The sequence below is a fragment of the Notechis scutatus genome, chromosome 11 (genome assembly GCF_049901735.1).
Source record: "Notechis scutatus isolate UNSWTSFEM ecotype Mainland chromosome 11, rNotScu1.2, whole genome shotgun sequence".
NCBI lineage: Eukaryota > Metazoa > Chordata > Lepidosauria > Squamata > Elapidae > Notechis > Notechis scutatus.
The window spans coordinates 12,516,877-12,588,965 of NC_142019.1; the positions used below are offsets into that span (position 1 = coordinate 12,516,877).

Consider the following 72,089-nt stretch of genomic DNA (forward strand, 5'->3'; position numbering starts at 1 on the left):
TTTCCTTTCCCTCTTATATAGCCCTCCACTGACCACAGCTGCATTGAGAGTCTTGCAAGAGTGCAGAATCAGATTTGCAGGAGTGATATCAATAGAATAAGACTGGGAAACTAAAGTTATGAAAGCTACTACCACTTTTCCTGTAGAGATAGAGTAACAGAATCTTGTAAATCTGAATGACTCTCCCTTCCCTGCTTTTATCCTGAAGAGAACTAGGCAATGTCAATACTTCCTATTTTTTTTTCTTTTTGTTTCTGAGTTTAGTTTGTATTGTTTGTTATTGTTTAAATTTTTTAAAAATCCGTTTTGCAGTATATGGAATCTCCCCTCAAGTACGAGCAAGTCGGATCGTAAAAATTATATTTTATTAACTGTAGTGCTACTATTACAAGAGATAACTTTTAAAATAAGCAAATTATTTCCATGTACAATCAGCAATAAAAATACATTAGATTAATTGCATTCTAATTTATAAATATATATATTTATTTATTTATATTTAAACATTTAGTGATGATACTTCTAGACAGCACTAACATGCAATGAAATAATATAAAGACTCTACAAGGTTGTACTTTACAATAGTGCCTAAGATTTTAATTTCCAAAGTAAAAGAAAAAAGAAAAGAAAAATTCAGTGTGTACAAAAACCATAATAAAATACAGTTACCGTCAATAATTACAAGACATTGAAAAAACTTGAAATCACAACAAGGAATATATTTATTTCAAAAAGAGCATCTATAGAAAAATAAACCAATGATTCCAGATTGCACTGTAGACAGTGGCCATTAAAAGCAATAAGGGAGAGGCAATTACTGTAGCTGTCTTATTATGCTTTTGTACACCATCCAGGAGGAGAAAAAAAATGTCTGTGCAAGTACTTGGGAAAAGTCAGTGGACAAGAAGCTCACAACAGCACCTGGGATCCTTCCTTATTTGTATTCGTGAAACATTTCAAAAAAACACGTTTGTGAAATATTTGCCAGAAATCCCCAAAATAGAGAAAAATTGCTAAATTGCAAAAATGCAACCCTAAGTAATGTGGAACTAAGACTAAGAGACAAGCGAGAAAAATTGCAAGTAGAAATTTCCTTCATCTAGCCTTCAACACACGATGAAAGTATTTTCTGAGAGATTTGGAAAACAGTCCTAAGTGAAGAAATACAAAAATGTCCAATGGCCTCAGGACTCCATCTGCAAATCCATTCCCTAACCTGGGTATCTCTTTGGATTGACTGGAGTTTGGCTATCTGAAAATGCTTTCAACGTTGGTCTTTCATTCTTCGTCTTTTTCTAATTCTTCCAGATGTTTTGGGACTTCAGTTCCCAGAGTTCCCAGCACTACAGCCAAAGACTAGGATTTATGGGAAATCAAGTCCTAACCCATCTGGGAAGATAACTAGGCTGGAGGAAAAATCTTGCAGCTGATTAGATCAAATCTGTTTCAGAAAACCAGTTGATTAATTTTGAGTTAGAAGGAGCAGCTCAAGAAAACCCGCTTTTTAAAAAAATAAGGATTATTTGTTTTCCTTTTTTAAAGGAAGGAAAATTGGCAATTTCCCCCTTTCCAATTCTAGCAGGTGCCCTTCAATCCGTCTTACGTGTCAACATTCACAGTGTCGGAGTTTTTCACCTCCGTGCATCCATAGTTCAGCAGGTCTTCTGAGACACTTTAATGGTGACCGTCTTCACTTCTGTGTATTCTGAGAGAGCATATTCTCCTCTGTAGAAGAACAAAAATTTTGAATTGAAGATACAAGTACTTCAGCATGCCAAAGAATCACGCCATATTTACTTCCCTTCCCACATCTGTTTAACATACTAGGCTTAAATGTCATTCAGGAGTATAAGATGGTAACCTTTCCAAAAATGACACGAAAAGACAGATGGGCTTTAGATGAAAATCCTTCAAAAACAAAGAAGAAAATAAACTATCTTGGTGTCAATATTTCAACTCCTTTTGTTTTCATAACACCCGAGGGTCAAATAATGGTTGTGTTCTTAAAAAATCTATCCACATATCTGACTTTTTGTTCCAGAACAAGATGGAATCACAAAGATCCATTCTCTGACATTGAAATGCATGTACACAAGCAGTGGTGGGATTCAAATTTTTTTACTACTGGTTCTGTGGGCGTGGCTGGGTGAGCATGGTGTGGCTTGGTGGGTGTGGCAGGGGAAGGATACTGCAAAATTCCCTCCCCTCCCCACCCCACTAACCTGCTTTCCAGCTCCGTTATCCTGTGCAAGGCAACAAAAGAAGACCCAGCCGATCAGCTGGGACTCAGGGGGCAGAGAATAGATGGGGGCGGGGCCAGTCGGAGGTGGTATTTGCCGGTACTCCAAACTACTCAAAATTTCCACTTCCATTTCTCCAGAACTAATCAGAACTTGCTGAATACCACCTCTGTACGCAAGTTACATGAAGGTTTACACACTAATGCACACTTTCAGCAGCATTCCTTAGAAGACTCCTTTGGGCTAAGAACAATTTTTGAACATTCAAATTATATTTAAATTTGTAGGGAGTAGGAAATCTTTGTAAAAACCTTGGCTTGTGCATCCAGCTCCAAATATGATTATCTTTAAAATTCCTACATGCCTTGGAGCCCACCTAGGGGAACATGTGCGTCACTAAATCAACTTCCTTTTCCTTGGTTTCCCCCCTGATGTTCCCCAGATGTGTGGGTGTCAACTCCCAGAATTCTTGGCAATGGTTATGCTCACAAGGAAATCTAACAACCCCAATTCACAAACCTGGAAAGGGTCCAATCTGGGGCAAGTGCTTTAACAACTTTTTTCTCTAAGTATTGTTGATGCCTTATATGGTGACAAAGAAGAGACTTTTCTGTTTGTTAGTTATATTAGTTATATTAGATCTTTGGAGAACAGCAAATTAGTCTGAATATTTTAAACTGGTTTTATTGTGGTGAATAATATGATAATAATCATATAAATTATATAAATATTAAGTAAATAATAATATATAATATTTTTATGGTAATATGTGTATTTCCTGCCTTTATTATTATAAATAATATTGTGTGTGTGTGTGTGTATGTATGAGAGAGAAAGAGAGAGGGAGGGAGGGAGGGAGGGAAAGAGAGAGGGAGGGAGGGAGAGAGACAGGGGGGAGAGAGAGACAGAGAAAGAGAGAAACTTCAAATGAATCTTGACTTCTGTTGAAGCCTATCTAAAAAAAACCTTTAGTTTTCTTGGCAAATTTGAAAAGTGGATTGCCACTGTCTGTTTCTTAGGGCTGAGAGAAAAGGACTGGCTCCCCCACTTGACTTCTAGCCTGGTGCCTTAACCAAGTTTCTAGCCTGGTGACTTAACCAAACTGGCTTTCAAACTATATCTTTAGGAACAGTTATTTTTCTGTATATTATCTGGGTGACACGAAGGATGGGATACAAATAAAAATGCCACCCTAAGGATAGTAGGCTTAGGGCCTAAGTACAGGTTTAATGAGAAATAATTTGCATTCTTTGGGAAGATCTGCATATGAACGGCTCATCCAAATTGCAAGGCCCAGAGGCACACGGGGAATAAGGAACACAGGGATACAAGGCAAAAAAACCCTCTAAGTCAAGACAAAGGAAAATTAAATTCTTGTTCCTGCCACTCTCCAACTTAATTTTCTTCAAAAAACCAAAACCAGACTTACAGTTCTCTGCCATTTCCTGACATTTTAAAACCACCGAAGGGAGCCTGTGCAAAGAAGGAGTTGTAGCAGTTGATCCTGTGGAAAACAAAGACATGAATAAGACAGCTGTATTGTTTGGAAAGAGGTTATACCTTAAGCCAGGTGTCAGCCACCCACGGCTCTGGAGCCACATGTGGCCCTTTGGACCCTCTGCCTGTGGCTCCCTGTTGGGTGATCCCACCACTGGCTGGGCCTGCCTCTCACCCTCCCCTCCCAGTCACTCCTCACCTGGGCTGAGAAGGTAAAACATAAAAAACAGAAATGAGAGGGAGGGAGAGAGACCCATTTCGCACAGAAAACACCAGAAGCCACAAAACCTGGGTAGGCATGAGTCGGGGTCATGTGACTGGGTGGGAGTGATGTTGAGTTGGCCACGGCCACCCAGGTTTTGAGGCTCCCGGTGTTTTCTTTTCTGTAGGAAACGGGTCCAAATGGCTCTTTGAGTGTTTACGGTTGCAGACCCCTGCCCTAAGCTAAGCCTTGGTTTGCTTAACTATGTTTTCCTGAAGGAATCACAGCTGGCAACATAGACGCAGCCAAACAAGCTACAGTGTGACTTAGCTTGTTGTGTTAACCCTAGTATTAAGGTAAAGGTAAAGGTTCCCCTTGCACATACGTGCTAGTCATTTCCATTTCTAGGAGACAGTGCTCATCTCCGTTACAAAGCTGAAAAGCCAGCACTATCCAAAGACGTCTCCATGGTCATGTGGCCGGCATGACTAAATGCCGAAGGCACATGGAACGCTGTTACCTTCCCACCAAGGTGGTCCCTATTTTTCTACTTGCATTTTTACATGCTTTTGAGTTGCTAGGTTGGCAGAAGCTGGGATAAGTAACAGGAGCTCACTCCGTTACGTGGCGTTAGGGATTCGGACCACCGAACTGTCAAACTTTCTGATCAACAAGCTCAGCGTCTTAGCCACTGAGCCACCCGTCCCTTTCTAAGTATTAACTAGTATTAATTCATTTCATGCATTAACTAGGCAAATGAAAACAGCTTACTGTACTCTAAGGTCAGAAGATAAGGAGGAGGGGACATAGACTTATATACTCCTTCTACAATGCCAGCAAACTGAAGATTGAAGTGCAATTACTTAACAAAGCGACTTTCTGTAGGAAAAAAAAAATTAGCAACTCACCAGACAGTGCCAGATTGTAGTGCTGATGCTAATGTCAAGGCTCTATCCAAGTTCTTCGTAAACACCGCAGCTGTGAGTCCATATTCTGTATTATTGGCTCTCTGTATGACTTCTTCTAGGCTCTTAAACTTTGTTATGGGCTGCACGGGTCCAAAAATCTGTTGACATCAAAATCACGGCCATCAGAAGATGAATAAAAATTGAGTTAACCTAAAGCACCTTCCTTTCATATCAGGATATTCAGCAATCGCATCGTGCTGCATTCCCATGTTTAACATTTTATTGGGTTATAAGAAAAATAAGATACAAAATACAACGGTAAATATTGGTAAGAAAATGGTAGAGGGAAAGAGGGGGGGAGAGAAGTGAGGGAGGATAAAGAAGAAAAGAAAAAGAAACACTGACTTCCAATTCTCTCTGTTGCAGTAAAAAAAAGGCATTAACATCACATCACAACTTTTTTGTTTTTTCATAATAATGTGAACAAGCCATTTCTATAAGGATCTATCAATCTCATCAGTACAATCCAAAATCAAAGTTTCATTCTTTTCCACTTTAACACAAAGTTCAGAAGCAGCCTCCATGTAGAAACAAAGTACTTATATTCTTTTCTTTAAACAAAATGGTCAATTTTGCCTTTCAGCCAACTTCTGCAAACTATTTGTCCAAACATTGTGTGACATTCCCATCTGGTGTCCTTCAGTTGTGTTGTAGTAGCAGAACAAAATTATGTGAACTGAAGTCCCAAAATATTTTGGAGAGCACCAGGCGAGGTACACCTAACGTTTTATTTTGATCCATGTGCCTCTTTATTTTTTATTAAGGGTGAATGGACACGATTATGAACAAAAATGGGTTCTTTGTTAACCACCCCAAATATATGTCTACAATCACCGTGTCGCTGTGTGTGAGTTGTGAGGTTACATAACTTTGTTTCACGGGTAAATAAATACCTCCTCTTTGGCAATTCGCATATTGTCTGTGACTTCTGAAAAAATGGTGGGTTTGATGAACAGGCCACAATCGCCCATAGCTAAACCACCACACTCCAACTTGGCACCTTCTTTCTTCCCACTTTCGATCAGGTCCAAGATCTTGTCAAACTGCTGCTGATCGATCTATCAAAATAAAAATACAAGTTGCACCACTTTTATGAGAACTAGAAATGGATGCTAACAGCGTGACACACAGCTCATTTCTCATCCATGCTTTAAGAGTCTTCCTCATGGAAAATATAACACATCTAACATTTAATAATATTTAAGAGAGCCAGCTTGGTCTAATGGTTAAGGCAGTAGGCTAGAAACTAGGAGACTGTGAATTCTAATCCCACCTTAGCCATGAAAGCCAGCTGGGTGACTTAGGGCACCAAATACGATTATGCACTAGGCTAGAAACTGGGAGACTGTGAATTCTAGTCCCACCTTAGCCATGTAAGTCAGCTGGGTGACTTTGGGCACCAAACACCAGGAGACAGTGAGTTCTAGTTCCACCTTAGCCATGAAAGCCAGCTGGTTAACTTTGGTTAAGCTGGGACTAGAACTCACCAGGAGATGGTGAGTTCTAGTCCCAGCTTAGCCATAAAAGCCAGCTGGATGACTTAGGACATCAGACACGATTATGCACTAGACTAGAAACTGGGAGACTGTGAATTCTAGTCCCAGTTTAGCCATAAAAGCCAGCTGGGTGACTTTGGGGACCAAACACCAGGAGACGGTGAGTTCTAGTTCCACCTTAGCCATGATAGTTCTTCAAAGGTAATATAATACCTGTGGGCCCTGCTCAGTTTGGAAATCAAATGGGTCTCCCACAAGTCGCTTCTTTGCATATTCCACGCTGCGTTTGACAAATTCTGGGTAGATCTGCTCTTCCACAAAAACACGCGAAGCCGCTGTGCAGCATTGACCTTGGTTGAAGAAGACGCCCTGGTGGGCACAGTCCACAGCTAAGTCCACTGGAAAGACAACACAGAGAAAGAGGTTAAAAATATTAGCACAGGAAGCTGTGTTATACCAAGACCGCTTGATACGGGTCGCTCTTTCCCCAGCATTTTAATTGGTGTCTTTACAAGCCCAATTTGGATGCACAGCTTTGAAGAAAGGGTAGCTATTTTTCCCATGGGAGACCCAGTTCGATACAGGGGTTAATGCTATAATTAGAAACCAGGAGACCGGGAGTTGTAGTTCTGCTCTTCAGCACAAAGCCAGCTGGATAACCTTGATCCAGTCTCTCTCTATCAGCCCCAGGAAGATGGTAATGGCAAGCCACTTTTGGAAATTTGGCTAGAAAATTGTAGGAACATGTCCAAGTTTAGACAAGCATTTTGGTGTAGTGCAGGGGTTCCCAACCCCAAGTCTACGGACCAGCACCGGGTCGTGGCATGCCAGAAATCGGGTTGCACAAACAAGCGAAGCCCCATCCGTGGGATGCAGGCAGCACACAAAACCATGCTCCCTCCGGTCCATGGAACAACCTCTCTCCACAGAACCAGTCCCTGGTGCCCCAGAGGTTGGGGGATGCTGGTGTAGTGGTTAAGGTACCAGACTAGAACTGAAAAACTGAGTTCTAGTCCCACCTCATGCATAAAACTAGCTGTTAACCTTGGGTCAGTCATTCTCCTTTAGCAATGACAAACTACTTCTGAAACCTGGCCCCAAAAACTTTAACCAACCCCAAAAACTTTAACCTTAGACTGTCTACTATTGACCTCACCCCTTTCCTAAGAGGTCTGAACTATGTATACACTTATACTTATTATCTTGTAAACAATTGGCAAATCAAATAAATCAAATAAATAAAAATAAATAAAATTGCAGGGACTAGATGGGCACCAATACTAGTTGGAAGGCAGCATAATACCTCCTCCATTCAGAGTTTTGAGAAGGATTGTTATGTAACAGTTCCAAAGATGCTTTTTCAAGAGGCAACTGGACTTTCCGGTTCTTTCTTGAAAAAGCACCTTTGGGACAACCATGACCTGGATGACTGTGAATCTCCATGGACACTTGTGTGAGAGCCTTTGACTGAACACCTACATTGCAAAATTCAGGGAAAAAAATGTGGTTTTCCAACCATACTTCACCTTGTGCCAAAGAAAACACAAAACAAAATTTGGGAACTGCCTATGTAAGAGGTAGTGAAGAGAACCAACATCTTCTGCATCCCTAGATTGAACTTCTAAGGCAGCGTAGCCCCATCCTAGACTTGCTACAAAAGAGTACCATAGCCAGTTTGGACTGGTGATTAAGGCACCTGGTTAGAAAATGGGAGACAGTGAGTTCTAGTCCCACCTTAGGCATAAACACTGGATGGGTGACTTTGGACCAAGTCGCCTTCTCTCAGCCCAACCCACCTCACAGGGTTGTTGTTGTGGGGACAATAGGAGGAGGAAGGTGTTTTGGACATGTTCTCTGCCTTGAGTTATTTGTAAAACTAATAAAGGTGAGAGATGATACCGTGTTTCTCCAACAATACGGCCTCCACCAATAGGAAGGCCCAGCATGACTTCTAGGCATGAGGTGAAATTAAGCCCCGCCCCCAAAATTTAGGCCTATTTAATCCATGCGTTTCCCCGCCATTTCTCACATCGTTTGTTAAAACTACACGAGGTGAAGAGAAATGAGGGGGCAAGGGGGGGAGAAAACTTGCCTTTAGGAGCGCCCTGCACGTAGAATACCCCAATCTACTACCGATAGAACATCGGCCGATAGAAGCTCCCCAAAGGCAGAGTCACCAGCCACTTCTATCAGCCGGTAGAAGCGGCCTAGGGGCGAATGCCCACGTGCACTCCCCTCACCACAAAGCTGTTTCTATTGGCCAATGGAAGCTCCCTGAAGGCAGAGACACCAGCCATTTCTATCAGCCGGTAGAAGCGGCCTGGACAACGCCACATGCCTCCCCTCACCGCAAGCCGTTTCTATTGGCATGAAGCTCCTCAAAGCAGAAACACCAGCCATTTCTATCGGGTAGAAGCGGCCTTGGGGCAAACGCTCACATGCACTCCCCTCACCGCAAAGCCGTTTCTATTGGCCGATGGAAGCTCCCCAAAGGCAGAAACACCAGCCGCTTCTATCGGCCAGTAGAAGCAGCCTCAGGGCGAGTGCCCCATGCCACTCCCTTTGCCACGAACCCGCTTTTACCAGCCGATAGAAGCGGTTGGTGACTCTGCCTTTGGGGAGCTTCCATCAGCCGATAGAAATGGCTTCGTGGCAAGGGGAGTGCGTGTGGGCGCTCACCCTGAGGCCGCTTCTACTGGCTGATAAGATTTCCTCCCCCACGCGTACCTCCACCTAAAGTGGCCCATGTGCACTCAACTCTCCACGAGGGCGCTTCTACCGGCCGATAGAAGCGGTTGGTGTCTCTGCTTTTGGGGAGCTTCCATCAGCCGATAGAAGTGGCCTCGTGGAGAGGTGACTGAGCATGGGGCACTCTAGGTTGGGGTGCATGTGGGGGAGGAAATTAAGTCACCCCTGAAAAGACGTCCTAGCCATTTTTTCGGGGCTCAAAAAAAAGCCTTATTTTATGAGAAACACGGTAGATAGATAGATAGATGGATGGATGGATGGGATGGATGGATGGATGGATGGGATGGATGGGATGGATGGATGGATGGATGGATGGATGGATGGATGGATGGATGGATAGATAGATAGATAGACGAATGGATGGATAGAAAGATGATAGATAGATGATAGATAGATGATGGATGGATGGATGGATGGACGGACAGACGGAGAGACAGACAGAGAGACAGACAGATTAGACAGACAGACTGACAGAGTACCTTAAAGTCTGAATAATCATAGGGTTTTTTCCCCTTCCTTGTTTCACCTGTCCACACTATTAACTCCTTCCCACCCCAACAATACAGCTTCATAGGTTCTGTATGCTATCTTGAAAGACCAAGGAGAAACATATGCTAGTGGTAACAGAAATTTCCAAAAATCAGATTCTACTCACAGTCAGCATCTGCGCAGACAATGCAAGGATTCTTCCCGCCCAGCTCCAGAGTCACCCTCTTGAGATTGCTTTTTGAAGCAGCTTCTTTGATCAGCTTTCCAACCTGTGCCCCAAAAAAGAGAAGGTGGGAATTGTGAGATTCTTAGCCTCTGCCCCACAAAAAGGAGAAAAACCTTGTTTCAAATATTTTGTTCAGTCAGAGAAAGAGCTAGCTAGAAATTTGCTAGCAGGAAAGGAAAAAGGAAAGAAAAGAAAGGAAAGGAAAGGAAAGGAAAGGAAAGAAAGGAAAGGAAAGGAAAGGAAAGAAGGAAACAAAAGGAAAGGAGAGGAAAAAGGAAAGGAAAAAGGAGAGAAAAGGAAAGGAAAGAGAAAGGAAAGGAAAGGAAAAAGGAAGGAAATGGAAGGAAAGGAAAGGAAAAAGGAAGGAAGAAGGACAAAGGAAGGAAAGAAAGGGAAAGGAAAGAAATAAAGGAAAGAAAGGAAAGGAAAAAAAGGAAATGGGAAAGGAAAGGAAAGGAAAGGAAAGAAGGAAAGGAAAAGGAGGAAGGAAAGGAAGGAAGGAAAGGAAAGGAAAGGAAAGAAGGAAAGGAAAAGGAAGGAAAGGAGAAGGAAAGGAAGGAAAGGAAGGAAAGGAAAGGAAAGAAGGAAAGGAAAGAAGGAAAGGAAAGGAAGGAAAGGAAGGGAAAGGAAAGGAAAGGAAAGAAGGAAAGGAAGGAAATGGAAGGAAAGGAAAGGAAAGAAGGAAAGGAAAGAAGAGAAAGAGAAGGAAAAAGGGAAAGGAAAGGAAAGGAAAGGAAAGGAAAGGAAAGGAAAGGAAAGAAGGAAAGGAAAAAGGAAGGAAAGGAAGGAAAGGAAGGAAAAGGAAAGGAAAAAGGAAGGAAGGAAAGGAGGAAAGGAAAGGGAAGGAAAGGAAAGGAAAGGAAGGAAAGGGAAAGGAAAGGGAAAGGAAGAAGGAAGGAAAAAGGAAGGAAAGGAAGGAAAGGAAAGGAAAGAAGGAAAGGAAAGAAGGAAAGGACAAAAGGAAGGGAAAAGGGAAGGGAAAGGAAAGGAAAGGAAAGAAGGAAAGGAAAGGGAAGGGAAAGGAAAAGGAAAGGGAAAGGTTCTCCCATGCCAGAGAAGGAAAGGTCCTCCTATGCCAGAGAAGGAAGGAAGGGAGGGAGGGAGGGGGAAGGAAGGAAGGGAAGGGGGAGAGAGGGAGAGAGGAAAATTTGCAAACATCCTTAGCCACCCTAGGTCCAAACATGTCCGTGTCAATTCAGGTATTCATATTAGACCATGAACCCCATCCCTGGCCTCTCAGCCAGATCCAGGACATTGGCTTGCCATCTAATATTTGCCCTGAGAAACCCTCACAATCAACACTCCAGAAACAGGGAAGAAAGAAAGAAAGAAACACCCTCTTTTGCAACAATCAAAGTTTCAACCATTAGATGGTGCTGCTACATGCGAAGATTCCCAACCAAAAGGCATTTGCGAAACCTTTGGTGCTGACAGCAATTTCTCATAATTACAGGCAGGCATCTCAAGCGTGCAAGACTGACCAAAACAGGTGGGAACCGACAGGAGGCTGGCAAGGACTTTAAATCCTCAAACTCCAAACACTGTAAAAGCAGAGAGTGGATGAGGTTTCTGGAAAGGGCGTTTGAGAGTCCACTCTTCTTTGAGCCTAGCTTAACCTGAATAAAACCAAATACTGGTAACTAGAGGTGGTATATTCAGCAGGTTCTGTCCAGTTCTGGAGAACCGGTAGCGGAAATTTTGAGTAGTTTGGAGAACCGGCAAATCCCACCTCTGACTGCGCCCCCCGCCCCCATTCTCTGCCTCCCATTGGGTCCCAGGTGATCGGCTGGGTCTTCTTTGGTTGCCCTGCACAGGAGAACGGAGCTGGAAAGCAGATTAGTGGGGTGGGGAGGGAATGGGGATTTTGCAGTATCCTTCCCCAAGAAGTGGGGAGGGAATGGAGATTTTACAGTGTCCTTCCACTGCCATGTCCACCAAGCCACACCCACCAAGCCACGTCCACAAAACCTGTAATAAAAAAATTTGAATCCCACCACGGCCGGTAACCTGAATAAAACAATATGCTAGATTATCTACAGGTGAATTCAGTTAAGCAGAGCCTTAACGAGCGAGTAACCTCTTCCTGCATCCAATGCCAAACATTTTGGAGAAGATTATCTCCATAAGGAGCGAAAGAATGGACCAAATGGGCTCTCCTGATGCAAAACAGCCATAAGGTAGAGTTTCTGGCGACATAAAGCAGACCCATGTGGGTTTCTGATTTCCTATTCTTTAACAGCAACAGACTTGATTTATTTACCACCTTTGTCGTTTCTTTATAAGACTTAAACATAAAAAGGTGAGGATTCTGACTGTATTGCAACCATCTGTAACCGACTATTTGGAAATACTTGCAAATATGCCTAGGGATTTTTTGTGGCTCTCCTGGAAAATGAAGTGTTTCGTAGATTACGTTTACAGATTTAACAGAGTTGGGAGGGTCCTTGGAGGTCATCTAATCCAACCTCCCACCCAAGCAGGACACTCTACACCATTTCTGACAGATGGGCAGTCCAGTCTCTTCTTGAAAGCTTCCAGTGATGAAGCTCCCACAACTTCCGAGGGCAACTTCTGTTCCATGGGTTGATTGCTCTCACTGTCAGAAAGTTTCTCTTTATTTCCAGGTTAAACCTCTCCTTGATCAGCTTCCATCCATTATTCCTTGTCTGGCCTACAGGGGCTTTAGAAAATAGCTTGACCCCCTCTTCTCTGTAGCAGCCACTCAAATATTGGAACCCTGCTATCATGTCCCCCTGGTCCTTCTCTTCACAAAACTAGCCATGCCCAATTCCTGCAACTGTTCATCGTATGTTTTAGCCTCCAGTCCTCTAATCGTCTTGGTTGCTCTTCTCTGCACCTTTTCTAGAGTCTCAACATCTTTTGTGTAGTAATAGATCCAATCCAAGCAATGGGTTGTAGAGGAGCAAAAGAGATGTGAAACTATAAACGTTTCCATCACCTACCTCTGTTGAGCCTGTGAAAGCTATTTTGTCAACCTTGGGATGCATGGAAAGAGCAGCTCCTGCCGTAGGTCCATATCCTGGCACAATGTTCAGTACCCCTGGAGGGAATCCTGCCTGAAAAGGAATAACATGTTTTGAGTTGCAATGGGGAGGGGGGAACCTCAGCATGTCTCTAAAAAGAACTGTTAAGAAAGGGGCAGAAGCAAAGGGGATGTGGCAACAAACCTATTTGCTAAAACTACTATAACATTTTTGAAATGCTGTATTTGGTTATCTGGAACTTTGTTACTGAACTCAGAAGGATTTGTTGCATCCTTGTAGCTCTCTGAAATTGGCGGTTTTCTTGCGGATGTTTCATTACCAAGCTAGGTAACCCCATCAGTGCTAGAAGGGAACAGTGTTCTGTCTTTAACTTTCTTGGCTGAATATAAAGACAGTCAGGTAAGCTCTACAATGGCTTCCATACAAAGTTTCTTTATTAGATTGTAATAAGCATCCTCAGGGTATAACTCACAGTTATGTTGAGATTCATCTAATGTTCAATCTTTGCATAGTCGTCTTCATAGTGTGAAAATACAGTTATCTTCATCCCATAAAGATGGAGCAAAGAGAAAGACACCAGCACGATGCTGGGGTCCGAGCAAGAACAAAGGAAACTCCCCCAACCCAACCAAGGGTCAATTCAGTGACTAATCAGGATTACAGATGTGACCACATGACATGAACTACATTTCCCATGATGCATTAACTACGTTTCCCATGAGGCATTCCCTTAAGGGGACAGCTCCCAATTCCCAATTAATTATATACTGTCTGGACAGCACAAACAGGGTTTGCTCTTATTTTATATACTAGTGGATTGACCTAATCGTGGGAGTGCTCTTAGTGGTTCCTTGTTTGTGTGTGTTGGTAGTTCCCTGATTGGTATATTGTTTACTTGTGAACTGGTATCTAGCAGTGGTGGGATTCAAAAACTTTTACTACTGGTTTTGTGGGTGTGGTTTGGTGGGCGTGGCCATGTGACTGCGTGGGTGTGGTTTTTTTGCAGCCCCACCCATTTTGGGGAGCTTTAGCCACAGAGGAGCATCTGGGGGGGGGTGTTTTTGCTCCCCTAAGGCTCCTCAGGGCTCTGGAAGAAAAGGAAGAGAGCATGGGAGGGGTACACAGCACCCCTCCAAGCTCCATTTTGGGAGCTTCCTAGCCTCAGAGAAGCCTCTGGGGGGCATTTTTGCTCCCCTAAGGCTCCTCTGGGGCTCTGGAAGGCAAAAAATGGAGGTGGGGATCAGCTCCTCCCTGCATTTTTTGCCTTCCTGGGCCTCAGCAAGGGGAATCCCAGCAAAGCTGATCTTATCTACAGCTGATTATCGGGAGGAGAAAAAAGCAACACCTTAGGCGAATGTCAGGCAGGAGGCGGGGTGAGCGAGCATCGGGCAGGAGGGTGACCAGGTAGGGCAGTGGTCCCCAACCTTTTTTGTGCCAGGGACCAGTTTCACGCAGAAACACTTTTTCAAGGACCGGGAGTTCGAGTTTGGTGGTTTTGCTTGCAGACGTTTCATTATCTGACTAGGTAACATCTGATGTTGTTACCTAGTCGGGTAATAAAACGTCTGCCAGCAAACCACCAAGTTCAGGGAGCGCCAATGCCTCCTCATTGCAACCCTGAGCGACAGATAGTCCCTGCAGGACGGCTGAGAAGCCTCGCCTCTCGGCCCTGCCTTCCTCAGCCCCATCCCTCAGGTGTCTCCCTCCCTCCCTCAGCCTCATCCTCAGGTGTCTGCCTCGTTCCTCTCTCTCAGTCGCTCTCTCGCTCCTCCACCAGCCCAGGAAGAAACTGCTTCAAAGAAGCCTGTAGGGTGGCTTTTCCTGTCGGCGCAGCTCTTCCAAGCGCCCGTTCACCCCACATCGCGCCCACAGTTCAATCCAGTGCTCCATTCTGCCTGCCTGCCTTCGTTAGGGGACGTGGCCATCCAGAACTTACTACCGGTTCGGCGACCCCCACCAAATTCTTGCTACCAGTTCACCCGATCCGGTGCGAACCGGCTGAATACCACCACTGGTATCTAGTAATCTTGGTATTAATCTCTGCTCCAATGCTAGAGAGGAGGTCTTTTGGTCTTTTTTCTCTTAGAGGCTTTTTTATTATCTCTTTTGAATGGTATGTACCAGTGGTGGTATTCTACCGGTTTGGCTGAATTGGTAGTAAAAGAAAACTTCCCATTATCAGCTGACAGGAGGAACAAAGCCTCAGACAATCAGCTAAGAGGAGAAAGAAGAGAAAAGTGCAGGATTGGCCTTCCCACCTGCTCTTGGGCTTTTTTCTTCTTTGTCCTCTGCTGATGGATGCCGCAGGCCTCAGCTGGTGTGGGGAAAGCTGCACGCATGCGATCACCAAACCGGTAGTGGAACAGGTAGGATCCCACTGGTATGTACTTGTTGTTTATCTCTATGTGCCTGTTGATGGCCAATTTGTCTGAGTGCCAAGCCTCAGTAAGATTTACTTTTCAGTGGGCATATATCAGAAAAATTAATGTCTGTGAATCTGTAAAGGTATGTGGGGAATGATCTTGAGAGCAAGCAAGCTGCAAACTGAACTACCATCATGCAAAAAAGGCATCTAGGCTCATAGAAGAAAAAGGGGTGGGTGGGAAACACCTAAAAGACCCTCCCCAGTTTTCTAGAAAGTAAATGTTTAAAAAAAAGGAGAAGGGCTTTCAAGCTTGCAAGATTCTGTTAATGCAATCTTACAGTAAAAAAGTGGGGTTAGTAGTATTTATGGTTTTGCTTCTTGTCTGCACTACCTCAAAAGGCTGATATTCATTTTGCTAAAGCGTTTCTCCTTTCCTTTAACCTTCCAGAAAATTAGGGACGGTCCCTTCTCTATCCCCCAGCTCTAACTCTTTGATTTATTTGTACCACTTACCTCCTTGACTAAAGAGCCCAGGTGGAGGGAGGTGAGGGGTGTCTGCTCAGCAGGTTTCACAACTAAGGTGTTGCCACAACACAACGCTGGGGCCATCTTCCAGATCAGCATCAGCAAAGGAAAATTCCACTAAAAGAAAGAAAGAATATTTTATTTGATCAAGACACACAAGGGATTTGTCTCCAGTACAGAAAAAAACAACCATGACCCAGAGATGGTAAGAAGGACATCCCTATCATTCTTTCAATTCCCTTTTTGATGTCTTCCTAAAGAGCTGGAGGAGTACAGTATGGTTACTTCCAGATACAATCACATCTGTCAATTAAATAACCACCATATGACCCTGCAATCCCTTAATTTGGGGTTGAGTTGGAACAACTGGATGGAGCTGAGCATTTACTGGCCAGATGCCCTTCCTGAGTTCACAGCAAATATTTTTTCTTTGCGCCTTAGGAGATAAAGATCTGCTACTACCTAGGATTGAACTCTCAACCTTCCAAGTGGGAGGAGATTGTCTTCACCTCTACACCTCCACACCACTCAGTTAAATAACCACCACAATCAATAGTATTTAGTATTTAAGTTAAATATTCTACAGTTTAATATCCATGCTTCTTATGACATGCTTGTCTATGGTTGTTAATAGAATGTACAATTTATACATTTTTCCTTTAAAGAACAGGAGCTACATGTTATAACAGGAGCGCATCCTTTTCATCATGGTGCGATGCTTTATCCCATCTCTAAGTGTCACTGTGGGGCTGAGTACACCGATTTTTAGCTATAACTGGAGGAGAAACAACTAGCGGCTGCTAAATTTCGGCTCGTAGATCCCTTTTAAAAAGTTCCCTTTTAAAAAGATTTTTTTGAAAACAGGGAAGAGTTACCGTTGAAAGCTATGTCAAGAATAAGCAGACATAAAGGTGACTTCCTGGACAAAGCCATATGCTTTTCTCAATAGCATTATAAAAAATTCTGTAATTACCTTATTTATTTTATTTTTTTCAAAGTTGGTCTCCCACTCAAGTACTAACCAGATCCAATCCGGCTTTCTTTTTTTAAAACCAGCTAAAGTCAGCTATGTGCTGGCACGTGTACACAGGAAGAAAACTATGAGAAGCCAAAAAAAAGGTCTAAAATAAAATCAGTCCCGCATGTGTTCGCCAAGTCATTTCAAAAGGCAGTGATTGAATTGCGCTCTGCTTAAACGCAATCAATCCAGAGACGTTTGTGTGGATTTGTGCACATGACTTGCAACACCACATTTCCCCAGTAACCACTCCAATCGTGCCTAGAGAAACAGCTGACTGCCCCTTTTCTAGGAGACAGAGAAACAGCATCGTTTTTCTGATGATGGGACAAATTCGGAATTCCCTCCCACTGGAGATATGGCTGTCTCCAACATCATCTACCTCCTAGAAAATGTCAAAGATAGAGTTTGGGGCTCTAATGCTGTGTGTTGTCTCTAGGTTTTAATTGCCTTATGTATCCCTACCATTATTCTATTAGCTTATTCTGCAAGTCATCAAGAATCCCATGATTTCAGCATACTTTTAATTAATACATTAATAAAATAAATATGTTGACCATCCAAGAGAGGTGAAGATGAAATTCAAGCTGACAATTTAAAAAACACTCACAAAGGGTTGACCTTTTCTGTTGGGCGGGTGGGTGGGTGATGACCCAGGGCGTGGCACAAAGGCAACACAGTCAGATAATCAACAAGAGTCCCTTTATTAGCTCTAACTTTGCCCCCAATGTCCAGATTACCTTCTGGCTGGAGAAAAACTCTCCCAGGAACAGCCTTTAACTGCAGGGAATCAAGTCCAAAACTTGGTCAACAAAAACTGTAACTTTAAGTCCAGTCAAGCCAAACTGAGGTAATTAGTTTGGCAGGGCAGGAGGAAGAATTCCAGATGTGAAGGCACGGCAAAACTCACACGGTTGGGAAGACACCAGGAACACAGATAAGCAACGACAACACAGGATAAAGTCACGTTTGCTTCCAGCTGCTGCCGCAGCCAGCATTCAGTTCTTATGAACTTTCATTCCCAGGTGTGGCTAATGAAGAGAATCAGGGCCTTTTCCTCCCCCGTAAGCCATGCAACCCACGTTGCTCCCTTCTCTGTTCCTCCCTGCTTGCCCTAGGATGAAGTGGGGGGGGCTGGGTCTTCCTCTGAATTCCCTCTCCCTTGTTCTATCTCTTCCCTGCTCTGCCCAGCCAGACTTTGCCCTTCCCCAGACTCCACCACAGCCAACGGAGCCACACTCCCACTCCCTGTCAACTGTTCGTCTTCCTCCTTGGATTCAGACTCTGACAGGGGCATGACACACTCTTTGATAAAAGTTTACACTACAGCTGTTCCTCGACTTACAGCAGTTCTTTCAGTGACTGCTCCAAGTTACATAGGCACTGAAAAAAAGAGACTTAGGACCATTTTTCACATTTACAACTTTTGTAGCATCCCCATGGCCAGGTGATCAATATTTAGATGCTTGGCAACTGGTTCACATGGTTGCTGTGCTTTTGCAATCTTTTGACAAGCAAAATGAATGGGGAAGCCAGACTCATTTAACAACCATGGCAAGGAAGATAATAAAATGGGACAAAATCCACTTAACAACTGTCTCACTTAGCAACAGAAATTTCAGGCTCAATTGTGGGAGTAAGGACTACTTGTATTTGCTTGTTGGGAAGATCCACCCCAAGTATTCCCTGTAGAACAAGGACATGTACCCCTCTGAGTAAAATATGTACAAGGTGAATGATGTTGGAAACTGTGTGTCTTTGTGTAGGCATGTGTACACATGTGCCCATGTGTAATTTTGAGTCAGTCAGTCCTTCTTCCTAGGACTGAGAGAGAGTGACTGGCCCAAGGTCAGCCAGCTGACTTCATACCTAAGGCAAGACTAGAACTCACACTTTCATGGTTTGAGTGCAGCGCTTTAGATTGTTGCCTTAATCATCATAACAAACTAGCTCTCTGCAACTCGTAAGCACAGCAACTTCTCTATGGAGGTTCTCAGTCATCCAGGCCATGGTTGTCCCAAAGGTGCTTTTTCAAGAGGCAACTCTATTTTTTTCTTTGAAGATGTTTCCCTTCTCATCTAAGAAGATGCTGTGGAGCCAAAGAAGTTTCTAGGATGAGAAGCGAAACGTCTTCAAAGAAAAACCAGTTGCCTCTTGACAAAGCACCTTTGGGACACACAGCCACTCTAATTCTAAATCTAATTAAGAAAGTTCTCAACTAGAAACCAGAGGGGGGTCCCAGCATTCCTGTTAAGACGTAGCAAACTGTTCTGAATGTACTGGATTGTCTGTAACATCTTCTAAACTTCTCCTATCGGTGGAATCTTTTTTTTTGCCTAGATAAAATGGGCTTTGTTTTTATTTTCCTGGAGAGATCAGATACCGTATCTCGTCAGAGTTTTATGCGATGCTGGCTAAATCCCAGCAGTGGTAAGGAAATACCCCAGAGTGGTATTTTATTCTGACAGCTGTGTAAACATTCTCAGCCTAGTTACAAATCATTTTCTGCCAACGAAAATACCTGCTGTAGATTAAGGAGAGGTAATTGCTAGCGGCAATCTTCCCCTGCAGGGCAATCAACAGAATGGGCCATGATACGCTGGGATTAACCATTATGTAAAATAAACTACAGACGAGCACCACAACCAACCCAACATTCCTGCTGTGGCATAATTAACTGGGAGTTTTCATCAAGGCAAAGGGAAAACCAAGGCCCTCTGGACCTAGGACATATTTTGTATAATTTCCATCAGATCTGGATGCAGGAACTTTCCCCCACAAAGGAAGAGAAGTCCAACTAGGACATGTCTATTGCAACACCAAAACATGGGCAGTTTGTGCTGGTGGGGTCTAGTTAAATTACTCTAAATACAGGCTGGGTGAAATGCGACGTCGCTTGTTTTTTCTCTTAGCATGGTGGCTGAACCTAGATCCTGGGATTTGTAAACTAGGGTGGATAGCGTGTGTAGAAAGTTATCAGCCACCCCGCTACTAGAAGAATGAAATATTTTAGGAAATATTAAAAAGGCCAGAATATTGTATTTCCCTGAATGAGAAATTGAGAAACATGCTCTTGGAGACAGAAACTCAGCCCCAGCTGCCTGCCCCCAGTAGAGATTTTGGTGCCAGCTTATCTACAAGACAAAAGAGCTTCAGCTCCAGGATGATGGGATTGTCCTTCAGGGCAAAGCCATTCAGCCACAATAGGAATTGCCCTTCATAGCCTCGCCCAGCAAGGTCCAACCAACCTTAATTCAGACAACCTCAGCTGTGACCCCCCCGCATAGCTCCCTGGGAGTCTGACAGCCAATAGAAAACATGCCCTTGCCATAGGAACAGGAAGCTCACGTTCAAAGCCCAAGAGAGGGCATAAATAACACTCACTCTCCACTCCATGTGATCAGCTACCCAAGACCCCAAACCCACATAGTCCTGTTCACCAATAAACCCTCTCTCCAATCAGCCTCCATATTTCCAGTGTCTTTCTCCCCACTTGGAACTGAACCCAGATGGACATTTCTTCCAACACGTGCATGGACAATTCACCGCTAAAATATTCTCTTCCAATGGAGTTTTCGCAACCCCAGGATCAGACCTTCTAAAGCTGGCTTGAAGGTGATGCCTTCAACCTTCAGAAGCCTGAACGTGGCTTGAAACCAGAAATCACTAAAGCAGAATAAAGCAAGCGATGGCCTTTTCACGTTGCTGCATAACCACGGAGAGCAATTTTGGATTCCCTCCTGCCTTCCGATAGCAATCCTGCTCTACAGTTAGCCCTCGATTTGCAACTGCCATTGGGACTGAAATTTAGGTCATAAATCATGATCATGGTTAGTCGAGGCACTCATGTGACTGGACCAGAAGTGGTATTCAGCAGGTTTTGACCAGTTCTGGAGAACCAGTAGCGGAAATTTTGAGTAGTTTGGAGAACCGGCAAATGCCACCTCTGACTGGCCCTGCTCCCATCTATTCTCTGCCTCCCGAGTCCCAGCTGATTGGCTGGCTCTTTTTTTGTTGCCCTGCACAGGAGAACAGAGCTGGAAAGCAGGTTAGTGGGGTGGGGAGGGAATGGAGACTTTGCAATATCCTTCCCCTGTCACGCCCACCATGGCCACGCCATGCCCACCCGGCCACACCCACAGAACCTATAGTAAAAAAAATTGAATCCCACCACTGGACTGGACCCAATTTTGGGGGCCATTTTTATAGCGGTAATTTAGCAAATCACGTGTTCATAAGCTGAATCCATTCTCACAAAGGGGCGTTTTTCCCGCCAAAACTGGTGAAACACATCAGAAAGCATTTTTTAAAAAAAAATCCCAATCATGGTCACATGACCATGGGACCTTGCAACCGGACTTAAATGTGAGCTGGTTGCCAAGCACCCAAATGCAGTCATGTGACAATGGTTTGTGTGCAGTGAGACATTTTAGGATGGCCTGGTGATATTTTACAAGCCGTAAAGTCCCATTGTAGCTCCAAATGTCCTATTAATATTTGGGCAGTCACTGGGTAACATTTGGCACAGGAATAGCTCAATCTTAGAGAGACCAAATTCTTGGGGTAAACCAGGCATTGTAGAAGTAGTCTTGAAGTCTCTCTGAAATCATGCTCAACTCTTGGTGAGTTCATGGACACCTCTGATTTCTAATTACTCTAGAATCCTTTTCTTGACCTTAATTATCGAAGGAAAGAAGGGGATTTTAGAGACCATCCAGATAATATTTTTTTTCTCTCCATCCTTAGCACCCACACAGAAACTAGAATCCAAAATTTCTTACTCACTGGTGTTATGGCTCCGCAGACTCCCACTGGCTCATGCCTGGTGAAACAGACATAGTTTTCATCTGCAAAAGGTTTGAGAACATGATATGTTATCAAGCAAGGATGATTTTGATATGAATCATCCTAGGGGATGGAGACAAACAGGGTGGCTGGAAAACTTGTTCTGAAGGCTCAGCAGAAACAAACATTAGTGTTTGCCAACTATAACTGACTTGCCTATTTAGAATACGTTCTCACGCAGTAACAAGAGATGGCAAAACCTTTTAAAAGAGAGAGAGGGGAAACTCCAAACAGAAGTTATCAAAATTTAAGAACCATGTAGCTTGGATATTTTGCCTCTGACTTTCCACACATACTTTTCCTGGCAAACTCTTTAGTCATATAGGAACTGTGGAAGAAATAAACATTTATTTTAAACTGTTTAAGAATCAGTGACTGATTCTTTCTCACTTCAATGAGAGCAGCCAGAATTGTGTTTGGACAACAATGGAAAAATGAGGAGATTCCTATAGATGAATTTGTAATTAAAAAAATTAGAATGTGCAGAAATGGATATTGTGGGTTCTTGTAAGAGTTCTAATGGGGACATGGCTGGCAGGAAGGAGCAAATAAGTCTCCAAGAATATTTTTAACATGGGATTTGTTTTGTCAATAGCTAATAAGTAGAAACAGAAGTTAGAAACCTAAAAGTATAAAGGAAGGATCAATTACAATGAAGATTTACTAAAATGGATAAGTAAACATTACTATTATCATGTGATCATTACTGATGTTAAGAATATTATTTTTACTATTTCCAACACTACTGTATATCTCAAACTCAATCGTACTCCGACAGCACACTGTTTATATAGATATTGAATTTTTATGTTTTACACTAAAAAAAAATAAAAAATGTATACAAAAAATGGTAAAAGAAATAAATTGTAACTTAGGTTTAGCAAATAATCATTAGGTACACTTCTTTTCATTAAAATAAATGAAGACTGAAATACATAATTTCAATAAAAACAATTCACCCTCAGTTGAATCACAAAATGATATTATATATTAATGAATGTGTATGTTCTATTCTATTCTATTTTCTATTCTATTCTATTTTCTATTCTATTCTATTTTCTATTCTATTCTATTCTATTCTATTCTATTCTATTCTATTCTATTCTATTCTTTGCATGGAGAATTCTCTATTCTCTATTCTATTCTATTCTTTGCATGGAGAATTCTATTCTGTTCTGTTCTGTTCTGTTCTGCTCTGCTCTGCTCTGCTCTGCTCTGCTCTGCTCTATTCTATTCCTTGCATGAATTCTATTCTATTCTATTCTATTCTATTCTATTCTATTCTATTCTATTCTATTCTATTCTATTCTATTCTATTCTATTCTATTCTACTCTACTCTACTCTACTCTACTCTACTCTACTCTACTCCAACCAAACACACCTTTTTTTTAGAATAGTGCTGCAGCTGCAGATCGTAGCATTCAATTATGGGGAAAGTTACAGCTGCTCTAAGGAGTTGTTGGTAGACACTGGGGTGGGGGGAGAGCAGCTTGTACATTCAGAAGCATCGGGCTGCATCGTCCTGAGGTCTGATCCAGCCACTTTTATTATATTCTGAAAATATCTTCACTTAGGAAAGGCACTCTCGAGAGCTTTCTGTTCAGGCTTCCCCTTGAAAATCACTACCTCTAATCTCCTAAATGCTGCTGCTTCCTTTTTTAATTAATTAGTTATTCATACTTTTATTTGTACAACCCACTTATGTTCCTGCTTCCTATTCCCCCACTCTCCAAACCCCGCCCCCCAAATCTACAATGTGGATTGGGCTGAGAATGAAGGAGTGGCCACAAAGTCAGTCAGTCACCCCATTTGACTTCATGCTAAAGAGAAGATTAGTCATCATGGCTTCCGGTTCTAGTCCAGCACTTTAAACATTAAGCTCAACTGGGCTCTCAGCTTTCAACTGACATCCTTACTTCAGGTCAAATAGCAGCTCTAGGTAGTTCTCAACCTATAACCATAGTTGAGAGCCCCACATTTCCACTGCTAAACAAAAGACTGTCATGAAGTGAATTTTCCCTGTTTATGAATTTGCCTTGCCACAGTTGTTGCTGTGAATCCCTGCAGTTGTTGTGTTAGTAACACGGTTGTTTAGTGAATCCAGCTTCCACCCATTGACTTTGCTGGTCAGAAGGTTGCAAAAAGGGCACCCGTGACCCCGGGATACCACAACCGTCATAAATATGAGTCAGTTGCCAAGACCACAAATTTTGATCACATGACCCTGGGGATGCTGCAATGGTCATAAGGGGGCCAGACGGTCGTAAATAACTTATTTCAGTGCTGTTGTAACTTTGAACCAGAGGTGGTATTCAGCCAGTTCTGAACCAGTAGTGGAAATTTTGAGTAGTTTGGAGAACCGGCAAGTACCACATCCAACTGGTCCCGCCCCATCTATTCTCTGCCTCTCATTGAGTCCCAGCTGATTGGCTAGGTCTTCTCTGGTTGCCTGCACAGGAGAACGGAGCTGGAAAGCAGGTTAGTGGGGTGGGGAGGTAATGGGGATTTTGCAGTAACCTTCCCCTGCCACACCTGCCAAGCCACGTCTGCCAAGCCAAGCCATGCCCACAGAACTGGTAGTAAAAAAAAATTGAATCCCACCACTGGGCTGATCTTCATCAGAAATAAGTTTGGATTGGGTTGTTTTCTTTAATTTCCCAAAAGCAAAGGAGCTACTTTAAGCATGAATATTACTGCATTTTGACTCTTTGCCAACAGAGTTTACAAAGAGCCATCATCCTGCTTGCAACCAAAAAAAGGTTTAACCTATAGCAGGGTTTCTATAAATTAGACCACAAAGCAAGAACTGGAGAAGGAAAGTGCATATGAACTCAGATATATTCCTGGTAGCCAAACTGTAATTAATTATAGCATCTAAATTACCTGCTGGTGACCTTCTACTGCTGCACCAGAAACTATTTTAACTTACTGCACCTGTGTATGGTTTGCCAATTGCACAGTGGCAGATAGGACAGTGCTCCAGAGGGTGAACGTTAAGCCCAGAGGATCATGGGTTGCCCTCTCCCCTCTCTGGAAGAGCTTTATAGCTCCCGCTGCCTTAAGAAAGTTCAAAACATTCTTAAAGATCCATCTCATCCTGGACACCCTTTTTTTGAACTATCACCATCTGGCAGGCGGTACAGGACAATAAAAGCAAGGATAAATAGGCTGAAAAACAGCTTCTATCCCATGGCAGTAACTAAACTGAATTGTACTGTATAGCGTAATATTAATGCAATATCAGGGATTTTCAATTCAAGTGTATAGAATGTGAAGGATGTATGTTTGTGTTTTACTTTTTATAAGTTTTTCTTGTGTATGATGTACACTGAAGATGGCATTTAATTTCGTTGTACAAGGTGCAATGACAATAAAGTACTACTACTACTACTACTATTAGGCTTTCGTAACTTCTCTCCAGTTTATAGATTCAGGTTAATTTTACTTAAAAAACGTAAGATAAGAAACTCAGCAGAGGAGATATCAAGGGCAACTTACCCACAGGAATATTCTTGCCTTGGATTTTATCTGCCCATCCTGCATAGTATCTCAGGGTTTTTATGCAACCTTCAAGGTCAACAAAGAAAGCTTGGAGGAACGGTTTCCCAGTGTCCAAAGTTTCCAGGGTCTGAAAGCAAAAAAGAAACAAGAACATTTTATTTGAAGTTTACACTTTGAGCCAATCTCTACTGGGAACATATTTTCCCAACCAAATCTTTTGTGGAAACAATGGGATGGCAAGAATCAGTTGGTCAATCAAGTAGGTTGGAGGGACCCTATCTGCAAATCCTTTTCTGTCCCCACAAAGTCTTCCTGGAGGGACATTTCAATCCCAGTTGTATTGGCTTTGCTCAAGAGTCCTGAATGGGAAAACTTGAAGATTACAGTTGCTTGAGGTGCTGGAGGTTCCCTCTTCTTGAAAGTCTCAAGTGATGAAGCTCCCACAACTTCTGAGGGCAACTTCTGTTCCATTGGTTGATTGCTCTCACTGTCAGAAAGTTTCTCCTTATTTCCATGTTAAATCTCTCCTTGTTCAGTTTCCATCCATTGTTCCTTGTCTGGCCTACAGATGCTTTAGAAAATAGCTTGACCCCCTCCTCTCTGTGGCAGCCCCTCAAATATTGAAACATAGCTATCATGTCTCCCCGGTCCTTCTCTTCACTAGACTAGCCATACCCAATTCCAGCAACCATTCTTCATATGTTTTAGTCTCCAGTCCCCTCATCTTCCTGATTACTCTTCTTTGTACTTTTTCTAGAGTCTCAACAACTTTTTAATAGTATTGTGACCAAAACTGGATGCAGCATTCTAGGTGTGATCTTACTAAGGCTTTATAGAGTGGTATTAGTATCTCACTTGATCTTGATTGTATCCCTCTATTAGCTTTTTTGGCTGCTGCTGCAAACTGCTGGCTCATATTTAGCTGGTTGTCCACTAAGACTCCAAGATCCCTCTCACAATTACAGCTATTCAGCTTGGTTTCACCCAGGCTATATGTGTACTTTTGGTTTTTCTTGCCTAAGTGTAGGACTTTACTTTCCTCTACTTTGAATTTCATTTTATTAGATATGGCCCAGTGTTCTAGTCTATCAAGATCCATCTGGATCTTGAGCCTTCCCCATGCATGCTTTCTATTACTAATAGAAGAAAATATATTGTATGTAGTTGAGGGTCGAACTATGGGAATCCTTTATGCTCTCTGAGTTTGGCTATTTGCTGGCAGACATTTTATAGAAATAAAGCCATATTTACTCACCATTCAAATGAGACAGCAAAAAAACTAAGAAGGAAACAAAAAAGACCAAAGCACATCCCATGCAACAGCCAACACTCAGATAAGCAGGGATTAACACCAGACAAATAATCCAGCAGAAAACAAAACAAAACAAAAAGGAGGAACTATAAAGTTATAGTTAAGGAACTATAAAGAAGAAAACCACAGTCCCACCAGATTGGCAAGTTAAACTACTATATATAAACAGAGAGTAAAGCCCACACTCATGAGTATTAGTGAGATCATGAAGTTGGGTAATGAAACATCTGCAAACAACCAAGCTAGAGAGAACCAAGGACTGCACATGTTTCCTGTTAATTTGCTTCCTGCATATTGTTCTGAAAAACTGAAGATGAAAGTCATCCAGGTCATGGTTGTCCAAAGGTGCTTTTCCAAGACGCAACTGGACTTTCTGGTTTTCCTTTGAAGACACTTTGCTTCTCATCCAAGAAGCTTCTTCAGCACTGACTGATGACCCCACCATCCAGTCAGAGCTGAAGAAGCTTCTTGGAGGAGAAGCAAAACGTCTTCAAAGGAAAACCAGAAAGTCCAGTTGGCTCTTGAAAAAGCACTTTTGGGACTGAAGTTGACATTTATGGCAATAACAAGGACCTTCACCATCCTGCTTATTACTAAATTTTGTTCTCTTGCCTATACGATGGAAGCAAAGAAGTGTAATCTTCCAACCTCCTTTTAATTTCCTGCCCTTTCTAAACACCACCAAAGATTGATAGGTCAATAATGGAGCAAGAAGCTCAGGGTTAAATGGGATACCCCAACCCTTCCTGGTTGATTCTTCACACCCTGATGGTGCACCAGCTTCACTTACTGCCAACACCTCCCTATCTCGTTCAATCAGGTCTGCCAGTTTATTGAGAAGTCTTCCCCGGCTGGCTGCATCCATTTGTCTCCAGACAGATCCACTTTGGAAAGCTGTTTTTGCCGCTTCTACCGCTTTATCAATATCAGGCTACAGGTAAAGGTAAGAAAGAAGAGAGGAAAACATCATTAATACCACTGAAATATAAATGGGTACAACTATTCCTGGAGGGAGAAACCCTGAATATATAAGAGGAAAGGTCAAGTATGCTAAACAGTCAACCATCACAAGAATTATCATATTTCTATTCTTTCTTTGGGAACAGAGGAATGGTTTCTGGTGTCAATGGTACAACAGAGTAACATTCACAAATAAGTACTTGTTGAAAAGAAAGCCCAGGCAATCAGTAGAATTTTGATTAGATCATCATTTGCAGCTCTCCCAGTTGGCTTTCAATGATCAAATAGGGGAGTTTGGATTTGGTTAGCAACCAAATGATTTGCTTAATAACTGTATTTAAAAGGTTGTAAAAATCAGGCAGAACTCACGTAACACTGGCCTTGCTTGGCAGCATAAATTCTTCTCCCAACTGAGTTCATAAGTCAAGGACCACTTGTAAAGCCACAATGCTACTTTGGGTTTAGAGCTTTCTGCAAATCAGCCCAATGAGGCTCAGGGTTAGATCTTACCTTAGCTCTACAATCTGTTAACTATGGTTTTAAAATGCTTAGAATCTGGCAATGATGCACATTTTGAATAGGAATACCAAAGAAAGATAATAGGAATAGGAAAGATAATAGGAATAGGAAAGATTAGAATAGAATAGAATAGAATAGAATAGAATAGAATAGAATAGAATAGAATCAGAGTTGGAAGGGACCTTGGAGGTCTTCTAGTCCAACCCCCTGCTTAGGCAGGAAACCCTATACCATTTCAGACAAATGGTTCTCCAATCTCTTCTTAAAAACTCCCAGTGTTGGAGCACCCACAACTTCTGGAGACAAGTCGTTCCACTGATTAATTGTTCTAACTGTCTGGAAATTTCTTTTTAGTGCTAGGCTGCTTCTCTCCTTGATTAGATTGTTAGATTGAACTTCAGCTTTGTAGATTCAACCCCCAAGCCCAATGAACACTATGATGCAATACTAGATTTTCTCAAAACTGATAGATTCCAGCTACACTGGAGCACCCTTTCAGTCTAGCCAGGCTCTGGTATAGCAATAGCAATAGATTTATATACTGCTTCACGGTGCTTTAGGGCCCCCTCTAAGTGGTTTACAGAGTCAGTATATTGTCCCCAACAATCTGGGCCCTCATTTTACTGACCTGGGAAAGGTGGAAGGTTGAGTCAACGTTGAGCTGGTCAGGATCGAACTGCTGGCAGCTGGCAGTCAGCAGAAGTAGCCTGCAGTACTGCAATATAACCAGTGCACCACCACGGCTTTTACTATATTATATTTTACTTTACCATATGACTATATTAGGACAGGGGCATGAATTCAGCTTACACAATTCTCTGAAAACCTCCTCCATGTGATCAGAGATACGCACATTTATTTACGCAAGTGGAAATACTTGGCTGAAGCTTTTCCAATGGAAAGGTCAATCCAGGCTCTCATAAACTCTTTCGGTTACAAGAATATTGAGAACAAGGAAATTGAATGGGCAAGGCTGAAATTCCAATCTGAATCCACCCAATGCTTAATCAGTGTTGCGTTACAGAGATTTTGTAATACAAAGGCATAAAGTGCAGCTAAAATTTAAGGTCAGGAAGAAAGAAGAATTAAATCCATTACAACTGTTATCCATCACAAGGCAAAGAATGATGTTCAAGATAAGGATGTTCAGAAAATGTTTTCAAATAAACCCATGCTCCAATCTGGACAATCTAGGACTATCCAACCCATTTGTAATTCCAGCACACCAGTCACAACTTAGCATCTCATCCATGCAGAGTAAATCATTCTGAATGTGATATAGTTATATAAAATCCCACCATAGTTAGTTCAGATTTTGATTCAGGAATAGTGGGATTTTAGCCAAGACATACAGATTTCTTTTGCTATGTGGATTGTATTCTAATATACTTTCTTTGCATAATAAATACTAAGGGTCCCATATGAAGCTGTGTTGGATTGGATCATCAGAACTATCTGTAAACCATCAAAACTACCGTGTTTCTCATATAATAAGGCCAGGTCTTATTTTTTTTTGAGCCCCGAAAAAATGGCTAGGCCATCTTTTCGGGGGTGACTTAATTTCCCCCCCCCCCTTGCATCTTCGGGCAGGTGGGCGGCGATGGCTTGGATGTTGACCTTGGCGTTGGTGGGGCACTTCATATTGGGGTCAACGCAGGCAGCAACATATCCCGGTATGCAACAAAAGTACTTCCTAACGGCAAGCCGCCCCACCATTCCCCACCATTTTGCATGTTTTAATATAGGCCTTAATTTGGGGGGAGGGGCTTGATTTCATTTCGTGCCTATAAAACATGCTGGGACTTCCTATTGGGGGAGGCCGTATTGTTGGAGAAACAGGGTAGCTATATAATAGTTTTGGACCAATGCCCAATATTTAATCAGGCAGGATGTCCAGTTGGAATAGCCCATCCCTTTATCTTGGGGATGACATGAAATGTTTTCCCTTCCCTTATCCTCTATATATGGCATAAAATGAAAATGTTATTACAGACCCGGAGTCATTGATTGCTTTGTTCTGCTTGAACTTTTTGAGAGCTTGGGCAAGATGACTTTAAAACCAGCCAGCTGTGCCTTATTCAATAAAACATGGGTGAGGCATAATGAATGTAATCTTATTAAGTAAATGCATACAAAAATGCTCAAGCAGCAGACAGCCAAGAGAGGGAACGCTAAGTTGGCAGTCTTGTTTTAGCTTTCTCTGCTATGGTCCTTCAAGTCAATCTTGACCTCCAGCAATATTTCAGAAGTAAGTTGACCATTAGCATTTTCCAGGATGTTTTCTGACATCCCAGATTACAGCTAAGAGAGTGTGACTGCCCTAAAATTACCCAGCCGGCTTTTGTGTCTAATGAAGAACTAGAACTCAGGGCTAAAAAGAGTCATGGTGGTGCAGTGGTTAGAATGCAGTATTGCAGGCTAATTCTGCCTACTGCGAGCAGTTCGATTCTCACCAACTCAAGGTTGAGTTCAGCCTTCCATCTTTCTAAGGTCGGTAAAATGAGGACCCATATTGTTGGAAGCAATATGCTGATTCTGTAAACCTGTTAAGAGAGGGCTGTAAAGCACTGTGAAGCAATATATAAGTCTAAGTACCAGTGCTATTTTAGTCCAGCAGTTTAAGCGCTACACCAAGCTGACTCTCTTCTTTTTATTGTCCATTGTGAGAGAATTGGGAAAACTAAAGTTAGAGAGAGTTTTCTATAGTTTTCTCAATTCTCCTCCCGAGAACAAGTACTTCTATACTAAGTTATGGCTGAATCTTATATAGCTTCAATTAAATTCAGTTAAAGGTTTGCTTATGGATTGAGATCAGCACACACTAGGATATTCTTCTCCCTTCTGGAATAGAATAGAATAGAATAGAATAGAATAGAATAGAATAGAATAGAATAGAATAGAATAGAATAGAACAGAATAGAATTCCTTATTGGCCAATTGAGTGATTGGACACACAAGGAATTTGTCTTTGGTGCATATGCTCTCTGTGTACATAAGGAAAAAAAAATACATTCATCAAGAATCATAAGATACAACACAGTGATAGTTACTAATAAGGTTACTAATAAGCAATCAAATCATACTAGAAAACAAATAAAATAATATAAATTGTAAAGATACAAGCAACACAGTTATAGTCATAAGTGGGAAGATATAGGTAATAGGAAGGATGAGAAGAAGAATAGTAATACAGTAATTTGACAGTGTTGTGGCAATTAGTTGTTTAGCAGAGTGATGGCATTTGGGGAAAAACTATCCTTGTGCCTAGTTGTTCTGGTGTGCAGTGCCCTATAGCATTGTTTCGAGGGTAGATAATGACCAATGCCACAAATGTCTTCAGTCTGATTTAAGCATGGTATATAAAATCATACAGTGCAATGTCCTACATGTCAATGAATACTTAGCTTCAACCATAACAACACAAGAGCACACAATAGATACAAACTCAAAGTTAACCGCACCAAACTTGATTGCAGGAAATACGACTTCAGCAATAGAGTGGTCAATGTCTGGAATACTCTACCCGACTCTGTAGTTTCTTCCCCAAACCCCAAAACTTTAACCTTAGATTGTCTACTATTGACCTCACCCCTTTTCTAAGAGGTCTGTAGGGGGCATGCATAAGCGCACCAACGTGCCTACCGTCCCTGTCCTATTGTTTCTCTTATTCTTCTTTTATTTTTCTTATATGTACCCATTTCATGTATTCACAACTATGTATACACTTATACTTATTATCTTGTAAACAATTGGCAAATCAAATAAATAAATAAATAAAATAAATAAACTGATGCATATCCCAGCTCTAAAATGTCTGCCCTAAAATTACCCAGATGGGTTTTGTGGAGCCCTGGAGAACTAAAACTCAAGGTTCTCTGCTCAGTCCAGCAGCTTTAACCAGGACAGCCAATTGGCTCTCTAACTGTAGCTTTCCCAATTCTTTCCCATTAGACAATAAAAAGAATAGGTGGCATCACATGAGCTTTTTCTATACCCAGTTATGACTGAATCATATCCTTCAGTGAAATTCAACTAAAGGTTTGCTTATGGATCAAAATCAGCACAACACTAAGATATTCTTCTCCCTTCCTTAATGACTAATGCCACAAACAATGTATACTCCAACCCTCTTTTCTAATGGTTTTTTGGTGTTTTCTTTTTTGCCACAGTTGTATGTTCCAGTCTAATGGTACTGCACTTCTTATGGGTAGGGACATTTTAAAGTTATAAAACCAGTTTTGTGACATTTCCCTCCCACACTGCTGAGACGAGAGATCTTCGTGCAGGAAACTCACCTTTCTCCTCTATTTCCTTTGACGGCAAGAGAAGCTGGCCAACCTTTGAATCTATTTTAAAACTTTGGGTAACATTTAATTTTTTTTTTAAAGCCCTGCATGGCCCCAATGGCAATTTACAACTTTCACGAAAGGAAGCAGAAATAATAAAATAATTGTGCTTTTTGCAATATACCAGCTCTGAATGTGTCCGCTATAAAAAGAATCTGGGGATATTTTTGATCCATTGATTCTTTCCCTAATTATAAGAGTCTGCTTTAGTGCAGGATCACTCTGGATTGGGCTGGTCCACATTAACAGATTCTGTGCTGCGCTAATTCAGGCACGTTTCATGGAACTGGTTTTTTCAGCCCAATGCAGTTGCAGAGTAGAATTCACACAATCCAAGATATGGCAAGTAGACTTGATGGCAAATGTAATCCAAGAGAAAGGTTGGGTATGAGTGCAACAAGAATGTTTGTGCATCTAGATGTGTGAAAATTACAGACACAATGGATTGGCAAAAGTGAAAGGATTCTAATCAAGAATTCAGTTCAAGGCAAAAAAACAACCAATCAAGGAAAGAACCAACCTAGAACTAAAGAGCAATTTCCTACCAGAACAATTATTCAGTGGAATGGCTCACCTCCAGAGGTTGTGGGTGCTCCATCACTGGAGGTTTTAAGAAGAGATTGGACAGCACTTTGTCTGAAATAGCAACAGCACTTAGACTTATATACATCTTCACAGTGCTTTTACAGCCCTCTCTAAGAGGTTTACAGAGTCAGAGTATTGTCCACCAATAATCTGCGTCCTCATTTTACCCACCTCGGAAGGACGGAAGACTGAGTCAACCTGGAGTCTGGTGAGATTCGATTTGCCAAATTGCAGGTGGACGGCAGGCAGCAGAATTAGCCTGCAGTACTGCATTCTAACCACTGCACCACCGTGGCTCTGGGTCTCTTGTTTGAGCAGGGAATTGGACTAGAAGTCTTCCAAAGTCCCTTTCAACTCTGTTGTTGTGTTCTATTGCATCTGTTGTGGGTTCTTGTAAGAGTTCTAATGGGGACACGGCTGGCAGGAAGGAGCAACTAAGTCTCCAAGAACTCATCTTACTGGTCAAAATACTTTACAAGTTGGGCAGTGAGGGAGAAAAGCAATTATGTTTGGATATTATATCAGGAGACACTCGGAGCTCTGTCACACACAACCCTTGGGGGCTCAAGATTTGCAGCCAGAGACAAAGAGAGATCATCTGTTTTTACTCTAATGATGGCTTGGGAAGCAGTGGAGCCAGCTAACATAATCACCCGTAGAGGAAAAAGCCACCTCAGAATTGCACAGTTTTAAAATGAGCTCACATCTCTTCAATTACAGGATTATGGCTTTTCATAATTCCATGCCAAACCCTGGACTGGAACGCACAAAGTTAAAGGGACTGAAGATGAAGGAAGAGAGGAGGGCACAGACTTGGATGGGGGAAGAGAAACAACAAATAAGAGTAGCATGCTGTTATTTTTTAATACACCTATAGGTGGCTGAATAACAAGCCATAATGGCCATAAGGTTTGATGTACGTCAGCAAATGCCTTACCTCAGCCATGAGGTTTACAGGGGGAGCTTGATCTTCAACCATTGTTTAGCAACCATTCAAATTTGCAACAGCAGTGTGGTGACTTATGACCAGTCAGAATCAGAATCAAGCTGGAAGAGACCTTGAAGGTCTTCTAGTCCAGCCCTATCCTCAAGCAGGAGATCCTATACCATTTCAGACAAGTGACCATCCAATCCTTCCAGTGCTGAAGCACCCACAATGTCTGGAGGCAAGTTGTTCCACTGGTTAACAGTCCTGTGAGGAAGTTTCTCCTTAATTCTAGGTTGCTTCTCTCCTTGATTAGTTTCCATCCATGGTTTCTTGCCTCGCCTTTTGGTGCTTTGGATAATAAACTGACCCCCTCTTCTTTGTGGCAGCCCCTCAAATCCTGAAAAAGTGCTATCATGCCACCCCTAGTCCTTCTTTTCTCTAGACTGGTCATACCCAAATCCTGCAACCGTTCTTCACGTTTTAGTCTCCAGGCTTTTAATCATCTTTGTTGCTCTTCTTTGCACTTTTTCCAAAGTCTCGACATCTTTTTTGTAACGTGGTGGTCAAAAGTGGATGCAGTATTTCAGGTGTGGTCTTAAATAAGGCTTTATAAAGCGGTACTGATACTTCATGTGATTTTGATTCTATGCCTCTGTTTACACAACCAAGGATTGTATTAGCATTTTTAGCTGCCGTCGCACAAGGCTGGCTCATACTGAAGTGATTGTCCACTAGGACTCCAAGGTCTCAGTTAACTGTTTTTGAGCCAGGTTTTGCCTAATCTGTACTTTATACCTTTGATCCTCGCATTTATGACTATTGCGGCATTCCCATGGTCAGACGATCAGAATCCAGGCCCTTGGCACCTGCTCTCTGGCTCTGGCTTGATTTGACATGCTGGTCATTTGGAAGCACATCTGAAAGCATTTGGTCTCCATCCCACAAAACATGAATTTATCCTTTCAGTTGAACAACAGTAGATCAGGTATAAAGAAACATGTCCCTACCAAATGATTAGAGCAAGGGTCCCCAAACTTGGCAACTCCCAGGGAGTTGAAGTCCACAAGTCTTAACATTGCCAAGTTTGGAGACCTCTGGATTAGAGCAACTAATGAAAAGTCACTTCCCTGTATTTCCGCCCCCACCAAACCATCTCTAACTTTTAGAACTTTTGCTCGTTAACTAAGAAGAATGAAATATTGTTTCATTAAAGAATGTAGAAAGACAGACCTTGTCACCTTCTTCAATTTCACAGATCTTCTCAGCTGTTGTGGGGTTAAATGAGGGGAATTTCTTTCCACTTTTTGACTCATGCCATTCATTGTTAATAAATATCTAGAGAGAGAGAAAACAAAAGGATCAGAAGAAGCATTGACAAGACTACTGTATCCCTTGCTTGGTTTGTCTCCTTTGTTGCTTGAATAGCTCTAATATTTATCATATTCAGGAGCAGTGTATCATATTCACCCCATCAAAATAAGACACAGGCTGGCTGTAATAGTGGGACCCAGGCACTTACTCCCCAATGGTCATCCTAGAATATGGAGGAGCTTAGAAACAAGGTGGGTTAAAATAGTGAAGTTTCCAACCATCAGCTGCTGTGATGACCTGGGGTGTGGCACAAAGGCAACACAGTCAGTTAATCAATAAGAGTCCCTTTATTAGCTCCAACTTTGCGCCCAATGTCCTGGTTACCTTCTGGCTGGAGAAAAACTCTCCAAGGAACAGCCTTTAACTGCAGGGAATCAAGTCCAAAATGTGGTCAACAAAAACTGTAACTATAAGTCCAATCAAGGCAAGATGAGGTGACTAGTTTGGCAGGGCAGGAGAAAGAATTCCAGATGTGAAGGCACAGCAAAACTCAACACGCTTGGAAAAATGCCAGGAACACAGATAAGCAAAGTCAACACCAGATAAACTCATGTTTGCTCCCAGCAACTACCGCATGGAGCCTGCATTTCTTTTAAACTTTAATTCCCAGGTGTGGCTAATGAAGGGAATCAAGGCCCTTTCCTCCCCCATAAGCCATGCAGCCCACATTGCTCTCTTCTCCGTTCCTCCTTGTGTGCCCTAAGATGAAGAGGGGATGGGCCTGGGTCTTCCTCTGAATTCCCTCTCCCTTATTCTATCTCTTCCCAGCTAAACTTTGCCCTTCCCCAGTTTCCTCCACAGCCAACTGAGCTACACTCCCACTCCCTGTCAGCTGTTCGTCTTCCTCCTCAGATTCAGATTCCGACAGGGGTATGACAACTGCACATCACAGTGGGAAGTAGTAGTCATAGATGTGGCAAACATGCCAATATTTATTGATGCAGTTTCAACAGAAAAAGTAAATCACACTGAAGTCCAGGAGGCCAATTCACAAATGCAATTCGATATCCATGAGAGAAGGACTATCAAATTCCAAGGGACTACTCTTGTTATTTTTGCTGCGATGGATATCACTGCTCAGTTAGTGTAATATGGATTTGCCCCCTTCCATTGGTACAATGATTAAGCTACTGGGCTTGTTGGCTGGAAAGCCAACATCCCAGGTTCGAGACCCAAGCGCCATGCAACAGGGTGAGCTCCCATCACTTGCCTCAGCTCCTGTCAACTTAGCCGTTCGAAAGGATGCAAATGTGAGTAGATAAATAGGTGCCACTTTGGTGGGAAGGCAACAGTGCTCCATGATGTCATGTTGGCCACATGACGATGGAGATGTCTTCCGATGGTGCTGGCTCAACGGCCTTGAAACAGAGATGACCACTGGCCCCCTATAAATGGCAACAACTAGAAGAGTAAGATCTGCAGGGATTCCTTTGCCGTTTTTTTTAACTCTTGCATTAGTGATAGCTCTTTATTTGTATCCCGCCTTTATTACTTTTACAAATTATACTTTTTACAAATAACGCAAGGTGGCGAACCTATCCGAAACACCTTTTTCCTCCTCCTAGTTTCTCCACAACAACAACAACCCTGTGAGGTGGATTGGACATAAATTCCCCAGGAAAAAGCTTTTTCAGTCATGGTGTCTAACTTAAGAGGCCGAACTGAATAACCTTTTGTTGCAGGTAAAAAAACAAGAGAGGTTCCCAGGATGTTGAATGTTATTTTTCTTAGTTGCAATTGAGCCTGCTAATTAGTTTTAACTTGTTTTTATGGCCCAGTAGTAGATTTAATTACTATTATTATTGCATTTGATTTGTAGGTTCTGTAGCTGAAATGGCGGCTTTGTTTGGAAATTTAAAGGGCCTGTAAATCACCATGGGGGAGACGGGGAAGCATTTGTTTTAAAGGGTGGTCTTATAATTTCAAGAAAACCTACATAAACATGCCTGGAGAATTACAGATTGCCGAATACAGGTAGTCTTTACAATCCCTTGCAGCAATTTAGAATAAAATAGAATGAATGAGCTGGAAGGGACCTTGGAGGTCTTCTAGTCCAGCCCCCTGCTCAAGCAGGAGAACCTATACTATTTATATCTGTTCGTTCAGTCACTATAGTCTTCGACTTAAAACCACAATTGAGCCCAAAATAACCTTAAACTGTCTACCGTGGACCTCACTCCATTCTTAAGAGGCTTGTCTGGGGGCGTCCATAAGCGCACCAGCGTGCCTACCGTCCCTGTCCTACTGTCCCCATTTAGTCGTACTCATTTATTATGCATATACTTATACCTGTTTATACTTATATGTTTATATGTTATGTTCATATTTATACTTGTTTTCTCGTACATGGTTGTCGAACAAAACTAAATAAACTGAATAATAAATAAATGTCAGAGCCAAAGTAACAGTTGCACACCAAATAGAATTGTACTTGATTCTATTGACTAAAAGGTGGGTCATAATTAGAGGGCGAGGGGTGATTTTTTTTTTCCTTTCTGAAAAATGTTCTGAATGCTCTGCATTGGGCGTCCAATTATTTTGCAAAGCTCATAGGTTTTTTTTTTTTAAATGTTCCCAATTCATAACTGTGTTATTATTGGAAGCCAAAGAAAGGTGTGGGAATTAGAGATCTCTCTGAAATGGAAAATATAAAAAGAAATAAATATTTAAGTCTGGTAGAGGTCAGAAAACTCTAAAGATTAGCTACCCGAATTAAATTATCAGTTCTCCCAACAGACCATAGGAAGGTATAATTGATTTCCAAAGGTTGTATTTAATGTTGCAGGCTGAAGCATACTTTCCTTTCAGTTTTAATTCAGTCAGTGATATTTCAAACTAAGTCATCGTTGAAACATTTACAATAAAGGTAGATGTTTTAAAGATCACAAGGGTTAGCTGTAACAATAATGCCTGCTTTGACCTATCTCTTGGTTACTAGCAGAATGTTATTTCTTTATAGGAGTTAGCCTGACCGATTTGAACACGCAAAGATAAGACTTAGCTATTCCATTTTCTGTAAATCTAGAGCGCAAACGTGCTGCTTTTCTATAGTAGAACTAGATCTTTCCTATTGGGAGTTCAGTTGGCTCTGACAATATCCATCTTACAGAAAAAGTTGAAGACAGAACTATGCCGAAAGGGTATTTTGTAATGATGACTTGCAACCTTTGTCACTGGAACATTTTAGGTACTTGGCGATGTTACATGCTCGGATTTTACTCTTTGTTGTAAGGCCCAGAGAAACAGTTGAGATTGTGGAACAATATAAATTGGATAAACTTTCCTCATTTTTTAAATCAGGTACCTTAAGCAAACTGTACATTATGAAATGTACAAAACACAATATCTGATATTTTCAATTAAGGATATTCGGGTCACAGAAGAAAACCCCATTTGTTAAACGTTACTTGGACTAAAATGCATTTGCGTTATTTGGACTAAAATGCAACTAAAGGGAAGGAAACTTCTATTTAAGGCAGCATATTTAGGTTTTATTAAGCAGACTGTCATCCCCAAAAAAGAAATTTGCTAGATCATTTCAAAATTCAGCAGCATAATTGCAGAACTGTAAATGGTAAAAAAAAAAAAAAAAAAACCTTACTCGGCCCAGTTTAAAAATAAACTATATGGTCATGGCAATCAGGAATGTATGCAAATTGATTTATATAATAATTTGTATGAGCCTTTGGTGGCGTCAAGTTCAAAGAACTTTCTTTCATTTTAGCAAAGCATGGAAAGCATGATTCCTCATTAACATTCAAAAATAGGGACAGGAAAATATTTCTAATGGATAGTGTTGAAGAGTGTTTCTTACAAAATTCTGGCTGCTTTTCTACTTTTCTTGCTCCTATTAGAGACCAGGCAACTATCAGTAATAAAAGAGTTTAAAAGCACAGAAAGTATTACCTATAATAGAAAAGGAAAAAAATTAGAAAATTTATATTAAGAAAAACATCATCAATTAGCAACTTTTTTTTTTTTCCTTTTAAAGATCTGGAAATTTTTCAGACATTTAAACCAGAGAACGTGCTTAGCATCGCTAGAATTTGCTTAGATTTTTATAGGCAGAATGCCAATGTTATCCTTACTTAAATACAAAAACAACTACATTTGACGTGACAATATCCACAATGGGTGGTATCCATATCTTATAGAGACTTGTCATTAAAGTCAATTCAAAAGATCTGCTTAAATATTTGCTTTTGACCCCACATCAATTTAAATGTATGTAAATGTAAAACAGATTCTGACTTGAAACCATCTGAGCTACATCTCCGGACTGCCCCAAAATATATATTGTTTTAATTATGTGCCATCAAGTTAATTTTAACTCCTAATGACTCATAAGAATTTTTCTCCATGATGATTAAGAAGGAAATAATATCACAAAATCATTAGTTTCCTACTCTGCAGTCATTCCCATTCATAAACTAGTTTGAGTCAAGGTTTATTTGATTCTTATCTCGGCTTTTGTTCCTATGCAAGTAACTCTAGGCCATGGACTCTCACAATACTCTTTCTTCCTATTTTTCTATTCTAGTTCCACTTAAGAATAGTTCTAACTAATTCATTCTAACTAAGTTTATTTAGTGGCAGGGATAGTCAGGTCAACTCAACGTTTATTACAGTCAAAGACCAGAGCAAGTTAAAAACACTTTAAGGAATATCCAGTTAAAAAACGCTAGACTAAAATGAGAACAAATAAAATCTATATTAAAATCACAATTGGGCATCTAATCTTGTCAGTTGCATCCGAATAAAATACAGCACGGCCCAACTATAGTATAATAATAATCCTGAAACTGTGAGGCCCATAGTCATTCAATACTAAAATGTAAGAGAGTGATAATACAAAAGGGTTTGCTGCATTAATTGTGTAAAATGGTTATGATGGATTAATCACCTGTTTCCGATGGATTGTCAGTGCTGCTGCACAGGGATATAAAACCACATTGTCCCTTTTAGATCAGATAAGTTTCTTTCGTTGTTATTACCAGATTAATAAACAGTGTGCATATCTATGTGTTTGGTGCATGTGTGTACAGCGTGTGGGTGTATGTGGGTGGGTGTGGGTGGGTGTAAGGAGAGATGCTATATGTGCCTTATTTTCAATTACTACTGTACTTTATATATTCATTCATTCATTCAATTTCTGCAGCCACCCATCTCTCAGCCAAGTGACTCTGGATGGCTTACAATTCTAAAATATAAAACAGTTCAAACCACTTCAAAATAAATAGCCTTTTAAAGACCCTAGTAAAAGTCAAGTAACACATGGGTTTTTCCAGATGCCAAAAGTGAGAATCACAAGCTCCAGTGAAATGTTAACGTTATTACACTAAGCATCCTTAATCGAGCCATCTTAGCAAAAACAATTCAGGAACTGGAAATCACATAAATACAGCCCTGGAGCTAGCCAAATCTGATAAATGCTAATCTTAAAATGACTTTTTCCTTCTATTTTGGAATGTGGCAGAGAAATTTTAGTCTGAGAAAAATCCTTTTCTTTCTCTCACACTAAGAATCTCTGCAACTGCAACAATCAATGTTGAACTAAAATTTGAGTGAATGTGTTTTTATTAACGTTTATTAACATCACCATCTCTTTCCAGGCCTACAAGACAGAAATGCATCCAGCGGATGGGAAGTTTACCATTACTCCACTGATGGAAAGTGAAGAATTATGAATGGGTTTTGTTCCATATTTATTGTTTCCAATTCCACATTTCTATATAATTATAAATGTACATCCTTGGAGCCCAAAGAGTGACATGATAAAACAAGAACCACAACACTGCTATGCAAATGCCAAAAGTATTATGACTTCACAATGCTTATTTTGTTATATTGGCATCTTTGTAGTTAAGAACAGACACCTATGCTAGGGAGATCCACAACCAAACAAGCTTTTTATATCGCAGCTTTCTTGGCGTAATAGTTAAGGGAAATCCTAGTTTAAAAGATGCGTGCAAACCTTTAAAAATTCCACCTTTTGATGTATTTTTATCATTTCCAAATAAATGCAAACATGTATACAACACATTCGATAATTGAGGTTTTGGTTTATATTGTTTGCATTGTATTGTATTTATCTTTTTTTTAATTATTTGTAAGCTGCTCAGAGTAATTGGTAGTCAAGTGGCCTAAACAGTACAAATAAACCGATCAATTAGATTTCACAGCCAAACCTAAAAAGTCTTAAGCACATTTTAAAAAGTAAGGAAGAGTATGACAATCTTCTACACTAAAGAGAAATTTCTTTATGCAAATGTGATTTATATTATATTAAATATATTCCATTTGCGCCATTAATGGAATTCTTACTTTCTTTCTTGTGTTTACTTTGCTAGTTTCTCTGCTTATCCACTGATTTTGTAACCACCGTCTTCCAATTGCAACTCTGGGTAGTGAACGTAAACATAACATCTTATGAGTGGGGCAGTCACGTAAATATGATTAATCCATTCATAATAGATTCATCCAATTCATAATCTAGCTTCATTTTCAGGTCTCTATTTTCTTACTTCAGATCATTTCTCGAAGAGAGGGAAAAAGAACGGACCTCATCTTTTAAATATTAGAGTTGGATTTCAAATGCATCCCTGACTTCCTACCTTCTCCATTCACCGCGAAGGGGAAAAAAATGAAATTAGTACGATTGAAACGGGCTAAATGAAGTGGAGCCCTTCCAACTAATCCACTTTTAAAAATTGTCCAAATTTTAGAAGAGACGTGAGAGAGAAAGCAAATCTAAAATCCTTGACCCAATGCGTTGTTTTGTTAAAACAGCCAAGATGGTGGGATATCTCAGAAACTAAGCATCCATCACAGGCTGGTTGTCTTAAAACTTTTTTAAAAAAGCACACGACAACACTGTACAGATGATAAAAACAGTGCAATCCAGTCACTCTCAAAGTATGGAATAGGAATATTGGGTGAGAGAGAAATTCCCTGGAGATGGGCTCCAGCACAAGTATGGAAGCTCAGAAAAATTAAATCTCTGATCCCAATGACCGAGTCAGATTGGATCCTGCAATATTATCCTGGGACATGCATATTTGTCTTCCTTTGTATAGGAATAAGCTATATTTCCTCTAACACAACAGTCTTCAGGATGCAATCTCCAAAACAGCTATTCAGACTAATAATTGCAATCAGAATGCTATCCAATGAGTTCTTGTTTCTCGCTAACAGCGCTATGCGTTTTATGATCCTTTTCCACCTTTTTCTCACACGCATAGACTACTAGAGACAGACCAGGAATATTTCTAGTTGTCATTAAAGATTTCTTTTTTAAAAAAAAATGCTTTTTGGGCTATCCAAGTCAGATCTTATCCCTGTAATTCTGGGGAAGCCCCTCCCTCACTTTGCCTCCAGTTGAAATGTTTTTTGAATGGTTCTTGGCAGGTGTGTGAAATGTTTTATGCTCAGCCCCAGCACTGTTACATCACAGATAACTGGAAGCCTGGCGAAAATGCTCATCACCTCCACAGCCTCTTAACACGCGAGAGCTACCTGGATCACACAAATGATGAACTTTGCGTGTTCTGGAAGTGCAAACAAACAAACAAAAAAACAACAACACTTCCACCATTCTTTCACAAGACCCCTGCTGATTGACCTGGGGATCTAAATGGAGAACTTCCAACCTCTGGAGTGGCTACTGGATCGATGGTTAGACTCTACCTTTTCCCCTCCTCTTGCTCTCTCTTCTCCCCTCCCATCTTTTGGGTTATCAAATTGATGTCCTTATTTCTCATTGTGTTCCTTTGTCACTGTTTTGCTTTCTTGTTCTGTTATTCTACTTCAGTTTACACACCTGTTCATTTTTCTTCCTTTAATTACTGCAAGCCACCTAGAGTAGCGCCACAGCGAGAGAAGTGGAAAATAAATTTAAGAAATAAAAATCTTCCATGCACTACTGAAGAATTATAGAAGAGCAGCGAAACCTTGATGCCATGCATCTTCCTGGAAAATAATATAAAAGGGAACCTGCAAAGCTCAGTGGAGAGGTGTTTAAGGAACACCTGGGAAATCCTCACCCCCAAGGAGGCTGCTTTAGATTTCACTTTCCTTAGTAGATTCAGGGCTTCTCCCCCAAAAAAAAAATCCAGGAAGCCTCTTTTGGCACTTCCCACCCACCCCCAAAAGTTAAGAATTAACTCCTATTTAAAATCAAAGCTTCTATGATATTGCAACCCTATTTCTTTCTTTTGCAGAAAACATTGGGGGTTCCTCTCCTTTAACTCCACTGAGGATGCAGCAGTTGGGGGGGGAAAAAAGTGGAGGCTCCCAAACATATTATATAAAAAGCAATTTAATAGTAAAATGTTTAGCTTGCATCATGTTTCATGTCCAGAAGTGACTTATTTCTATGGGTATGAGATTAAACCTTTAAAAGCCCCACCTAAACCTTTTTATATAATATGAGAACCTCCACTTTCCCTCCCGCCTCTGCTGCATCCTCAGTAGAATAAATCAGAGGAAATCCCTTTTTTTCCTTCCCTGCAATGACTTCTGACATTCTTTATTAACCAATGAGTTTCTTTGCCTTGAATAAAAATTAGGTAGGGCTTAGCTAGTTGTGATGCCTTGGGGATAATTGCCGCCCCTTCTCCTCCCCAAAAGGCAGCTCGAACAAATGAATCAAGCCCCACTCCCACTTTCCCTTTAGAAGCATTTATTGTTAGATTTTTTAAAATCCCACCTTTATTACTTTATAAGTAACTCGAGGCAACACGCATACCTAACACTCCTTCCTCCTCGTATTTTCCCAATAGCAACTGACCACCCTGTGAGGTGGGTTGGGGTTGAGAAAGAGGCACTGGCCCAAACTCACCCAGCTGGCTTTCCTGCCCTATGGCAGGACTAGAATTTATGGTCTCCTAGTTTTTAGCGAGGCGCCTTAACCAAACTGGCTTTCCAAACGCTTAAAAAGCATTTATTGGAAAAGAAAAAAAAAAGATACTAAGGAACTAACTACTTTCCGAAACTCTCCATTTAAAAAAAAAAAGTTTTACTTCAAAGATAGTTAAGCAACACAACCCTAAAAGGAAAAAGGGGAAAGAAAAAAAAAAACCTCACACGTGCGCAGTCACACAGCACGCTTCACCTGATTATTGAATTAACCCCATTCTACTGGATGCATCCCACTCAGGGAAGCCTTCGTGGGCTCATCCGGCGAGCCCCAGGAATCAATTCCAGGCTTCCTCCCCCATTCAAGCCGGTTGCCCAGATGCGACCGCTCAGGTAGCAGCGAGTCGTAGGAACCCAACGACCCGCGTATCCTTCCCCCTACCTTGGTGAACTGGACCTCCAAGTTCCTTATCGGATGAGGGAGGGGCACAGAAGCCGCCTTCTCCGTCTGCCCGTTCTCCAGGGCTCCGTTAAGCGCTGCCATCCCGCACACAACACACACTCACTCACTCACTCACTCTCCGAGTGGGTCAGGTTGCGCGCGCCCCGCAAGACGCACCGCCGAGCAAGAGAAACCCCGCCGCGCTCTGCCTTTTTAAGAGCGCTTCGCTCCGGGCTGGGGGAGGGGGGCGGCGGGCTAGAGGCTTGGCCAGATGCTATCCACGCCCACTCGAGTCCGGCCCGCGCTGGACCAGCTGCAGGTGAGCGGAGGATGGCCGAGCCAGCGCCGGCTCCGGCGGCTGTTCGGAAGAGGCGAGAGCAAAGCGCGCGCAGGCATGGCCAGGAGGGGAGGTATCCCTCGGTGACTCCAAAGCGGAGCAGCTGTCCCGTGGATCCCAGCTGCGATTCCCTGGACGCCCCCTCCACTTCCTTCCCCTTCGCCAAACAATGCTGGTGATTGTGCCAAAAGCTGGCTTGGGGGTGGCCAAGAAGGGGTGGGAAAGAGTTAAGGTTCCCCCCCCCTTCCCCTTCTTCCTCTCCGTTGCAACGGGTGTGGGAGCCTGAAGCGCGCAAGACGTCCAAGGAAAAACAAGAGAGAGAAACCTCGGAGGAAATCATCTGTGTTACAACGCGGCGTTCATTCTCCGGGTGGAAAGAGAAGGGCCTTCTAGGCGGACTCCTCGCGAGAAGGAATGAGCTCACATCAGACTAACTCCTAATCAAAAACGGCCCCAGAAAGTCCAGTTTTCTCCTCCTTCTCCTCCCTCCTGGAACATAAACATGCGTGTATAGGGAGAGACATCACTTCACAAAGATTTTATGCCAAGGGCTGATGGATGGAGGAAGGAGCGCTGGGTGTTGCACATCCTCTGTGCGTGCACATGTGTTGTGTTCGCACTCTCAGTTTAGCCTTTCCTGCCTTGGCTGTAGGGCACGAGTGTCCAACCTTGGCAACTTGAAGACTTGTATGTAGATGCCAACTCTTAGAATTCCATGGCAGCCCTGGCTGGCTGGGGAATTCTGAGAGTTGAATTCCCCAAGTCTTAAAAATGGCCAAGACTGGACACCCTTGCTGTAAGGGTGGACCAGCTGTAGGGGGTGGAGAGAAATTCCTATTTGGTCAAGGGTTCTGCTTTTTTAAAATGGGGACTAGATGGCTGATTTTGCTCATTTGACTATGCCTTACAATGTGTTGGATTGAGAGTGAACTGCAATGGTGGGATTCAAAACTTTTTATTACCGGTTCTGTGGGCACGGCTTGGTGGCCGTGCAGGAGAAGGATACTGCAAAATCCCATTCCCTCCCCACCCCACTAACCTGCTTTCCAGCTCCTTTCTCCTGTGCAGGGCAACAAAAGACCCAGCCAATCAGCTGGGACTCGGGAGGCAGAGAATAGATGGGGTTGGCGGGGCCAGTCAGAGGTGGGATTTGCCGGTTCTCTGAACTACTCAAAATTTCCGCTACCAGTTCTCCAGAAGGCATATTATTTCAGCCCATCCAGTGAGGTTTATTAACCATGGTTTGACCCAGCCCACTGTATCTCCCCTTCTCTTGAGGGCACTGTATAAATGCCTGTGCAAGGCAGAGAATAGCATTGGCCAAGTTTTGGGGTGCCCTTTTCATTCCTGATCCCTGAAAGATCCTTCTTGTGAAACTCAAGGAATCTGCTGGCATAGTCAAGCATCTCCCATCACATTTTGAGTAGGTTTTGCATTGCTAGTGACTTGATTTTGATTGATTGATTGATTGATTGATTCAGGGCTGGCCCAGGGGTGTGGACAAGAGCAGTCACTATGGCAGTCACAATAATAGCCATAGCACTTAGACTTCTATTACAACTTCACAGTGCTTTATATCTCTAAGCGGTTTACAGAATCAGCATATTGCCCCCAACAATCTGGGACTTCAAAGGGTGAAAAGCTGAGACAACTTTGAGTCGATCAGGATTGAACTCCTGGCAGTGGGCAGAGTTAGCTTGCAATACTGCATTCTAACCATAGGGAGGGAGGGAGGAAGGGAAGGAAGGAAGGAAGGAATAGCACTTAGGCTTATATACCGCTTCACACTGCTTTATAGACCTCTGTAAGAGATTTACAGAGTCAGCCTATTGTTCCCAACAATCTGGGTCCTCATTTTACCCACCTTGGAAGGATGGGAGGCTAAGTCAACCTGAAGCTGGTCAGGATCGAATTCCTGGAGTGAGCAGATAGTTAACCTGCTATACTGCATCCTAACCATTGCACCACCCCAGCTCTGGTAGTGTCATAATGCCGTTGATTCTGTTTCCATTTTTTTATGTATGACACATTTTTTAAAAAGTGTTTTGATTGCATTCTCATAGGTCCCCGCTCATGAGGTTGTTTTTTTAAAAAAAAACAACAACACGCCCTGCAGACACCCCTGAATTGACCACTAAGTTTATCATTTTGGGTCTTGAGATAAACTAAGATGTTTAGTGGTCAGTGATATAAAAAAGGCACTCGATTTTTTAAAAATTGTGGCTAAGGGAATGTTTCACCTAATGAAGAGAAGACCTGCACGATAGTTGTCTTCCAATACTTTGTTCTGACCTGGGCTTCCCAAGACCATGAAGCAGACTCCTCATCCTGATAACCCCACCCTTTTTTCCCCCCAGCTGGCATTCTTTATTTTTTTATTTTTTTAAAATATATTTTTATTAAATTTCTTTTGTTACATCATAAAACATCATGGTATCAACAACATTCTATACAGGTTTTGGGTTTAAATATAATACATTATGTTACATTTGTCTACTACTGAATAATAGCTTTAACTATAATTACTATTCTTATATCTTTATATAATTTACAAAATTTTATTTAGGTTAAAGGGAATTCCTCTCCAGCAAAGTCCCGTCAAACAGTCTTTCATGAGATTTCACAACTACAGACCTTCATCAGGCTTGGAGAGTTGCCAGGATGATATCTTCCAAACGCCGCGCTGTAGCAGCAATTACTTGGCAAGAAGTCAGGTGCAGATCTTCACCCTAATGAATTGAACTAATTGTCTCCTGCAAACACCACTCCCTTTTTGCTCCTCTTTATTCCCTATGGGAAGGGCCATTCACCATCCACCTGAGCCTTTACTCCTGAATCAACCCTTGTTCCTTAATTGTTCCCTTCTCCTGGCAGTTCTGTGCATGCACACATTGGGAATAGGCTCCAGCTATTCTTCTGCCCCACTGATCTCTAACTCCGAAGGCAGCTGATAACTGTCCCAGACGGCCCTGGCCCCATCTCTGCCTCTGATGCAGAGCCCTCGTCAGAGCCTTCCCCAGACTCCAGGACTGGCTGATGTTCCTCCCCAACTTCCCCTCTCTCTGAGTCTGCTGCCAGCTCTGCTGGCCACTGGTGGGCCACAATATACTTGAAGGGCTCTCACAGGGAAGAAGGGCTTGATTTATCCTCCAAAGTACCTGAGGCACGGACAAGAAGCAATGAGGGGAAGGTCCTTAGAAGGAGATCCAATCTGGAAGGTCCTTAGAAGGAGATCCAATCTGGAGATAAGGAGGAAATCAATGGAACTTGCCTCCCAGAATTGTGGATACTTCTGGTTTTCTTGGTTTTTTTTTCTTTGAAAAGATTTTGCTTCTTATCCAAGAAGCTTCTTCGGTTCAGAAGATGCTTCTTGGATAAGAAGTGAATTGTTTTCAGAGGGGAAAAACCCCCCAAGAAAGTTCAGTTGCCTTTTTTTTTAAAAAAAGCACTTTTTGGACAGCCATGACTTGGACAATCGAGAATCTCCATAGACATCAATTGTTGGAGGTTTTCAAGAAGAAATTGGATAATTCACCAGAATGGTATAAATCCTCCTTTAGGCATGGGGTTGGATTAGAAGACTACCAAGGTCTCTTCAAGGTTGACTCAGCCTTTCAGCCTTCCGAGGTCAGTAAAATGAGGGCCCAGATTATTGGGGGTAACAGGCTGATTCTGTAAACTACTTAGAGAGGGCTGTAAAGCATTGTAAAGTGGCAGATAAGTCTAAGTGCTGTTGCTATTTCAGACAAAGTGCTGTCCAATCTCTTCTTAAAACCTCCAGTGATGGAGCACCCACAACCTCTGGAGGTGAGCCATTCCACTGAATAATTGTTCTGGTAGGAAATTGCTCTTCAGTTCTAGGTTGGTTCTTTCCTTGATTGGTTTTTTTCTTGAACTGAATTCTTGATTAGAATTCTTTCGCTTTTGCCAATCCATTGTGTCTGTAATTTTCACACATCTAGACGCACAAACATTCTTGTTGCACTCATACCCAACCTTTCTCTTGGATTACATTTGCCATCAAGCCTACTTCCCATATCTTGGATTGTGTGAATTCTACTCTGCAACTGCATTGGGCTGGAGAAACCAGTTCCATGAAACGTGCATGAATTAGCACAGCACAGAATCTGTTTCTGTTGCTATTCCAGCCCAATGAGCAGAGGTGGTATTCAGCAGGTTCTGACCAGTTCTGGAGAACTGGTAGTGGAAATTTTGAGTAGTTCGGAGAACCGGCAAATCCCACCTCTGAGTGGCCCTGCCCTCATCTATTCTCTGCCTCCCATCGAGTCCCAGCTGATCAGCTGGGTCGTCTTTGGTTGCCCTGCACAGGAGAATGGAGCTGGAAAGCAGGTTAGTGCGGTGGGGGTGGGGAATGGGGATTTTGCAGTTTCCTTCCCCTGCCACACCCACCAAGAACCAGTAGTAAAGATTTGATTTATTCAATAAACCATAGTTATAGAGGGAACTACCTCACCTTGTCTGGGTTTGGAAGCTAAGTAGGGTCATGCCTGATTAATATTTGGATGGGAGATTAAAATCCTTGGGCTAGACTGGAAAGTTTTAAAAAAGAAACAATTTGGAAGAATTTGATGAGAAACCCTATTCATGCCGAGGGGGGGTGGAGTGCTATGGAATGATAAAACATGCATCATGGCATCATGATGCAATGCGTAAGGGGGGCCTATGCATCACTATGTCCTTGTACAAGGTTCATCATTCTGGCACCACCACAGTTTGCTGTAGACACTGAGGTCTGTTTCATTGCTAAGTGAGCAGCCTGGGTCCATGTAGCCAGTGGGAGTCAAGCATGATTCAAAAGTCAGTCTTCTTTGAAACAAGTTGTGGCTTTGTGGGAATTGCGACCCTGTAAAAATAGCCTGCTTGGATTGAGAGGGAGGGAGGGAGGGAGGAAGGAAGGAAGGAAAGAAGGAAGGAAGGAAAAGAGGGAGGGTGGAAAAGAAAGAGGGAGGAGGAAAGAAAGGATGCAAGGAAGGAAGAAAGGAAAGAAAGGAAGGAAGGAGGCAGGGACAGAAGAAGGAAGGAAGGAAAAGAGGAAGGAAAGAAGGAAAAGACGGACTAAGAAAGATTGAAAGGAAAAGAGAGGAAGGGAAGGATGTAAGGGAAGGAAGGAAGGAAGAAGAAAGGGAGGGGAAAGGGGATAAAGGAAGAATAGAAGAAAAAGAGAGAAGGGGAGGGAGAGATGGAAGGAGGGAAAGAGGGAGGGAGGGAAAGAGGAAGGAAGGAAAATGGAAGGAAAAGGGGTGAGGGACAGAAGGGAATTCATTTGCCATCATATTAAAACACCCATTTATCCATAAATGATGTTTGATCATGTATATTTTCCCCGTTCCAAATTAAATCCGTTCACTCTGGCATCTGTTAGAGTGAAAAGCCACCTTTGTCCTTAAAGAATCTGTCCGGAATCAGCTTTCCGGGTAGGTGACTCAGGCTCTGCCTGGAGGCTGAAGGATGTCAGAAACACATTTCAACTGAGGCAGAACTAACTTTCACCAGAGCGATCAGAAGAAAACAAGGCAAGAAGAACAGGGAGTGGTGCAGAGAATACGCATCCTGCTTTCTGGGTCTGGGCAGAAGGCTTCTCAGTGCTGAAAGCCATTCATTCTCCCTCTAAGATTTCCACAAATTTGAAGAGGCAACCTCGAACCTCGTTCCAGGCCCCATGTCAGCATTGACTCAGACAAAGATCTCAGGACAACCTGCCCTCTGAAACGGGCATACGACAAAATCTTTTGGCTGAACGGCAGCAATTATCGGATATTAATACAATTAAGCGAGTCCAGAAGTATTTCACGAGAAGAGTACTACACTCCTCTGCTCGCAACAGAATACCCTACATCACCAGGCTTGAAATTTTGAGCTTGGACTACCTTGAACTACGCCGCCTACAGTTGGACTTAAGTGTAGTACACAAAATTATTTGCTACAATGTCCTGCCTGTCAATGACTCCTTCAGCTTCAACCACAACAATACAAAAGCACACAACAGATACAAACTCAATGTTAACTGCTCCAAACTTGATTGCAGAAAGTACGACTTCAGCAATAGAGTGGTCAATGCCTGGAATGCACTACCTGACTCTATTATTACATCCTCTAACCACACTCCTTTAACCTTAAACTATCCACTATTGACCTCACCCCATTCCTAAGAGGTCTGTAAGGGGTGTGCATAAGTGCACATTCTTAGCCAAGGGAGCCATCATTGTCCAAAGACACTTTTGTGGTCATGTGGCCAGCAGGACTGTATACCAAAGTGCATGGAATGCTGTTATCCTTCCCACCAAAGTGGTACCTATTTATCTACTCACATTTGCATGCTTTCGAGCCGCTAGGTAGGCAGGAGCTGGGGTAGTTTAAGGGCACTCGCCCTGTCCTGAGGTGCTCAGGTCTCAAACCCAGGCTGTTGGCTTTCTAGCCGACAAGATCAACCTCTTTAACTGTTGAGCCATCGCATCTCATGTTAGTTAAAGTAGCATAAATTAAACTACTTTCATATGGTGGCACAGTGGTTAGAATGCAGTACTGCAGGCTACTTCTGCTGACTGCCAGCTGACTGCAATTTGTGGGTTCAAATCTCACCAGGCACAAGGCTGACTCAGCCTTCCCTCCTTCTGGAAGGTTGGTAAAATGTTGGGGGCAAGAAGCTGACTCTGCAAACTGCTTAGAGAGGGCTGTAAAAGCACTGTGAAGCAGCATATAAGTCTAAGTGCTAATGCTATATCATAAATGTTTGGGGTGCCAAGGAACAATTTAAAATGTCAGAAAGGTTCCATGTGGGGAGTGCTGCTATAGAGAGAGCGAGGGGATTGGACTTTCTTGCAGCATTTGAAAAACAGAACATGGTCCGAAGGCTGAAAAGGTAGCTCCTCGAATCCAACAGGCTAGAGCTTGGAATTTAGCAAACGTTGGCAAGTTTTCATTGGGGATTTCAAGGTGGTTGGTCCTGTTTCAATGCATCTCCATGAGCCATGGGTACTGAGAAAGGTGGCTATTGTCCTTCCTTCTTTCAAAAGTCCAATTAGGAGCACATGATTCATGGTTAACAGTGTAAGTCTCTGCCATTAAAAAAAAGGCTTTTGAAGGTTGAATATACTTCCCAGGGACAGGATATGGACACATCCACCGAAGCGGTTGGTGCCCCCATCTTCCAGGATGTTTTTCTAACCATTTATGCTAGATTTAAACTTTCCTTGGAGTTTCCATCCAAGGAAAACTGAAGTCAATCCTGCTCTAGCCCCCCCTCTTTTTTTTTTTGAGATCAAGGATGAACTTTTGGGTTATAGGCTGGTAGTTAGGGGGCGTGCATAAGCGCAGCAACGTGCCTACCGTCCCTGTCCTATTGTTTCTTTTTATTTTTCTTATATGTATCCATTTCATGTATTCATAACTATGTTTATACTTATACCTGTAATCTTATAATCACTTGACAAAATAAATAAATAAAAATAAAAATAAAATAAATAAATACAAGAGAGAGATGCTTCAGTTGTGTTCGGCTTCTGGGGCAGAGGTGGTATTCAGCAGGTTCTGACCAGTTCTGAAGAACCGATAGTGGAAATTTTGAGTAGTTCAGAGAACGGGCCAATCCCACCTCTGACTGGCCCTGCCAAACCCATCTATTCTCTGCCTCCCATTGAGTCTCAGCTGACCGGCTGGGTCTTCTTTTGTTGCCCTGCACAGGAGAATGGAGCTGGAAAGCAGGTTAGTGGGATGGGGAGGGAATGGGATTTTGCAGTAACCTTCCCCAAGAAGTGTGGGGGGGGGGTGGGATTTTTCAGTATCCTTCCCCTGCTGTGCTCACCAAGCCACACACATCAAGCCACGCCCACAGAACCAGTAGTAAAAAAAAATTTGAATCCCACCACCGGAAGTGTCCCAAATCAACCACAACTGCAGAGTCTCAAAAGTTAAGACCAAACCTCTCTGCAGTGGTGTCTATGGGAATGGAGATTTTGCATTCCTGCATTCTCATCTCTGAGAAATCTCTCCCTTCTCTAGCTAGCACAACCCAATGACTATTTGTAGCAATTCAGAGTTCAATCTGGGGATTCATTGGGAATTTCCCACAAGGTCCTCATTTCAGCATTCCTACAGTGCACAGCAGGTTCAAGGAAAAAAAAAACCCAGAGATTTAATGAGAGAAGGCAGTAGTGAGAGGTTGCAGGGCTGCCATTGACCCTGGAATGCTACCTGTCCCCCAAGGTGACTGGGTGCTGACAAAAGTCCCTCCCTTTCAGTATGCATCAATCCAAGTTTGTTTGGCCTTATCCGGGATTATATTATTAAGGCACTCAAACATATTGTGTTCTGAAGACCATCTGGAAGCATCTATTAGTCCAGAATGTAAAAGACGAGTTGTTGGTGAATACATGCCAACATAAGCAAGTGACGTGAATATTATTCCAGGCTCTGAACTGGATGCCCGTTTCATCTCCAGGTGCAAGTCAAAGTTGGCTTTGACCTTCAGAGCCCTAAATGGCATGGTGCTCAGGACTATCTCTTCCACTCAGTTTTTGATCCACTCCTTACAAATGCGAACCAATTGTATTGCCAAGTTAGCTAATGAAACATCTGCAAGAAGATGTGAGCATTGGAGAGCAGCCAGGACCCCACAATCACAAATTTCCTGAAAGTTCCCTATTTTCAAAGATAAGAAATGGGAAGTGAGTATTCCTAGATGTTCTGCTCTATCATGGCTCCAATGCTTTGGAAGACTCTCCCCAGTAAAATTCAGATACAGATCATCAGAGTTGGAAGGGACCTTGTCAGGGGTCTCCAACCTTGGCAACTTTAAGCCTGGAGGACTTCAACTCCCAGAATTCCCCAGCCAGCAAAGCTGGCTGGGGAATTCTGGGAGTTGAAGTCCTCCAGGCTTAAAGTTGCCAAGGTTGGAGACCCCTGTTGTATGTCATCACGTAAGTCATAATCTTGTAAGTCATGTCGTCCAAACCACCACCACCTGCCTAAGCAGAAGACCCTATACCCGTGATGGTGAACCTATGGCACGCATGCCACAGGTGGCACGTAAAGCCATTTGTGTGGGCACGTGACCCCCAGCCAAACTTAACCTGCACTGCACATGTGCGCACCGTCCAATGGATTTTCAGCCTGTTTGAGGCCGCTTTTGCCCCTCCCAGAGGCTTGAGGGAAGCCTCTGCGGCCTCGGGAGGCTGAAAAATGGGCCTTCCTGAAATACCGGAAGTGCCAAAACGGGCCCATTTTCAGCCTCCTGAGGCTGCAGAGGCTTCCCTTGAGCCTCTGGGAGGGCAAAAATGGCCTCAAACAGGTCGGAAATCAGCTGGGAGGTGCATGCATGTGCAGTGCAGGTAAGGGGGTGGGGCAGGGGTGTTGCTCACGCATGCACGGGGGCAGGCACATTGCATTGTGGGTGCTGACATGCATGCGTTTTTGGCACACCACAACAAAAAGGTTTGCCATCATTGCCCTACACTATTTCTGACAAATGGCAGTCCAATCTCTTCTTGAAAGTCGCTGATGACGCTGTTCCATTGGTTGGTTATTCCCACTGTCAGAAAGTTTCTCACCTTATTAGCTTTTAGGAAATTATGAAAGGGAGCTGTTCAAGCTTTTGATAGCTGAAAGGAGCATGTAGTCATTCATTTCTTGACATTTTTTTTCTTTAGAACTTATATTTTGAACATCATGATTATAACTTTGAGCTACTTTATCTAACTAAGGCTGTGGATTCTGCAAATGCTTCATTAAGAAATGATTGTAATCCACCAAAGGTCAACTGATTGCAGCGGACTATAATTAAATCAATGAACAAACAAACAAAAAAGCAAACTCTTCTTTGAATCTCCTGCTGCCTTTTCTACAAACTGCTTTGGGTGGTTGTATTAACCATGTTAACGAAGATTTTCCTACCCTCTCTTCCCATTAACAACATCAATTGGCAGTTTCTGTGGATGCCTTCACCCACACACTGGGCTCATTGAAACAATAACAACAATTCATTTTACATTAAGATATTTATTAGACAGTTTTGTAAGATATTTGTAAGACAGCTTCTTTGATATTAACTGCCCAAAGAGCTGGTTTTTCCTGCCTCCTCCCACCCGGCCTGTTCCCCAATCCAACTTCAAGTATCTTTGGTGTTATAATGGACATTAATACAATTGAGCAAGTCCAGAACAATGGTGGAATTCAAAAAAGTTTACTACCAGTTCTATATGCTAGCTTGGTGGGTGTGGTGTGACTTGGTGGGCATGGCAGGGGAAGGATACTGCAAAATCCCCATTCCCATCCAATTCTGGGGGGAAGGTTACTGCAAAATCCCCATTCCCTCCCCACCCCACTAACCTGCTTTCCAGCTCTGTTCTCCTGTGCAGGACAACAAAAGAAGACCCAGCCGATCAGCTGGGACTCAGGAGGCAGAGAATAGATGGGGGCGGGGCCAGTCAGAGGTGGTATTTGCCAGTTCTCCAAACTACTCAAAATTTCCGCTACCGATTCTCCAGAACTGGTCTGAACCTGCTGAATACCACCTTTGGTCCAGAGGTATTTCCTGAGAAGAGTCGTCCACTCCTCAGCTCCCAATAGAATACCTTATGCCACTAGGCGTGAAATTTTGGACCTAGAAAACCTTGAACTATGCGGCCTATGGTCTGACCTAAGCTTAGTACACAAAATTTTTTGCTACAATGTCCTACCTGTCAATGAGTACTTCAGCTTCAACCACAATAACATACGGGCAAACAATAGATACAAACTCAAAGTGAACCTCTCCAAACTCAATTGCAGAAAATACAACTTCAGCAACAGAGTGGTCAACGCCTGGAACTCACTACCTGACTCTGTTGTTACATTTTCAAACCCCCAAAACCTCAAACCCCATGGACCTCACTCACTCCATTCCTAAGATGTCTGTAAGGGGGCGTGCATAAGCGCACTAGCATGCCTACCATCCCTGTCCTACTGTTCCCATTTATTCATACTCATTTATTATGTACATACTTATACCTGTTTATACTTATATGTTTATATGTTATGTTCATACTTATACTTGTTTTCTCATACATGCTAAACTAAACTAAATAAATAAATAAAAAATAGTAGAGGGAGTGGATCGACTTGGAGAAGACAACCAATGGGTGGTTGAAGAAAAACTGAGGGAGAAAGAAGGGGAGCTGCACCTGGACCCAATGAAGTTTAATGGACATTAATACATGCAAACAAGTGCTTTTGTCTGGAGACAAAAGACCTTCCCAGCTTAAGGCTGATTCCCAAACACTGTTCACATTGTTTCCTCTCTGATGCATCTTGTCACTCTCCTTGACAAAGTTTAATTAGGACAACGAGCTTTTGCAGGCTGATTTCTCACTTCAGCAACTTCCTAACACTTCCCCTAACGAGGGACAGCTCAGAGTCTTTGGAGAAAGGACGGGGGTGGGGTGAGGGGATGAGGTATCTACCAGACTAGCCTCGACTATGTGCCACGAGGGTTGAGGGGCTGCAAGAGGAGAAGAGGAAAAAACCCAAAAGCGTTGTAAAAGTTTTAGCACAATGGGAAGTAGCAGTAGCAGTAGCAGGCACTGGCTCATTACAGGAGAACAGGTTTGGGCAAATAGAACATTGCTTTGGGGTGCTGCTCGGTGAAGAGCATTTGAAAATCCTCTCTGGAAACCCCATTTTTTAAAATAAGGAGTCTGTGGATTGTCTGTGAGATTCATTTAATGCTGTTGAAGGTGTCGTGTTTTTAATCTTTCACAGTGGATGCTTTGGAATGGTGGAATATGTTTATGAGCCACCGTATGATTCTTTGGTGAATGAAAATATGTAAATGGTATCATCCTTATTTGTCTTTCTTGCCTTTTTAAAAAAAAAATGTCTGAGAAAACATTTGTATGCCTGATAAGCTGAATTTCTGTAGAGTGAAATACTTTCACTCTGAGGAAATGTTAACAAAATGTAGGAGTTTCCCGTTTGGGAAGGAAGATGACAAAAAGTGAAATCCTACATGTGGTTTACTGGAAGGAAATTCTCCCCCCTGTTCACACAATGCATAACTTCAGAAATTCCTTCTTTTTAGCTGATGGGAGGGGAGAATTTGTTTTACCCTAACCAAAACTGGCAAATGTTTCCATAAATGGAATGAAAAGTGCTTTAAAAAAAAAAAAAAACAAGGAGTGAAAAAGAAAGTGATTCTGAAGGTTTGTTCATTGTTAGCTTTCCTAGAAGTACAGATGACCACTGATTCTGACTAAAACAGAATTAGACAGATTAATGGAGGAGAAAGTCTATTCAGCTGATTGATGGCTTAAGGGGGCAGAATGCAATTGCAAATCCAATCTAGATAGGAAAAAGTATGGTAAAGGACAAACACCGTTTGATAAGACACTGTTGGACTCTGATGAAAAATTAATTAAGAAGGTGTTCTGTCTCACCTTTATTCTTTCCCAAATGATGAAAGAGTACAAACTCACACAAACACAGGCAGGCAGGCTGGCTCGGACTTCACAGAGTTAATTCTTCGGAACTGATAACGTCCTTGGCATTCCAACACACTCTGCCTGCCAAGTCCGAACTGATAACAAGTAAAAAGCTACTTACAGAAAATTACAAGGCAGACCACAAGAATCATTCACAAAGAAAACCTGAAGTAAGATCAAACTTTGTCCCGTACAAAGTTCCAGCCGACAACACACCCACTTTTATCCCCTGTGGGGAGTGGCTCAATGACAGAGCTCACTCTCTGACCCTCCCACGCCTCCTACGTTGCTGTTCACGTTTCTCCCTATGACGCTGCTTAGGATCAAGCCAACATTCATCCACTTGATTCCCTGTCAGGGGCTGCTCCGATATGCCCTCCTCCTCCTGATTAATCTCAGGCTGTTCCTTTCAGTTGTCTGATGAAACCTGAGGTATTATCAGGGAGGAAGGCATTGCCAGAGAGGAAGGTCCTGGGGAGGAAGGCATTCCCAGTTCCTCCTCCTCATCTTCCAAGTCCTCTTCCTCTAACAGCACAGGCTCGGGAATCGGAGCCACAACAAGAAGGTATATAATTTTTTGCTAAATTTAAAAATGGAGGATGAACAAATAAAAGACCCAATGGTACAATGGAGAAAAATAAACTTTGGCCATAACATAGAACTAGAGAAATGGCAAAATTTATGGGAAAGCAACTACACATTAACAATGGCAACTTCTTATAAAAAAAATGTATATAAAATGTTTTACAGATGGTATTTACCACCTGCTAGGTTAGTGAAAATGTTTAAAAATATGTCTATCTATTTATTTATTTGTTTGTTTATTTGTTTGTTTGTTTATTTATTTTGTCAAGCAATTATAAGATAACAGGCATAAGTATAAACATAGTTATGAATTCATGAAATTGATACATATAAGAAAAATAAAAAAGAAACAATAGGACAGGGATGGTAGGCATATTGGTGCACTTATGCATGCTTCCTACAGACCCCTTAGGAAAGGGGTGAGGTCAATAGTAGACAGTCTAAGGTTAAAGTTTTTGAGGTTTGGGGAAGAAACCACAGAGTCAGGTAGAGTATTCCAGACATTGACCACTCTGTTGCTGAAGTCATATTTCCTGTAATCAAGTTTGGTGTGGTTTACCTTGAGTTTGTATCTATTGTGTGCTCTTGTGTTGTTATGGTTGAAGCTGAAGTATTCATTGACAGGTAGGACATTGCAATGTATAATTTTATATATTATACTTAGATCGGACCGAAGGCAGTATAGTTCTAGGTTTTCTAGGTCTAGAATTTCAAGTCTGGTGGCGTAAGGTATTCTGCAACGAGTAGAGGAGTGGAGAACTCTTCTTGTAAAATATTTCTGGGCTTTCTCAACTGTGTTAATATCAGATATGTAATGCGGGTTCCAGACTGATGAGCTATATTCAAGTATTGGTCTAGCAAATGTTTTGTATGCTCTCATTAGTAGTGTAATATTACCAGAGAAAAAGCTACATAGGATTAGGTTAACAACTCTTAATGCCTTCTTGGCTATGCAGTTACATTGGGCTCTAGCACTTAAATCATTAGAGATGAGAACTCCAAGGTCCTTGACAGAGTTTGGATCATCAAGTTCTTGACTATTCAGCCTGTATTTTATTTTCTGATTTTTTTTTTGCCAATATGTAAGACAGAGCATTTATTTGTTGAGATTTGAAGTTGCCATTTGTTTGACCATTCCGATACATAGTCAAGGTCTTTTTGAAGGGTAGCAGTATTGTCTGTGGTGTTGAATAGCTTTACATCATCAGCGAAGAGAACGTAGTTGCTCTTAATATGATCACAGAGGTCATTTATGTGGAATATGAAGACAGTTGGTCCTAGAACACTGCCCTGGTGGACACCACTGTTGACAGGTACAGAATTTGATACGACGCTCCCAATTTTGACAATTTGTTGTCTTCAGGAGAGATGTTTGTTGTATTTGAGTTGCTTATGATATCGTGAACTTTGGTGATGTTGTCTGATTCGTTGGTGTCTTTAAGACCAAATAAGATGGCATTTGGACATTTCTGATCACGTTCCATGATGCCTCTGATGAATAAGGGGATATTATTTGTGGAATTATTTGATAGGATAGTAATTGTTTGTGGCTGTGGTTTGGTGGTTATTTTTGGTTGTAGTTGTGATTGTAGTTGAGGTAGTGGTTGTGGTAGTTGTGGGATTTGATTTTGAGCTGATAGGTAATCACTTATCTGTGCTGTATTATTTTTGAAGAGAGATTAGGCTTGCTCGTATAGTTGTTTCAAAACGTGTTGCTAAGCATTCTTCTAATGAGTGAATGATTGATTCTATGCTTTCAACTTTGTCAGGCAGGGTACTCAGTTTGTTTAGCTTAGGAAAACATGATGGACATAGGCAAAAGAATGGATTTGAATTTTTAACGATATCAGCTAGGCTTTTGTTTGTGTTTAAGCAGGCAGGGTGGGCTTGATTGTCGCATAGGTGGCATTTGATGTTAATTTCACTTTCATTGATGGTTTCAAGTCATCTGAAACATGTGCAGGAGTCTGGGAGGTCATTGGTAGAGATATTATTCTTTTGTTGTTGTTTGGTAGTGGAGGGTTTGAAGTTTTTGGCTGGCATGGTCAATGGCAATAGTACACTAAACAATTATAATAGCTAGTTAATGTGATATGTAGACAGTTACTTAATGAATGTTAATGATATGTTAGAGAACAAATCAAAAGTAAGGTTAACTATAACTAAAATCAATCAATCAATCAATCGACTACATAATCAATGATACATTATGAAATCTCTATCAGTTCAATGAATCGGTAAATTAGTGGTCATTTAACAATTAATTATTATACTATTAGATGATAAATCAATTATTTTAGACAAATTGCTTAATCAGTATAGCCAATAATTAATCAATTTTAATAATCAATTATTCAATTATTCAAATCACTCTAATCAAATAATTTTGCTAAGCAACAAACAGCCTAATTAATTACATTAATCACTAATCACACTGGTCAATTAAATTAATTAAATCACTGATTTTACTAATCAAATAGTTCACAGGAATCGCTAATCATTTACATTAATCAGTAATCACACTATATGCACTAAACACTCTAATCACACTAATCAATAAAAACAATAAATCAATTAATCATTTGATAAAAAATAATTATTTTAAAGAAATTGATTTGGAGACATCATTATCTAATCTTTGATATAGGTCTTGAGGTAGAAAGTTATATGTTTTGAGATAATGAAAGTAATGAAATGCAAATGTTGGAAAGTAATCAAAAGACGGGCACATTTTATCATATGTGGTGGACTTGTACTAAAACAAAAAAAAATGGACAAAAATAAACAGATGGCTAGAAAATACAATAGGGAAACATGTAGATTTTAAACCTGAACTATTATTATGGATGATATCAGAAAAATTTGATAAGAGAAGTATGTATTTAGTATTACATGTTTTAACAGCAGTGAGGATTATCTTCGCACAATATTGGAAAGATGAAGAAACACCACAAGATGAAGAGATAACTGAGAAGATATTAGACTGTGCAGAAATGGACAGATTTACACTGAAAATCAAACAGAAAGAAAACACAGAATATTCCCAAACTTGGAATTTATTTTACCAGTGGTTGGAGAAAAGGGCTGGAGAGTAAGAATGGCATTTGTATTGTTAAGCAAATTAAATACTCAGACAACACGATGTTTATTACGAACTAAGGAATGTAATTAATAGAAAATTAATAAAAAGTAATAAAAATAAATAAATAGAGCCTTCTTATTACTGGAGAAAATTATTTTATTCATACTCAACTGACCTCCAAAGGGGCAATATAAAAGATCATATAATTGTCCAGTCTTTACATTTTGAGAAGACAATTGAATAGCATTTCTTGACCACCACCCCAAAAAAATCCCCAAAATAAAAAAAATTCCCCCTACCAACTATTTCCCCCCCCCCCCCCAACCCCAACTTTTTCGGCGTCTTTTACAAACAAAAAAAAAAAAAAAAAAAAAAAAAAAAAAAAAAAAAATTTCCCCCCCCCCCCCCCCCAAACACCCAAAAGCCCCTCCCCCCCCCCCCCCCCCCCCCCCCCCCCCCCCCCCCCCCCCCCCCCCCCCCCCCAAACCCCCCCAAAAAAAACCCCCCCCACCCCCCCCCCCCCCCCCCCCCCCCCCCCCCCCCAACCCCCACCCCCCCCAACCCAAAAACAAAAAAACCCCCCCCCCCCCTCCCCCTTCCCCCCTCCCCCCCCCCCCCCCCCCCCCCCCCCCCCCCCCCCCCCCCCCCCCCCACCCCCCCCCCCCTCCCCCCCCCTTCCCCCCCACCCAAAACCAAAAACTTTTTTTTTTTTTTTTTTTTTTTTTTTTTTTTTTACCATGGCTGAATTTGAGAACTAGAGTCAGACATGGCTTGTGCTTAGATTGGAGACCAATAGCAAACAGCATGGCTATAGAGTAGATGAGAAAGTTCAAAAACTTTTCTGTAGGATGGCATTCGCCAATCACTTCTACATTGATGCCAAGAGAAGGCATGGTTATGTCCATTAAATCACCAGAAGCTGAGCTCAACTTAAAGGACTTGTTTTTCTTTTTTTCCTTCCATTCAATCATTTCTGATTCTTGGACACTGCCCAAAATTTAGCTGGCAAAGTATCTCGGAAGTGGTTTGCCATTTCTTCCTTTCGAGGGCTGAGAAAGAATGGCTGGCCCAAGTCACACAGTTGACTTTGTACTTATGGCATAACTAGAACTCACAGTCTCCCAGTTTCTAGACTGATCTTGGTTTCTAACTGCTACACCATATTGGTTCTCCCAAAGAAGGACATTATATATTTTATCTATATACTGTAGAAGGAAACTATAGAACTGTCTCCATTGATCTATTTCTTACAGTACATTTTCCTCCTTTTGCATATTGGAAAAGGAATTCAACAGATTTTGAAAATATTTCTGAGAGATTTTTAAAACAAACATGGTATAAAATAATAGTGGAGTGAAAAAAATAATAAGATTAAAAATAAAGAAAGAAAAAAATCATTACATTGATCAAAGAATTTTTTTTTTTAAAAAAATTGATCTTTAAGGGGATTTTATCTGAAAAATAAGGCTTGAAGCTTAACACCTCAAAAACCAAGATCATGGTCATCAGCAACAATCCATTAATTTATCACCAATAAATTTGGAAAGAATACCACTAGAAAAAGTTGAAAGGATCACGTACCTCAGTTCCAATTTACATGAAAGCTGGGACATGACCACTGAAGGAAAAACAGGGATAGAGAAAGCTTGAACAGCATTCTTCAAAATGAAAAAGGCCTTCTGCAGTCACAATATAAGCCTAAGGTTGAATATCTGATGTTACAGCTTTTCTATCCTGTTCTACGGCAGGGGTCGCCAACCTTTTGGACTTCAGGGACCACCAAACTCATAATTTTAAATCCTGCGGACCAGAGACCCTGGGAAAATCCCCCAAAAAAGTCTGCAGGAAAATGCCCCACCCCGTTTTCCTGCTGATCAATTATTCTTTATTTGGGGTCGCAGGATACCATCTCCAGCTCCGTTCTCAGGGGGGGAGAGAGAGACTTTTGGCTTCATGCAAGGAAAGCAGCAGAAGCAGCAGAAGTCTTTCTTTCTCTCCCCCAAACTCCACCAGAATGACGCAGCCTCTTGGAGCAGGATGCCTTGCAGGGTCCCCAAAACTCATTTCGGGTGGAGTTTGGGGGACAGAAAGAAAGACTTTTGCTGCTTTCCTTGCATGCAGCCAAAAGCAGAAGAAGGAAAGAAGCAGCCCAGTGGCCAGGTGAGGCATGTAGGGTGAGTGGGGCAAGTTCCCCCCCTCTGCCCTTTCTCCCCTCACCTCACTACCTCATGTTGTTCGCAATGCAAGCGACGCAAGCTTTGTGTTCCTGCGCAGCCTGGATTAATTGCTTTGGGAGTGCTTTGGGGGTGACATTTCTCTGTGGACCATCAAAATTTTCTCGCAGACCACTAGTGATCCCTGACCCACTGGTTGGCAACCACTGCTCTATGGAGTGGAGAGTTGGTCTCTGACAGAAAGCCTCTTGAAGAGACTAGAATCATTTGAAATGTGGATTTACAGGCAGCTGTATAAGCTGGGTTGTCAAAATCAGAAATGAGGAGGTGATAAGCCACCTGGGAAAGCTAAGGGAAATCATCAGAACCATTGAAAAGTGAAAATTAGAATCTTTTGGACATGTGATGAGAAACTCTTCCCCCCCAAATATATATATATATAGCATACTTCACTTAATCCTCCAAGGAAAGATGGATGGCAAATGAGGACCAGACAGAAGAAGCACATCATGGCTTCAAAATCTAAGGGACTGGTTTGGATAAAACTCAGCAGCACTTTTTGTGCGGCTGTTGATAAAAAATAGGATTGTCAACATGATTGCCAATGTCTGATGACGTATAGGGCAGCAGGAGGAGGAGGAGGAGGAGGAGGAGGGGATTTTATTCCACAGCTCAGTTGACGCTCTACAAGATAATGTGCTAACTTTCCCACTTCCAAAAGTTGATTAGCAAACAAGATGTCAACTAAAAAGATACTCCTTTGGTCTTTGGTGTCCTTTGGAATATTCAAACCTTAGGAAAACAAAATGGTGGGAGGCCAGGAAGGGGGATTAATTCACAGGATGAAATTGGACAAACAGTCGTTATAACCCCAGAATGGGTAAATATGTTAGCATACAGTTCCTTTTTGTTGCTGTTCTCTAGTTCATTCATAAAGGTCTAATTTTTCATTGTGTGCCTTGTGATCTTTCATACATTGATCACATCAAAGCCCAGCACCAATAAGGATTAAATTATATTTCACGTGGTTGGTTCCTAAAGATCAGATAGTGGCAATTACTTACTTATAGCTGCCTGACTGTCTCTCAATTAAATCCCAACTAATGAATCATCAGCTGGGTATAGGAAAGAAATAATATCCAGCATCAAAATAGCATAGGGATAGGATGGGTAGGAAGGAAAGAAAGGTTTTGTACAGCTTTCTTACTCTTGCAAATGTTTGATATTGTAATGGGGTGTTTTGTTGTTTTTAGCATCAGTTATAAACTTTGTAGGAAAGACAGGGTGAAAAGGAAATTATCCAAAGAGAAATAAGGCTTGGAATGTTCTAAAGATGTAGAAGTGAGGTATGACATTTCAAAAAATAGCAAGGTTAGACAATTTGTTGGGATATAGTACACATTTTACATGTCAATTTATGCATGAAAGCCAAATGAAAACTCTCTTTTTCAAAGCTATTTATCACAAGATCCAGATTCTGGATGGTGATATCATGGTAGGTCAACTGGTCTCTGGCTCCATCAATTATAGCAGAGAGACTTTGCTTTAGATAAGTAGGTGACAATGGGAGGTGGAAATAATAAAAGGAGTTCTTTGCCTCCTTATTTCCATACCATGACACTGAATACACATGTAAGAGTGTTTGAAATACTCATTTCAGCATTCCAACCAGACCATTTATTTTGTAACTGGGTGTGTATTTATGTGTGGTTTCCTTTAGAAACAAAGGACTGATCAGATTATTACTCTTGTTCAAACCATTCCCATGCAGGTCAAGAAGCAATTGGACCAATGACCAACTCTTGACCACTTAGCTAGGCAGCTATGTCCTTACGAGACCCAAAGGTGCTTTTTCAAGAGGCAATTAGACTTGGTTTTTTCCTTGAAGACATTTCGCTTCTCATCCAAGGAGCTTCTTCAGAAAATCCCATGATGTACTACTAATTAAATAACCAAGCTGGAAAACATTAGTTGGGTTCACACATTGGGCTGAACCATAGGCTGCTTCAACCATCATGCAAAATCAGAACAAATCCAACCACATGATGACTTAATGCTTAATTCTCCAACACATTATCTGCCTGGACATGCATCTGCCTGGCCAGAAGTCTTTAGCAACCTCTAACAGTTTTCTTACTCAATTGTGTGTGTGTGTGTGTGTGTGTGTGTGTGTGTGTGCATTTTAGATGTTGAGGTAAATGGCTACCCAAATTAAAACTGAAAACTCAATCATAATCTTAACTTCCAAGAATGCCATTTTGAATAATGAATTATCTTGAAATTATCTATCTATCTATCTATCTATCTATCTATCTATCTATCTATCTATCTATCTATCTATCTATCTATCTAAATAGAAAAAAGATAGAAAGAAGTGTCTTCTGATCTACTTCACTGCAATTATAAATACAATTACATTTTAACCTCTTAAAGTTACACCATGACAGTTTTCTGTCTATAATCTATAATTTCTTTTTTTTTAAAGCAAAAAGTCCACAAGGGGTTTCCAGTCACCAGTTGGTGTAGATATTGTCTTTTATCTAATCAAACAAATCAGTTTAGCCATTTCAGCAAGCTCTGTGATCTTGACCAACCATTCCTCCTTAAAACATATTGCCAAATCTTTCCATCGTTGTGCATACAATATAATTTGTTGCAGTTATCATATATGAAAACAGTATTTCATGGTTCTATTCTAAGTATTTTTCTATAAATGTCAGGAGGAAAAGCTCTGGTTTCAATTGAATGTTAATCTTTAAAATCCTCTGAATCATGGTATGTATTTGAGCCCAACATTTTCTAGCTTTTTTATACCAAGCATGATAAAAATGATTTTTCTTCTTGTTCATATTTGCAACCTACAATATAATTTGAAGTGCTTTTATGCATTCCAGATAATTGTTCTGTTCTCATTTACTAACGGTAGAATTTTGTTAATGGGTTTTAAGAAATAAAATAGAAATAAATCACAAATTGTGGTTTTTGTTCAGTTGCTAAGCCAGGTCCAACTCTTCGTGACCCCATATACCACAGCACACCAGCGCGCGTGCGCGCGCGCACACACACACACACACACACACACACTGTCCTCCTCTATCTCCCAGAATTTGTCCAAGCTCATGTTCATTGGGTTGATGACACTATCTAACCATCTCGTCCTCTGCCATCTCCTTCTCCTTTTGCTTTTCATCTTTCCCAACATCAGGGTCTTTTCCAATGAGTCATCTCTTCTCATTTGGTGGCCAAAGTATTGGATCACAATTAAACCCAGCAACACCACATTCCAACCAGAGGTGGTATTCAGCAGGTTCTGACCAGTTCTGGAGAACCAGTAGTGGAAATTTTGAGTAGTTCAAAGTACCGGTAAATACCACCTCTGATTAATCCCACTCCCATCTATTCTCTGCCTCCTGAGTGTCAGACTGTGCTCCCTCTAAATCCCAAGAAAGAAATACTCAGACTCCATGGTGTAGAGCAGAATTATTCTTTTACGGGAAGATAAAGTGGAAACGACAGAGCCAATTCCGAAACTAAGAAATTGGCGGGTAGAACACATATACAAAGGAATAGAATTGCTCCCACCCCCCAAAGTTCAGATGATTCTTCCAATTAAAACTTCTGAATATGATCATGTGGTCATCTCCAGGTGGTGATGAGGCTATTGTCAGTTGACCTTGACATATTTTGATAAAAGTTCGCAGTTGTGCAAAAAAGGACAGAGGCTAGCGAAGAAATGGAAAGTTAAAGAAAAGAATCCCCCCTCCCCTTGCTAACCCAGCAAAGGAATGCAAAACACCTCCTGCCTTCTTCCCCTCCAAGATTCCCCCCTCCCACCATTTCATGACAGCCGAAAGAAGTAAATTAGCATAGCAGCAGATATGCAATAGTTAGAAGACAGAATATACTTTTTAGGAAGAATCCTTGAGGCTGACAGATGATCGGCTGGGTCTTCTTTGGTTGCCCTGCATAGGAGAATGGAGCTGGAAAGCAGGTTAGTGGGGTGGGGAGGGAATGGGATTTTGTAGTAACCTTCCCCTGCCATGCCCACCAAGCCACACCCACCAAGCCAAGCCACGGCCACCAAACTGATTGTAAAAAATTTTGAATTCTACCACTGATTCCAACCATTGTTTTGAGCCCACTTTAAAATTTTTCATCATGCATCATTTGGCGTGGACATGCATGTGTAGGAGATGACCAGGCTGAGCCCGAAGGAGGGGTCAAACACATAATCAGTCATGAGTCCCTGCATGCCCACAAGTGATCTAAGTCTAGCCCACCTTGAATGCCTTTCTTATCTCCTGCTCATTTCCCTTGACTGTTAGTAGCTCAGGTTTTTGTAGAGAACTTAAGGTTGCAACAAATCTTTATACCCATTTGAACTTCCCGAATCTCCTGATTTCCCCGGGGCTTGACAGCATGTACACCTCTGGTCATAATCCAATCCCTTAACCAAAAATGGAAAAGATTTAGATGCAAAAAAATTCCAGCTTTTTTTCTTTTCCAATGAAAAGTGTTTCCCACACCACTAGTAACTACCAGTGATTGCATTCGTAAGCATGAAAAGAAGTTTGTGGTCTGGCAAGAAATATCAAATGCTACAAAAAATAAAAATAAAGAGAGAGATGAAGCATTATCTGGCCAATAGTTGCAGTGATCCTGGATACTACTTCCATTGACATCAATCCAGGGTTATTAAGGCAACATCGCTATGAAGCTGTTGAGGTTTCTAGCAGGATTTACAGAGTGACTTTCCTAATCTGGTGTTTCTATATTTTTTTTCTTACCGAGGTCAGGCCTTTCTCTCTCTTAAGGGCCATAAGATGGCAGCCTTGGAATGAAAGAATGCTGAACTTGATCATTTCTTGAATGCATAGAAGAGGTATATGAAATTCAGAACCTTTCTACGGTAAAATCATCTCCAGGTTACTCAAGATATTGTTTTTTGTAAATGTCATTTTGATGTTTGCTTTGGGGACTGGGCAATAATTTTGTATCTAGCATTTTTAAATAATTGGGAGTCCGTGATCCTTGCCAGCCTCAACCTTAAATCTAACAGTAGAGCTGGATGGATCTTCTTCTTTCTTTATTTTTATTTTTTTGTGTGTTCTGGACTGTCATATTTCTTGATACTAGATATTACATTTAAAATAAACTATACAATAATATTAAGTCCTGGAAGATAAAGGAATACATAATATACTCTGTTTCAAATGAAAATCTCATCATCATCCTGCTGTCCTTGGCACTGTTTTAGCTTGGATCCCCTTGAAATACTTTCAATAAAGGGATTGAAAAACTTTCAATTCTACAAGGTGTCTATTTCTTATAAGTAGTGGAAATTTTGAGTTGTTCAGAAAACCGGAGAATACCACTTCTGGCCCCATCTCTTCTCTGCCTCCTAAATCCCAGCTGATCAGCTGGGTCTTCTTTTGTTGTCCTGCACAGGACAACGGAGCTGGAAAGCAGGTTAGTGGGGTGGGGAGGGAATGGGGATTTTGTAGTATCCTTCCCCTGGAGTGGGTTGGGAATGGAGATTTTGCAGTATCCTTGCCCTGCCAAACCCACCAAGCCATGCCCACCAAGCCATGCCACACCCACAGAACTGGTATAAATTTTTTTTGAATCCCACCACTGTATACAACCAAATCGCCATCTTTACCTTTCAGAATTTTATTCATGTAGTGTATTGTGTAGGACCCAAAGAGAGACAAAGAAAATCCTCCAAATTTGTAAAGATCTTCTGTTTCAATAAAATGACAACAAGGCACACTCAAAAAGAAAAAAGTGGACAATAGAAACGTGATACTTCTAACCAATTTCTTCCATACCTCCTTAGAAAAAAAGAGGAAATTGATGATGGTGGTGGTAAAAGAATCTAATGTCTTGAAAATGATAGTGGCCTTGTTTCAACGACATACTTAATTTGGTCAGTAGAAGGGTTGGTCAGCATGTTGTGGGAACACCAAAAAGAGAGCCATTGACCCAAGGAGTAATGTGATGAGAATGAGTCTTCAGAGCTGAAGAAGCTTCTTGGATGAGAAGTGAAACGTCTTCAAAGAAAAATAAGAAAGTCCCATTGCCTCTTGGAAAAACATCTTTGGGACAACCATGACCTGGATGATTGAGAATCTCTGTAGACACAAAGAGTGATTGGTTGCCCTTCCATTCATTGCAAGCAAGCCACCTTAAAGCATGCAGAAGATCTTGAAAATAGTGGCACAAGTATGGACCTCTTGAGTTATGAAACCACTGGGAATGGCCCCTACCGCTCATGCTGGCAGAAGAGGCATGCTGGGAGTCTCATCAGCCTGATTGTTCTGGCTTGCGGGGTCCAAGAGAGGGTCTTCTCTGCTGTTGCTCCTGCCCCCTGGAACATCTCCCCCACCCAATGTGAAGTTGGCCTCCAACCCTCCTATTTTTTTTATAAGGGCCAGTTGTCTTGGGGCCCCAGTGGGAGGACTGTGGAGGTGTTTGATTGAGTAATAACAGATCCTACCTTCCCTCCGCTCCACCCCTGCCTTCTCTCTGTGTCCTTTGTTTTAATGTCTGATTTTAACTTTTTATGTTTCAACTGTATATGTAATTTACAGTATATATAATTTTGTAAGCCATACAGAATTATCCTAGAGTAGAGGTGTCAAACTCAACTTCATTGAGGGCCACATCAGGGTTGTGTTTGACCTCGGGGGGCTGGGGTGGGCATGGCCAGTTCAACGTCACTTGTGTTGGGGGGACCTGTGATGGCCTGAGCACTCTGCCATTGAAAACAGGCTCCAGAGCTCTGTTTTCAGCTGCGATGGCCTCCTGCAACCCTCTGCCGCTGGCAGAAGCACCATGGGCCAGTCCTTTGCTGTTTCCAGGGAGTCCCCATGGGCCAGATCTAAGTACCCCGTGGGTTGTATCCAGTGGTGGGGTTCAAATAATGTAACAAACTGGTTCTCTGCCCTAATGATGTCTTCCGACAACCAGTTCACCAAACTGCTCAGAAAGTTAACAACCGGTTCTCCCGAACTGGTGGGAGCTGGCTGAATCCCACCACTGGTTGTATCTGGCCGCCAGGCCTTGAGTTTGACACCCCTTCCCTAGGGTAAGTTGGGAGGCCAATACATTTTATCGATCAATCAATCAAACGTGCAGGTTTACATGTTTGAACAGCCTGCACTTCATTGAGTGGCCCATCCAGGGATCAGGAAATAAGCTGATGGTGATCCAAGGAAGGATTTCCAGGCCTGATAGAAAGCAGAGCAATTTCTTCTCATCAGCATCAACACAACCAACAGCCACTAGATACTCCCAACCGATTCCCTTTGCTGTAAATAGCTATTTCCACCACGCTCTCACAGGAACAAGCATGACACGGACTCACTACAGCTGCTTAGAGTCACGGACCGAGAGGAGCAACATCCTCTCCAGGTGCTCTTGCTCAGAACAAAGCACCTTTCACCAGCTTCTGGGAACATGTGAATCCATCTCCTTTGCTGGTTGCAACTGGCTTTCCTGAATGGAAATATTTGGTTACAGTAAGAACTGTTATTTCATATGTAGCACAACCAAAGAGCCAGGAGGGATGGAGATGTAATCTGACTCAGCCAGCCTCGGGGAGTAGAGATATTCTCCCATGTAGAGCTTTACATCCAAATAGCCCCACAGCCACGGAGCTAAAACAGAATTGCAAAGCTGAGTAAGTGTGTGACCAAACACACTAGTGTAAAATGAAGACACCGTGATTCATGAAATAGGAATCAGAATAGAGTTGGAAGGGACCTTGGAGGTCATCTAATCCAACCTTCTGCTCAAGCAGGAGCCCTGTACCATTTCAGACAGGTGCTGTCCAATCTCTTCTTGAAAACTTCTCCAGGGATGAAGCACCTGCAATTTCTGAAGGCAAACCATTCCACTGGTTTTAAATTTTGGAAATTTCTCCTTAATTCCAGGTTGCTTCTCTCTCTGTTTAGTTTCCAGCCATTGTTTCTTGTCCTTCCCTCTGGTGCTTTGGAGAATAATTTGACCCCCTCTTCTTTGTGGCAGCCCCTCAAATATTGGAACACTGCTATCATGTCCCCTCTGAGTCCTTCTTTTCTGTAGACTAAACAATGGCCTGCATTGAAAACTAGTTTGCACGTTTGTATCATATGAATAGAGGTGGCACGATGGCTCAGTGGTTAAGGACATTGAGCTTGTCAACTGGAAATCTGACAGCTCAGGTTCGAGACCCAAGCATTGTGCAATGGGGTGAGCTCCTGTTCTTGCCTCAGCTTCTGCCCACCTAGCAGTTTGAAAGCATGGAAATGAATAGGTACCACTTGAATAGGTACCACTTTAGTGGGAAGATAACAGCATTCCCTGTGCCTTGGGTTGTAGTCATGACAGCCACCTGACCACAGAAGCATCTTTGGACAACACTGGCTAGGAAACGGAGATGAGCACTGCCCCCTAGAGTCAGACACAACCGGACAGGGGAAAACATTTACCTTTACCTTTTATCTTATCATTTCCCAATAAGGAATGTTTGCTCTTTTTATTTCCCTCATACTAGAAGCAGTATATTCAAATAGAAGTCTTCCTACCGAGCCATAGGAGGCCAGTTTGGAGGCCACAGGAGGCCACCGTCAAAGAACCTAAGTCCACGTTTCAACCTCAGTCTACTTTATAGAAAGAGCTATGGTCAAAACTGAAGAATCTGTTTAAGGGAGAAATATATTTGACAGGCATAAATCCACAAGGAAATAGAAGCAGTGGTGGTATAAGCCAGACTGTAGCATCAAAAGAAGATGTATACAAATATGTTGTCCAGATTTCTCCAAATCCTTAGCATCTTTTACAACTTTGCTCCTTGAATTCTAAACCAAACAGAGAGAAGCCCAGCCAGAGTGTTGCTCAGCCAAACATCCAGGGTTGACTTGAACATGTTTATACCAAGAAATATGGGTTGGATAGGTTCGTCATCATGTTGGAGCTTGTGTACCCTTAAAGGGAAGCAGCATGAAGAT

General features: G+C 41.9%; 1 protein-coding gene across 4 annotated transcripts; it reads right to left on the reverse strand.

Annotated features, from left to right (window-relative positions):
* Nucleotides 1-351: 351 nt before the first annotated feature.
* Nucleotides 352-45,125, reverse strand: ALDH1A3 (aldehyde dehydrogenase 1 family member A3). Of its 4 annotated transcripts, none has more exons than XM_087972792.1 (13): nt 45,108-45,125; nt 35,007-35,111; nt 27,229-27,369; nt 25,124-25,253; nt 21,565-21,626; nt 15,750-15,878; nt 12,830-12,943; nt 9,807-9,909; nt 6,617-6,801; nt 5,801-5,965; nt 4,848-5,005; nt 3,670-3,744; nt 352-1,725 (listed from the first exon to the last, which is right to left on the reverse strand). In XM_087972792.1, the coding sequence occupies exons 1-13, from the start codon at nt 45,120-45,122 to the stop codon at nt 1,653-1,655; spliced, it is 1,455 nt and encodes a 484-aa protein (XP_087828918.1). In that variant the 5' UTR covers nt 45,123-45,125; the 3' UTR covers nt 352-1,652. The 4 variants fall into 4 exon arrangements, with proteins under 4 accessions (XP_087828918.1, XP_087828920.1, XP_026528853.1 ...); XM_087972794.1 differs by lacking the exon at nt 45,108-45,125 and adding an exon at nt 44,582-44,674; XM_026673068.2 differs by lacking the exon at nt 45,108-45,125 and adding an exon at nt 44,446-44,668.
* Nucleotides 45,126-72,089: the final 26,964 nt, after the last annotated feature.

Excerpts from the sequence above, each read along its gene's own strand:
- ALDH1A3 (XM_026673068.2), bottom strand. The coding sequence starts at position 44,547 with ATGGCAGCGCTTAACGGAGCCCTGGAGAACGGGCAGACGGAGAAGGCG. Across the intron at positions 12,944-15,749 it reads TGGGCTCTTTAGTCAAGGAG|GCAGGATTCCCTCCAGGGGT; the intron begins GTAAGTGGTACA and ends ATTCCTTTTCAG. Across the intron at positions 6,802-9,806 it reads TGTCTGCGCAGATGCTGACT|TGGACTTAGCTGTGGACTGT; the intron begins GTGAGTAGAATC and ends TTGTCTTTCCAG.